The 72,089-nt window shown below is 36.7% G+C and overlaps 2 protein-coding genes across 3 annotated transcripts; one reads left to right on the forward strand and one right to left on the reverse strand.

Annotated features, from left to right (window-relative positions):
* The first annotated feature begins 4,918 nt into the window (after window positions 1-4,918).
* LOC106058597 (DDRGK domain-containing protein 1-like) lies at window positions 4,919-14,892 on the forward strand. The gene is made up of 7 exons (XM_013216057.2): window positions 4,919-5,274; window positions 8,901-9,035; window positions 10,648-10,757; window positions 10,911-11,012; window positions 11,645-11,767; window positions 12,530-12,568; window positions 13,875-14,892. The coding sequence occupies exons 1-7, from the start codon at window positions 5,178-5,180 to the stop codon at window positions 14,196-14,198; spliced, it is 930 nt and encodes a 309-aa protein (XP_013071511.2). The 5' UTR covers window positions 4,919-5,177; the 3' UTR covers window positions 14,199-14,892.
* Window positions 14,893-27,903: 13,011 nt separating this feature from the next.
* On the reverse strand, window positions 27,904-36,217 carry LOC106058598 (spermine oxidase-like). Of its 2 annotated transcripts, none has more exons than XM_013216058.2 (6): window positions 35,562-36,217; window positions 31,249-32,163; window positions 30,962-31,097; window positions 28,981-29,107; window positions 28,652-28,772; window positions 27,904-28,151 (listed from the first exon to the last, which is right to left on the reverse strand). In XM_013216058.2, exons 1-6 carry the CDS (start codon window positions 35,722-35,724, stop codon window positions 28,045-28,047), a joined length of 1,569 nt encoding a protein of 522 aa, XP_013071512.1. In that variant the 5' UTR covers window positions 35,725-36,217; the 3' UTR covers window positions 27,904-28,044. The 2 variants fall into 2 exon arrangements, with proteins under 2 accessions (XP_013071512.1, XP_055887281.1); XM_056031306.1 differs by lacking the exon at window positions 35,562-36,217 and adding an exon at window positions 35,277-35,298.
* Window positions 36,218-72,089: the final 35,872 nt, after the last annotated feature.

The raw sequence follows: 72,089 nt of genomic DNA on the forward strand, positions 1-72,089 counted from the left end.
CATGGCCATTTATAATATACGTAATGCGAGGAGTGCAGTCGCCTTGGGCGCCGGGGGTTGGGGAGCAAAACTCAAAACACTACATAAATTATTAACTAAAGCTCTCTTTAAACTATCAGAGCTTCTATGGGACTGGAGCTTTTGTATGACTTTACATTGCCAACCATTAAGAAGGATCTGGTTGAAAAAAATAACTTTGACAACGAGTGCAAAATTACAAAAACTACTTCTGTATAAATTACGTACAGTGATACGTCATTTCAAGCAATGCTGACCCGGGCACCTGAATCCTTTGTACGCCACAAAATTAACTATGTAATTAATTAACTGATTATTTTTTAACAGATGGCTGCCTGGTCGTGCGGATGGCTGCCTGGTCGTGCGGTTTGCACGCTGGACTGTCGTTCAGATTTATCGATGGTCCCGGGTTCAAACCCTGCCCGCTTCCATCCCCCGTCGTCCTGCGGGAGGTTTGGACTAGGAAGTAATTATCTTCAACTCTGAAGGAACATCCGAAACATGGAAAACAAACAAACAAAAAAAAAAGTTGTTTTTTTTTCAAATTAGGTTAGGCCTATTAGGCAAAGATAATTAAAAACAATGTTTTAAAGTCTATACCTGAGGCTGGGAGTCATGGGCGTAGCCATGGGGGGGGGGGTTAACCCGGAATTTAGTGACTCATTTTTTGCTTCGATTTTGTTTATTTTAGGTGAGATTTTAATACTAAACCATCACTTGCCCCAGCACAGCCAAGGGGAGTTTTGAGTTTAAAACCCACTACCAGGGGGTTTAGCAGTTAAATCCCCCTCTTGTATAAAACAAAACAAAAAAATGCAAACAACAATCCCCAAATTCCAAGAGCTTAGCTAAGGAAGACCCCTTCCGAAATTTACGATAAACCCCCACTTCAATATAAAAAAAGCAAATTACACACTCAAAATTCTATGAGCGTAGGTAAAGGTGTTTTGAGTTTTAACCCCCATTCAGCGGGGTTTGAAGATAAAAAATATCTCTTTATTATAAAAAAAAGCTAATTACGCACTCAAAATATGCTATGAGCGTAGCCTAATGGGTTTTGAGTTTAACCCCCCCCCTTTTCAGCAAGTTTGAAGTTAAAAAATACCTCTTCAATATGAAAAAGCAAATTTTGCACTCAAAATGCTATGAGCGTAGCCAAATGGGGTTTTGAGTTTAAACCCCCCTTCAGCGGGGTTTGATGCTAAAAAATACCTCTTCAAAATAAAAAAAAATCAAATTACATACTAAATTTCTTTGAGCGTAGACAAGCCATTGGGAGGTTTTGAGTTTAAATCCCCCTCCTCCATTTTTTTTTAAAAGTTTAAAACCCTTCTAGATGTTTTTGAGTTTAACCCCCCCCCCCGAGAGTTTTGAGGTTGAAAAGCTCTCTCTTCAATATTATTCTAAAGCAAACTACAGTCACCAAATTCTTTGAGCGTAGCTAAATGGGATTTTGAATTTAAAAAATCCAGAGATTTTTTTGTTTAAACCCCCCCCCCCCCAATCAGATGATTTTGACTATAAAACTTCCCTTTTCGATTTAAAATCTAAAGCAAATTACAGTCACCTAATTTCAAGAGCGTAGGGCTGAGAGGTAACACATTTCTAGTCGACCCCTTAGTAAGGTTGTGACAGAGCGTCGCCTGAGGTTTGCGGGACATGTTCTCCGACAAAATGAATTACGCATACTTAATGGTTGCGATGACATCCTAGTACAACTTGGCGTCACACATTCATGGAGGTCCTCAGAGCAGGTGGGAAGAGGCTTCAGACATTGCCAGAGTTAGATTTTTGTGGAAACAGCTTGCCGCCCAATGCACCGAACGACGCGGGAGGATCTAATTCAGTAATAATAACACATGGCGTGGAGTCCACTAACTCCAGGAAGAACCTATTCTAGGGCACATTAAACGTCTTCCGAAAGAATGAAGGGTCAGAATGTAATAAAGATTAAGACACACGCACGCACACACACACACACATATTTTTTTTGCCATGGGTGGGGAGAAAAAAATCCCCCCACCCACCGAAAAAACAAATCCTGGCTACGCCCATGCTGGGAGTAGATTCAGAAATTTCTCTACGGTGAGCGCGATAATAGGGCCGCTTTTCTTGTTCAATTCACAATGATAGAAAATGTCTTAATTTAAGACATATCTAATTCTGTATCTATCTATCTATCTATCTATCTATCTATCTATCTATCTATCTATCTATCTATCTATCTATCTATCTATCTATCTATCTATCTATCTATCCATCCATCCATGTATGTATGTATGTATGTATGTATGTATGTATGTATGTATGTATGTTGTATGTATGTATGTATGTATGTATGTATGTATGTATGTATGTATGTATGTATGTATGTATGTATGTATGTATGTATGTATCTGTCTGTCTGTCGGTCTATCTATCTATCTATCTATCTATCTATCTATCTATCTATCTATCTATCTATCTATCTATCTATCTATCTATCTATCTATCTATCTATCCATCCATCCATCCATGTATCTATGTAGCCTATCTATGCATCTATGTATGTATGTATGTATGTATGTATGTATGTATGTATGTATGTATGTATGTATGTATGTATGTATGTATGTATGTATGTATGTATGTATGTATGTATGTATGTATGTATGTATGTATCTATCTATCTATCTATCTATCTATCTATCTATCTATCTATCTATCTATCTATCTATCTATCCATCCATCCATCCATCCATGTATGTATGTATGTATGTATGTATGTATGTATGTATGTATGTATGTATGTATGTATCTGTCTGTCTGTCGGTCTATCTATCTATCTATCTATCTATCTATCTATCTATCTATCTATCTATCTATCTATCTATCTATCTATCCATCCATCCATCCATCCATGTATCTATCTATGTAGCCTATCTATGTATGTATGTATGTATGTATGTATGTATGTATGTATGTATCTATCTATCTATCTATCTATCTATCTATCTATCTATCTATCTATCTATCTATCTATCTATCTATCTATCTATCTATCTATATTCCATCTGACATTTTCGGAGTGGGGATGATTCCATCAAACGGTCACCTTTCCAAGTCCGTCGATGGTGAATAATAATGAATTATAAAACGTACTAAGCAACATGACTATCGAAATTCTAGGTAAGTCTCAAGCAGGGGCGGATTGGCTATATGGACAATCGGGCAAATGCCCGGTGGGCCGCACCTAATTTGGCGGATAGGCCACCGAAAGGGCCTTATGAATGCGAGTAAATTTTAAAAAAGATTTTATAATATTCTCATTAAATACAACACTTTGAGCGGCGTGATCTAAAAAAAATCTTTTGCACTTTAAAATCTAATACTAATCTAAAGCATTGTTGTAAATACCCTACATCCGTATATAGTGCTTCTAGTAGACGTCAATTCCTTATACACACTAAACGCTAAACAAGAAACTTAAGGCCATTATTTCTGATAGAGATCGACGTTGATATGAATATATTCGGATGAATCTATAAAGAAACCAACAACTTTCCAACGTCCTATTGATGACATGTCCAGTCACATACGAATTGTTATTGGTTAGGTGGAGTTGTATGATCTCAAGTAGCCGCTACGAAGCCACAAATCATAATTATAATCTTGAACAGTGTAGAAATGTATTAATTGGAATCAAAATGCAAAAGAATCGAAAAAAAAAAGAAGAAAATAAGTAAGATAAAAAGCAACTATTGCTGGAATCCTGTGCAAACAAATATACAAATAAATAAATAAAAATAATAATAATAAAATGTAGTAAAATTATTAATGTTGAGAAAGCAGTTTTTGACCTTATGAGTAAGTAAAATTTCCCTTTCAGACCTTGCGATCTAAGAGGCAGATGATGTTAAAGTCAAGTTTCTTTGGCCAATGGTTAACGAGCAGCACAATGACCAACTGCCTTTACTTTCCCCAACTCAAGTCAGGTAGGCCTACCCTTAGCGTTGGGTGGACACCTAGGAATCTGATATGTACTGAAATTCATAGTATATATTTTTATTTCTATGAAATAAATTCTGCGTTTCAAAATAGGTCATGTGATAGGCTTTTCAAACTTTTAAAAAAATAAATTTTATTTAAACACCGTTTACATATTATTTTATATTAATAATAATAATAATACAAAAGAAATAGCATAAAACAAATTTGTATGGAGAAAATAATTTTCAACAGATATATTCCAACATTTCCAGTAGGCCTACGATCGTGGAGTCCTTCTGGTTCCATTTGAGGGCAACACTGTAAAAAGTAAACGACTAATACCCCGTAATAAGGCCAGACTCAATTCCCAGTAATGGTTGATATCAATGAGGAGCCTTCAGACATGACTGGAGGTGAAAAACTGCTAGTTCACGCCTGCCCACTGAAAAAATCCTTCTCAGCGATCATGAGTTATTCGGAGACCAAATTACAGCCTATAATTTTATCGAATAAAATGTCTTATTTATTGGTCTTATGACTTAAGGGCATCCATGTGTATGGTAACACTAAACACGGAGGATTCCAACTCCCGTAGCCTCATGTAGCCTCATCGTGACACCTAAGACGTAGCCTCATGTAGCCTCATCGTCACACCTCCGTGGAAACGACGAGTAGTAAAACTAGATAGGCAAATGACGGGTAGCGAACCAGGCCAGCGTGGGATTACTTTAGTTACGGGCGAGCTGAACTAGTTGTTTCTTCGCAGTTTTTGCAGCGGTTACATTAAATATGAGGTAAATTCTCCGTGGCTACGCTGCTCTCGGCCGCTTGTAGCGAGCGGGCCGGATCTTAAGCGCGGTGCGCCACGTAATTGTTAAATTGTCACTAACAATGTAGAACCCTCATACAGGACTAAGGGTGAAGATCTCCCGTCCATGCCTGGTCGCTGGATAAAATCCTTTCCAACGACTAATCGGGATAGTGATACCTAGGGCGCCGATTCCCTACTGAGCTTTTTCAGGGCAATACTACACTGTGTAACTGGACGTAACTGCAACAGTTATTATATATAGTTATTAAGCATAATTAATATATTATTATGCGAAACAACGTTTCATTTGCCGATATCGCAGTAGAATACAAGGGAAATAATTCTAGTTAAGCTACCTGAAAGATTTTAACAGCTCAAAATGGCAATCGTAGATCCTTCTACTATTTATATTGTGACAGCTGGAGTACTTTTATTAATTATTTGTATTGTTTCACTTATATCTAAATTCTCTTCTTGTAAGTATAATAAAACATTTTTATAATTCTAGATCTAAAATCAAATCTCAATTTATTAAATGATTAATTATTAATTTTTTAAATCATTCAATCATCATGACATCAATTTCATCAATGACCAATCATGACCAATGATCAATGAAATCAATGACAATTATTTAATTGAGTGAATTAATCAAATTAAATTAATGATTTATCAACTGAATAATGTAAGAATGTTTCATAGTCATAGTTTGTTTCAATTCAAGTTTGAAGGAATGATTATAGACTAATTACTAATAGTATACTACTAATAGTAATAATAATACTAATATTAAATAATTATATATATTATAATATAGAAATATAGAATATTATCAATATATACTACTAATACTAGACTCTAGTCTAGACTATAGACCAGTGGTTCCCAAACTTTTTTCGCTCGTAGACCCCTTGTCATGTTTTCCAGTATTCGGTAGACCCCCTGGTTAGCTAATATTGCTGAACTGTAATTTTTCTGATTTATGAACTTCCAATGTGCTTTCTTGTTCAATGATGTCTAACGTATTTAAGGTGAAGAATGAAAAAAGTAATAACAACCACATGCATGGGCGTAGCTATGAAGGGGATTGGGGTACAAAAATCCGAAAAACCGAAAAAAATCCTGGCTGCGCCTATGGCCACATGTAAGTAAACTTCAATGAATTTATGAAACAAGTCTGTTAAAAAAGCAATGTCTGATTTCAGTCTGATTAAATTTCAATTTAAAATTAGATCTTTGACATCCAAGGGTTCCGATACAAAGTCAAAAAGAAAAAAAAATTAAAATAAAGCTTTTTGACAGCCATCAAACTTCATATTGAAGGACAAAATGATGGCGTATTTAACATGTTGCTTCAGTTAACTGCGTTAATAACAAATTAAAGATATTTAAGAATTCTACCATTTTTTCACTATTCACAATAGATCCCAACCATGAAAGGTGCTCCACACATTGATACTGACATTCTTTAAAGTAGTCCTTCAAAAGATTAAATATTAATTATCAGTTTTCGCAAAAAGAAGTTTTTTTTTCGAGGATTTCTTGACCCGTACTAAAACGAACATTCGCCAATACTAAATGTTTATTACCAGGCAAGTTTGACTCGTCCACTTCTGTTAGAAACTCATTTCATCAATTGCCTTTGAATTGTTTTGCTGCTTAGAGGAATTCTGTAATACTATCAGATGTAGGTTTGTGGACAAAATAGTTCTTAAAACTTTTTCAGTGGATGAAAAAATCATTTTATCGCCTATTGTGTGATGTTTTCCGAAATTCACAATAAGTTAAGCATATTTTAAGACACTTGCAAACCATCATCTTCTCTTTTTTTATACCAAAGCGAGGATTTTGTTCACTGTAGGTCTTTTCTCAACTTTATCATTGATTGTTCAAAAGCTTTTAAAATCTTCATCCATTTTATCAGGGTGGCATCGTCTCAAAAGATCTTTTAACTTAGGTGGTTTCAAAGTGTCTAAATAAAACTTGTTGCATAAAAGACACATAGGCAATACAAGTGTGACATGGAAAGAAGAAACTTTTTTCGAAAATTAATACCACTGTGTAATTTAATAATTATATTTGGCCAAGTTAAATACAAATTCCCTATAGACTAAATTAAGCTATTTAAATGAGGTATTGAAATAATTTTTCATTCGAACAATAGGATTAAAATTTAAATAATTTATATTTGTATAACGTAATTGTTAATTACATAATTTTTAGATTTTAATTAAAGTCACGACCTTTTTAAATCGTGATCCACTCTTGTAGACTCCCATTTACATCTCATAGACCCCCAATTCCTTTTTTAACTTTCGTAGACCCCCTGAAAGTCGTCGTAGACCCCTGGGGGTCTATACAGACCACTTTGGGAATCACTGCTATAGACTAAGACTTATAATATATTATAGATAGAATCATAGATCTAGTTACTAGTATTTAAGTTTAAGTATAGTTAGTAGATTCTTTTATCTGAACACCGACTTTCGGGAACAAGGTCAAATTTTTATTTTTTATTTTTTTATTTGGTGAAGGTTTAACTTACAAAAAAAACTGAAAGCGGATTCTTATTCTGCAACTAAAGCCACTGTCTGAAGGACAATAAAAATAGCTGTGTTCCTTTGAATTACCACTCATAGTCTAGATTTTATTTTAAAATAAACTGAGTCTATTCATGCTTTCCCCTTCATTGGACACTGAGAACCATCAATGAACACTACAATGTAATTGCTATTAAATTATATCTCTGTGTTAATTAAAAATTATTTAGAATTAAAAATTATTTAGATTGTATTAAAGGAAGAAGTTTCACTTCTGCAATATGTATTTATAGTCTATTGCCTCATATTGCCTCTCTCTCTCTAAATCATTAAAAGTAAATGATGAGTAAATGAAAAAATAAAAATTCATAACAATATTAACAACATGGCATAGAATAGTCATAGATGATACTAATGATAGACTCAGATCTATATAGACTGACTGGTAGAGGTCTAGATCTAGATCTGGTCATATAACAATTTAACATCATTATGACTATTACTATAGACATAGTATATAAGTATAAGTAGTATAATATATATAACTCAAAGTAAGTAAGTATCATACATCATCTAGACTGTATACCGATACTAGAATCTACATTTTACATAACATATATCTACAGAATTTAAATCATTGATTGGATGATTGGTTATGAACATGATCATCCCGATCATGCATTTGCATGGCTAGATTGACCTATGAACACTCGTCTAGTAGTACATTTAAATAATCATCTTCTTTTTTTAAGTAATATCCATATTTTATAAGATTTAATAAGAAGATATATCAGATGCTAGATCTAGTCTAGAGTATATAATTAACTACCAAATAAAAGTTTGATTCTATCTATAGAAATACAATTAACATGCATATAGAGGCTTTTAATATAGGAGGAAACCCTGCTGGACCAAAGTAAAAACAAAGGATGTTTGGGCCATGCGACTTTCATCAGCTACAAACAAATAAAAATTACAAATGATTAGCACAAAATAGTCTTTTAGTTATCAGTCCAAAGTTGTCTATCGAGATAGAAAAAAACCAACAACCTCTGCTGGTGTAAAAGGGCAGAAAATCAGGAGGATGGTGTGTGATCTGACTAAGATAAATGGTAAAAAGGTGCTAGAGCATGCAGGACTTTTTAGAATCTATTTTTACTTTTATTAGTAGACTTTGTCGATCAATTATAATAGATCTTTTTTGGTATGGAAGTATTTCTTTTTTTAAATAAAAAAATAAACAGAAATCACATAATCAGTGATATGATATATATTCAGAGAAAACGTTAGATCAGCCATGTAGAGATATTGCTGAATGACATAAAACTGGAAAAGGGTCAATTAGTAACTAAACTAAAGGAGGGGGGCAGTATCCCATGATTTTATACTTTTATGAAAATTGAATAAAAAGTAAGTTATAAACATTTATATTTTATATGTTCTAACTGAATAAATGTATTTTGTTTTCTTTCATTGCTGTAGTGAAGTATTTTTTTTTAAAATCAGTTTTTATGTTGATAAGTTGTATGCATCAGGAATTTTTTTTATTTCTGAACTTACAGCCTCCACTAAAGCAACAACACAAAGACAACCTGGTGCTGCCCTACCTCAGGCAGCAAATGACAGACGTGCCGGACCAGCTCGAGTTAGACGACGTGTGGGAAGGCCATCAAGAAATGCAGGATATGAGGATTCAAGTAAGAATACAATTTTATCTTCTTTATACTAAATGTCTTTGTTTCTATTTGTTTACTAAGTAGTACTATTTACATATTCATGTCAAATAATATCACAGTACTGTTCAGTCTGCATTGTTTTCTACACTTCAACTTTGTATTGAATGGAAATAGTGCTTATTTACCTGTCTCATTCAATGAAACATCTCATTAAGAATGTCATTTAAAATCGTGTTAGCGCAAATTCTTTCTCATCTTGAACAGTACTGTCTCTTGGAAGAATTTCAATCTGCATATAGGAAGTGCCGTAGCACAGAGACAGCAGTGGTCAGGGTACTAAACGACTTACTTCACAATTCCAACAAAGGCCACATATCAATTCTTTCCATGCTGGACTTGTCCGCAGCCTTTGATACGCTAGACCATAAAATTATGATGGCCAGATTCTCTGCAACTTTTGGTTTAGCAGGAGTCGTCCTAAAGTGGCTTGGATCCTACCTGACGGAACGCACCCAAAGTGTCGTTGTTAGCGGGACGGAATCAACAAGCTTACTTTTGAAGTACAGAGTACCCCAAGGATCAGTTCTAGGCCCAGTACTGTTCACTATGTACACATATCCACTCAGCGGTGTCATACGGCCAACCGGCATCTTATACAATTTCTTTGCCGATGACTCACAGTTATACGATTCATCAGTACCCTCAGAGGTGTCGCATCTGGCAGAGAAAATCAGTAGTACCGTTGCAAGGGTGAGCGATTGGATGGTTGAAAACAAACTCAAGATGAACGAAGACAAGACAGAAATAATTAAGATTGGCTCTAGGAACAATGTCTCAAAAGTTGAAAGCACAGATTCTCTCTTTATCACAAACTGCCATGTTCCTTTTGTCCATGTAGTGCGGAATCTTGGAGTTTTCTTCGACTCAACACTATCTTTCGACCCACACATAAGTCAGCTCTGCAAAGGTCTTTATCTGCAGCTGCGCAGATAAGGCCAGATCCGACCATATTTAACAACAGTCAACAAAAACGCTAGCTGTGGCATTCATACTCTCCCGCCTTGACTACTGCAACGCCGTGCTAGTAGGTATACCTGATGACAAAATAGCCAAGCTGCAACGTATGCAGAACAATGCCGCTCGAATAGTCCTTAAAAAAAACTAGACAAGATTCTGCTACTACGCTCTTGCGCACGCTCCATTGGCTTCCCGTGAAAGCGAGAATCGATTACAAGGTCGCCACACTTTGTCATCAGTGTATATATAACAATGAGATGCCCCTGTACCTTAGCGGATTACTCCATATTCCCCCCAGAGAGCCCTGCACTCAATGGACTCAATGCTTTTAGTAGTGCCACGTTTCTCCCTCAAAAGCTACGGTCTGCATGCTTTTTCAGTTCACGGACCAAAGGTTTGGAACTCACTCCCCATTGATCTCAGACAGACAACATGCTACACCACTTTTAAGAAGAACATTAAGACCTATCTGTTTAAAACTTTTTTAGATTAACTGTCATTTTAGCTCTCGTGTTTTTGTTTGTAATGTTGTTACAGCGCCTTGAGCCTACATTTTATTTGTTAACAGCGCTTTATAAATAAAATTATTATTAAAATTATTATTAATTTATCTAAGGTGAAGATGATGATGAAGACCTACCAGAAATTGAACCTCCTGAAGGAAAAATTGGTGCTAAAAAAATGAAGAAACTTCAAGAAAAGGCTGAAAGAAAAGCAATGCGTGAAGTACTTTGACAAAAATAAATTATTTAACAGCTATATTTAATCAATAACAAATGAACTATATTTATAAATAGGATCAGGACAGTTTGTGATTACTCTTTATAATTTTCAGAATATCTTCCTAGTTATGGATTATATTTTCTATTTACATTAAAGCAAGAAGAAAGAGAGAGAGAAGACAAGAAGAAGAGAGAAAAAGAACTTGAAGCACAAAGGAAAAAGCAAGAGGAAATAGATAAACAAGAAGCTGCAATCAGAGTAAGGAAAAAAAATATTATTTTCCTTGACATTTTAAAATTGAATATATGTTAGCTCTACAAATTTTGTACATCTCAAATTATTGATGATGTACTAGTAATTTGCAACTTGATTGAATAAAGCTAAGATGCTTTTGAATAGTGTCATCAAAAAAAATTCTACAATGGAATAAGAAATATTTAAAATTGAATCTACACAACTGTATGCATTATTTAAGCAAGATTGGATAGACAGTGTTTAGTGTTATTTAATACAGTGGCTTATGACAGTGCTGAGGCCTTTTAGACACTTGAGCAATTGGAAGGAATTCTCCCAAAGGCCATCATTGAGAGATTGGCCATTCTCTTTGTCTGTAGGTCATCCATTGCTTAGATTTTAGATGAACCAGGCTCACACTGAACCATATCTTCATAACAATCAGTTCTTTGAATACTTATTAATATTAGCATTGTAATACTAATAAAACATCATCAACCAGCCAAACAATACAATCACATTAGCAACACTTTAGACCCACACATGCCTATTTTGTATGGAAGTCGAGAAGACTTTTTAAAACGATGGTACTTGTTTTAACCTTTTTTAAGTTCGTGTTTTTGACCTAATCTTTTTGGGTGTGTGTTTGAGTTTAGGAAGAAGAAGAAAAGCAAAGGAAAGCTGAGCAGGAGGCCAGGGAGCATGAAGAGTATCTGAAGATGAAAGAAATGTTTTCTGTAGAGGAGGAAGGAGAAGCTGACCTCACAGCAGATCTAAATGTTAGAGTTTATTTCTTTCTGACTTCACTTTTGAAATATATTGCTAAATGACTTCACATTTAAAGTTTAGTGCTTACTGACTTCACATTTAAAGTTTAGTGCTTACTTACTTCCCATTTAAAGTTTAGTGCTTACTGACCTCACATTTAAAGTTTAGTGCTTACTGACTTCACATTTAAAGTTTAGTGCTTACTGACTTCACATTTAAAGTTTAGTGCTTACTGACTTCACATTTAAATTTAGTGCTTACTGACTTCACATTTAAAGTTTAGTGCTTACTGAGTTCACATTTAAAGTTTAGTGCTTACTTACTTCACATTTAAAGTTTAGTGCTTACTGACTTCACATTTAAAGTTTAGTGCTTACTGACTTCACATTTAAAGTTTAGTGCTTACTGACTACACATTTAAATGTATTGCTAAATGACTTCACATTTAAAGTTTAGTGCTTACTGACTTCACATTTAAAGTTTTTAGCTCTTAGATCACTTTTTTTTTTCCTTGATAAATGTATTTAAAAAAATTAACTGAATCTTTTCGCAGAAATTTTTCACTGCTGGCATTTATGTTACTCCACCTTGATAAACATTTATTAACTGCTTAGAAATATGTTTGGTGATTGGTGTGGTTAGACAAGCAAAATGGAAAATTTAGAACTGAATCATAAGAATATATTAAACTCTGAAAAAGTAGACCATTTATAGGTATGCCAGATGAAATGACATTTATAAAATTTTGTTTAAAAATTATTTTTTTTTTACAGAGTGAATCTCTCTTGGGTCAGTTTATCAATTATATTAAGGTCAGTGTTTAAAAATTATTATTTTATAAAAATTTATTTAAAAATATTGTTAACTATTTTGCTTTCTTATTTGGTTTTAAATTTTTTTTTTTTTTTTTAGCTGTAAACTACATATTTATATCATATGTGTTCTTGTCATTAAGTGTAAGCTGAAGGGGTTTTCATAGGTTTATGAATAATTCTAGCATTTCAAAAAAGTTTTTGGTTTTGGTTAGGCTTTTTATAACTGAAATAAACATGGAATAAGTTAGGTTTAGCCAATGTCCATTCTCTATCTTTAGAGCTCTTCAGTACAATCCTAGATAAAAAGGTAAGTATTGGAAAGTACCCTGGGCATACTCTGTGGAATCATCACATCCTAGATCTAGTCTGCTTTACAATTTCACACTCACCATTTCTAATCATCTTCGAAATATTTTTTCCCTTCATATGTTAATACTTATGATGCAGACCTTTGGATGGGGACACTATAAAACCTAGACCTCTCTCAAAAAGCATCAATGGCAGAAGGAAGGGACTAGCTATTATTAGCATAATATTATTTTGTAAAATAAAATGTGCAAGCAGTTGAGTTATTTTTACAACTTGTCATTTTCAAGACCTACATGCTTACACAAGGTAACATAGCCACAAATCTGAAATTTGGAATCAGAATTTTCATTCTCCTAGATTAGTTGCATTATGAAAGCTGAGGTGCATCCCCAGCATGTACCAGTTGATGCTTTGAGGTGCCAGTGGATTGCCTTTATCCTTTCTTCTATCAACAAGAAAGAACAAGTTCTGCCACATTTATTTTCATTCTTACTTGAAGGCCTGAAGATGGATTTGATTGTCAGAGGATCTTAAAGATTAAGGTCTTAGAAGTATTTCTTGGAAAATGGGGGTTTATCCTCACTCGCTTCCCTAGCATTGACAACCTTTGGAAACCCCAATGTCATATGTTATAAAACTTTTAATGCTGAATTAAACTTTAAATTTTTTTTGAGACCCCAGTTCAATCTATTGGATTGGGGGAATTCTTTATTTAACTATAACAACTCCTAATGTATATAAATATAAAAGTAAAATAGTTTTGATGAATTATTTTAAAAATTGCAAACAAAAAACAAATATCTACCATTGCCTAATTAAACTATTTTTTGACCACTTGTTTTGTTATTCAGGAAATGATGTAACAAATGCTATCATTTAATTATAGTTTCACGAGTTGAAGTGCCTCTGGAACATTTATTGTTTTCATCTTACATATGTTTAAAACAGATGTCTTTGGGTGTAAAGGTGTTTCAGTCTGTTTGATTTATTTCAGGAAACCAAAGTTGTTATGCTGGAAGACCTGGCAGGTTATTTTAAACTCAATGTTCAGGATGTAATACAGAGAGTGCAGGACCTGCAGACAGAAGGTCGCCTGACTGGGGTCATTGACGACAGAGGAAAGTTCATCTACATCACAATGGAAGAATTGGAAGCAGTCGCACGCTACATAAGACAGAATGGCAGAGTGTCCATTACCGATCTTGCAGCATCCAGTAACAGACTCATTAACCTTGACCCTGACACATCATCACTAGCTCTTAAAATGGTAGCTGAAGTTGACCAAATGGTTTCTATGGAGGAAGTTAGCGTTCATTAAAATTATTTATTCACATTAGAAACTTTGTAAAAAATTGTTTTAACATTTATTTGTTGTTTTATTAAAATACAATACTTTTTGCTGTAAATTGAAAAAAGTATGCTTTATAATCAAACAAACAAAAGTATATTATTGGTTGTTACCATTATACTTAAGACTGATAAAGTTGCATTCTATTTATAATGTCAAGATGGCCTAGGGAACTGTACAGGAAGTCAGTTATACTTTTCTACATTAATAAATGAATGTACTCAACAACTGTGTTATCAGAGGACTACATAATTTAGATTTTACATCGTCAGGTGCAGCAAAATATTTTCCTCTTGAAGGTTTATTCTGGTGCAATGTTGGTGGTTGTCTGGTAACATTAACATTTTAAAGTACTCTTGGCAATGTTTGAATAAATAATCGTTTTGGTCTAATGCTGACTAAATGTGAACATACATTCTACTTAAACTTGGTGTATATACAAATTATGAAGGGGCATCTTCATTTAACTAACTCCTTGGTTTAGCAGTAATTACTTCACATTTCATCAACAAAATATGTGGATTAATCATAATTCAAAATCTAATTGTGATGAGTCTGAACTTTTCCTCATATTGTCTCCCCTGACTTGGTGTGATGCAGTTGGAACTAGAAAGGGGAGTGAAATTGAATTTTAAAATAAAGTATGTAGATCTATCTCATGGAACTCAATGTTGTTCTGTTATTCTTAGTTTAACAAGAATGTTGATGTACATTTACCTGTTCTATTGATGTATGGTCTAAAGATAGGTCAATTATTGTTATACTTTCTGCTATATACTCTTTTTTTTGTAACTATCAATAATTCATCAAGATGGCTAACAAACACTTGTTTTTATTAAATTCTGAAAATATTATTTTTAGCATTGGCCTCCTTCAGTGGTAGAATGACTAGGGTTCATCACATAGAACACTTGGTTTCATGTGGCTGTGGAGACCTATTTTGGAGAGACACTCCTGTCCACATATATCGCAGGGTAAGGTGGCTTTTGCTTTGGTGGTAGAGGAGCCGGCCAGTTTTCATATGTCACGCTTTTCTTCCAGAGCAGAGGCCCATGTTTTCTCGCTGTCCATAGCTTTCTTGGTCACCATCTCACTCTTCGTAGTGCGGTCTTGGGCGATTGTCAGTATCAATGTTCACTGTTTGGAGGTCCCATTTTATTACACCCACATAACGGAGGTGAGGGCGCCCAGTTCCTCTTGAATTTTCTGAGGACTGTAAAGATCCTGGGAAGACCCGTTCGCGCAAGGATCTCAGTATTGCACACTCTCTTGCCATATGATTTTCAAGATCCTTCGGAGGCAACGCAAGTGGAATGAGTTTAGTTTTTCTCAGAACGCAGGCCTTGTAGACATCCATGTTGATTGCTGTAGAGTGAGCGTCTGGTTTTGCCAAACTCTTTGTCCGTGGTCCATTATACATGATAAATAACTCCATGATAACCTCCCTTCACATAAAATAATTTTGTGTTGGCCATCCCATGCTAAGAATCCTCAAAGATTTTTTGTCTGGTCTAATTTACAACCAATAGGGTACTTTAAAGGTAGATCACTTTGACAAGATTTTTTTTTTTCGAACTCCACAGTTTCAAATGTCATCACAGATGACAACATACTTATAAATAGGTCCTAACTGTGTTATCTTTAACTTATTTTGTCATACTAGGAAACATGCGCTCTGTTAGGACATAGTTTGCTGGTTAGAATTATTCTCTACGAGTTTATGTTAGAGGTCTGTGGTTAGAGTATTCTGTATTCTCTTCAAGTGAATGTTAGAGGTCTGTGTTTAGAATTATTCTTTACAAGTGTATGTTTGAGGTCTGCGGCTGGAGTATTCCCTTCAAGCAGACAATATGTTAGAGGTCTGTTGTTTGGAGTATTCCCTTCAATCAGACAGTATGTTAGAGGTCTGTTGTTTGGAGTATTCCCTTCAAGCAGACAGTATGTTAGAGGTCTGTTGTTTGGGGTATTCCCTTCAATCAGACAGTATGTTAGAGGTCTGTTGTTGGAGTATTCCCTTCAAGCAGACAGTATGTTGGAGGTCTGTTGTTGGAGTATTCCCTGCAAGCAGACAGTATGTTAGAGGTCTGTTGTTTGGAGTATTCCCTTCAAGCAGACAATATGTTAGAGGTCTGTTGTTTGGAGTATTCCCTTCAATCAGACAGTATGTTAGAGGTCTGTTGTTTGGAGTATTCCCTTCAAGCAGACAGTATGTTAGAGGTCTGTTGTTTGGGGTATTCCCTTCAATCAGACAGTATGTTAGAGGTCTGTTGTTAGAGTATTCCCTGCAAGCAGACAGTATGTTAGAGGTCTGTTGTTGGAGTATTCCCTTCAAGCAGACAGTATGTTAGAGGTCTGTTGTTGGAGTATTCCCTTCAAGCAGACAGTATGTTAGAGGTCTGTTGTTAGAGTATTCCCTTCAAGCAGACAGTATGTTGGAGGTCTGTTGTTGGAGTATTCCCTTCAAGCAGACAGTATGTTAGAGGTCTGTTGTTTGGGGTATTCCCTTCAATCAGACAGTATGTTAGAGGTCTGTTGTTAGAGTATTCCCTTCAAGCAGACAGTATGTTAGAGGTCTGTTGTTTGGGGTATTCCCTTCAATCAGACAGTATGTTAGAGGTCTGTTGTTGGAGTATTCCCTTCAAGCAGACAGTATGTTGGAGGTCTGTTGTTGGAGTATTCCCTTCAAGCAGACAGTATGTTAGAGGTCTGTTGTTGGAGTATTCCCTTCAAGCAGACAGTATGTTGGAGGTCTGTTGTTGGAGTATTCCCTTCAAGCAGACAGTATGTTAGAGGTCTGTTGTTAGAGTATTCCCTTCAAGCAGACAGTATGTTAGAGGTCTGTGTTTGAAGTATTCTCTGAAAGCAGACAGTAAGTACGGAGACCTTTTCTACGTGGAAACACAAGATGTCAACTAGACCTACTCTAGCTCTTAGCATATATTGTCTATAGACCTCCAGGTATTCGAATCACCTTCTGTTCAGTAGATCCTGAATCTGTACGATAGGTCTATGTCGTTCTGTTGTTTCGTGCGTTGCCAGAGACGCTGTGCAACCTTGCCATGATTAGTGATACTATTTATAGTTGTTCAGACGTTCCAGCACGTGCCACCTGTTACCCTAGTTCTGAGAGATTACGAGTCCAGTGCCCGGTTATTCTAATAGTGCTTTAGATTTGACTTGGAGACATCGCTGACCGATACAGGACATAACTGCTAGATCCTGGGCCCAAACTGGCCAGATTTAGTTCCTTGGGTCACTAGGTCGAAACACGCTCGATTTTCTTCAACTAATGGAATCATGGGATAGCTCTAGCGTCACATTGGAATCAGTGTGATAGAGAAGGAATGGTGGAGGGTAGCCTACACATCTGTACTTTTAGTGTCTTCAAAAGTATCACAATCACATTATTTCCTAAACACTACCCTGTCGAATTATATAGTCGTTAACTCGTTATGGATGCTAATTGAAAAACAAAATAAAAATAAAAACGCAAATTTCAATCAGATGAATAGAGCTATCGACTACACAAATCTTGTCTCATGATCAATCATAATGATTAATGAGCAATGGTTGAAAATGTAGTGTTTAGAAGTCCCATTGTAAACTAAAACTCACTGTTACCTATAACGATTGTATTTATTGCATTTGGCTTTTTTCTTGTTAGTATAGTTCCATGGTTCAATAACATCTTCCGGATTTAGCTTAAGACTTCCTAAAACATTCGCTTCGGATTTGAGACAAAATGATTTATTGCTTTCAGGAGGATGGGCTTAGAGTTACCCTTTCAGATTTGCCTCCTAGAAAACACTGACCACAGAAACACTCTCGTTCTAACTTTCTATCGATCGGCCAGAAATGTATAACATATCAAATGTCTACCAACTCCGTAACTCGTTTAACCGATTTCTAGAAGTATAAGATTAGGTTTGGTTTATTAACGTATGTAATTCTAAAATGTTTGGCCAGTGTAGGTCGGCCTACTCCATCTCAGCTACACTGTGAGGATACTTAGAAACAAAAGTGTAACGTCAGCCTACTCTCATTTGAACCTGGTTATAAAACTGTCTCTGTTACAGATTTCGAGATGGAGATTTAAAAAATGCATTCTTATTTAAAACAATTTAGCAGACGGTGGTATTGGCCTGTATTCCACCATGTTTGTCATCAAAAAACTGTCAAGAAGTCAAGATCCACACGAGATGGTAAGAAAAACAGCAGACTTTAAATGTTGCCTGGCGTGAAGTTGGTAAGAACACACATTTAAAACGAAACTGAATTAGCCTCTTGTAGGTCAACATTGCTTCCCCTTCTCCCAATAAACACCGAATCAATGCTTCCCCTTTTTTTAAAATCGTTATTCTAAGCCCAAGCTAATCACCATGAAAAAACTAATCGAAGCGTAGAATAAAACGGATATTTATGTATGCGGCCATAGCAAACGAATACTCACGCTTAACAAGAGTAATACCCTTCTGGTAAAATCCTTCAACTTTGAGACACCCCAGGACAGAAAATTAGTATGTAATATTTAGCGATAATACTTAGGACACTCATTACTTACAAATGAAATAAGTAACATAAGAAAGTTTTTTTTTTAATGAAGCTGATTTTATCACTTTTCGTAAGAGCGATTACTTTACTCTTTACAACTAATGAATGATAGATTTTAAAAAAGGCACATTTTTACCCCCCCCCCCCCCCGAAAAAAAACCCGCGGTTACGCCTTCGTAGGTTATAAATCTATTCAGAGTCAGAGTGTGTAAACTTCTAGTTTGGAGATACAGATCCAAACACGCCAACATTAATTGATAGTAGGCTCTAGTTTAGACTAGAGTGCTGGATCTTTAGATAGGGTGTAGAACAGTGATGCCCAACTTAATTCAACCTGCCGGCCATTTTAATTTTCGACACTCATGTCGCGGGCCACATGACCGAAAAGATACAAAAAACCTAATGAAATTGACTTAGAACTAGATCTACAAGAATCCCGTAGATCTAGTACTTACATTAATTAATGAGAAATTTGAAGCGTATTTTTACGCGTAGGAAAATGGCTTCATTAGTCTACAAAATGTAAACAACATTATAGCTAGCTTTACCGCCTCTTGTTTGGCTAATGTTCTCATAAATCCACCAATCTTTATGCCTAGTCTCATAATCTCTAGGCGTAGTTTAATTATCAATCTTTTATCGCGGTTCAAACCAAGAATATCGGCATATATTGGTTTCATAATGACGTTTAATGTGTTTTTGTGGTGTTTAACAGACATATTTGATTTATAAAACAAATATGTTAATTGCTTATTATCATGTTCCACAAAATGTAAAGATCCGTTCACTTTTCTTGGTTAAGGTCATGGTAATCCATCTGAGAAAAAATTTGTGTGCCGACGTTTCTGCGGGCCGGATGGAAACATGTCGCGGGCCATAATTTGGGTATCACTGGTGTAGAAGATTCTAGTTTGGTGATAAGCGTAACGATCTATTTAGAGGTCGTCTGTATCTGTTGCCCTCGGTTATATAGTAATGTCAGGTGCCAGCTGGCTGGAGTCAGAGGCGCCCAAAGATCCCGAAATTAAAAATCCCTGTCAGGGTGGGGGGAGGAGGGGGGACAATTGGAAAATCCCCTGGGTCCCCACTTTAAGGGGCCCCCAAATAAGTGTTTTTACAAAGAAAATTAAATGTTACACAAAATGCAAGGGCCCCCAAAGAAGTCAAGCCTCCGGGTCCCCCAAAAAATGGAAAATTCCTAGCTACGCCCCTGATCCCAGTCTTCACCAGGATTGTAACCTGCGACCCCCGGGATCGGAAGCCACCACTCAGCCAGCGCGCCTTTTGTGTACATACTAGTTATTAACAGACTCCTACTTACTTATTGATAAGACCCCCAGCTATTAGAAGTACATTATAACATTCCTTGTCTGGTTAGTAACAATGTAGATCTAATGTCCCTGGCAAGTGCAAACGACCTTTACAGTCGATTGCTGAGGTCACATTAGCAGGTGTATCTCTATCTCTAAGCTGTTTCTGCTTGCTTCAGCAAATGTGTGGATGTTTGTATTGAGGCCAGCCAAATGTGTTGCCGTAGTGGGTTTTCAAAGTTGTTGTTTTTTCTGTTGCTACTTAGTTTAGTCATATACGCTCATATAGACATTAGGAATTTTACTGAAACTTTGGCGATGAGGTCTATATTCAGATCTAAGACTTCGATAAAAAAAAATATTTGAAATAATACATTTGATCTACATTCCATTTAGTATTCCAGATAAAATGACGTTTTGTAAGACAACAATTTATTTAAAAAAAAATAATTTTACTCACAAGATGTGTCGCGGAGAGAAGCAGCAGGCGGTCTGTTGCAAGGTATGATGCAGGCTTTCAACTGGTAGCCTAATTTTGGTCTCAAATTCACTCTGTCTATATTGATCTATTCTCCATGAATACTGGTGTTATGTAATCCTGGCTGGCTTAAAGTACATTGCCCTGTCAACGTTATAGCATTGGTTGTTAACGTTGTATACAAGCTAGTTAGTGTGTCACGTGGCCCGGTTGGGTTCAGGTGGCCTCATAAATTAAGTAGTATTGATTTGGCAGCGTGGTTTCATACCACTTCATATTCATTGCCATAACTTCATCAACTAAATGACAATGTTAAGAAGTTAGCCCCTCTTCCTGATTTGTTTCTCTCTATATACAATGTAGGCTTACTAACTAAGCAATAAGTGATGGGTGGAGGCCTACAAACAACGTTGTACAAACTCATTAAAAAAAATAAAAAACACACCAAAAACATGAGAGTAAGTTAGGAAAGAGTTGATAATGGTGCCCCCAACACTCGACGTTGTTACGAGAAAGACGAAGAAGTAGGGGCCTACATTTTAGTTATTTGGCCCGCTGCTCTGTAGTTCACGACTTATTGACTAGGAAACCATTCATGTTTGTTTTTTTGTCCTCGACTATGAACTACTATGAAAGATTTCAATCTGTGTATCTAGGGTCAACGAGAGCAGCCTACGTATGACGTTTGCTTGTGGACGTATGTGTTGTTGTTGCGCTAGTTACACGAGGTGTGCGCGTGTGGGCGCAAATGATTATATTGTGAGCTCCCGCGTCAGTTCCCCGCCATATTGAATTGACGTCTGGAGAGAATTAACCCGTTCATTTGTTGTCTAGAGGTTCAATGGCCTCGGTAATCTAGATTTATGTCTTCTTGGTGAGAATAGTTGATTCTAGAATTATCTCCCGCTTTATACTACGGTTCAATGAGGAGAGGGGAGATAATTATTGAAATTGATTCACTCTATTTTCTTTCTTTTCCCTAATGTAAAGTCTACATTTGAAGAAGCACGGACATCTGACGTTAATAACTTCACCTGCTAGTTTCTCAAACTGCTAGACAAGAATTCTATAAAAAAAAAATCAAATGTAATCGAAAGTCCTAGCGTGCAGACATATCTAAGCAAATGAGCACATGCAACGAAAGGTCATCGACCTCATGACGTAGACAGACTGTAGTGACACTCGCAGTGACAAGGTGCCACAAACTTGTTCGTATCTCCTAGCACGTGACGCACCAGCCAAGGAACCACAATATTTGGCCATTTCCTTTCAAACATTGACACCAGTGAATGGAACTCTGGGACAGTACGTAACACGTTGGCGTGTTGACAAGATTGGAAAATAATAACACCTAACGCCAGGCTAGAAAACGCTTTTGTTTCCAGTTCCAGCGCAGTAGGAGTTTTAGGTCCTGCTCAGTTTATTCAACTTTTTTTTTTCAAAGATAAATTTGAAATGACAACGTGTCCACTACCCTCTCCCCTTGTTACAGCAATGCCTACTTAAGGGGAAATAAAACAAAAACGTGGTTGTACCTTAAAAAAAAACCGCAACAATATATAAAAAAAGCTGCAACTCAACCATGCAAGACCATCCGTTATAGAAGGGCTCAACGCTGACCTGCAACGCCACAACCTGTGGGCAGTTTGGACCAATAGCTCATTGCCATGTCGTAAAGACTTGTAACGTGGCAACAAACTGCCCACAGGTTGTGACGTTGAAGGTCAGTGTTCAGGCCTTCAGTTACACTTGGTCTAGTTCTTTCCATTGGAGCATGTGTACATAACCAAATAGATATAGACTCTCAATAGTCATAGTGAATATTTGAACAATAATAAATACTGATTTAACGCAGACATAGTGAAACGTTTTCAGTAGATGTATTTGGCATGTACATTTACTACTTTCTTACAATAATTCACGCGATCGCTGCCTGGTCGAATGTCTTCTCAATGGTCCTGGTTCGAACCCAAACCGCCGCCCAGCGGGAGGGTGCAGGGCGGTTTTTAAGTATGTGGAGGCCCCTACACTTTTTCGAAAGCCTTAAAAAAGATCTCCACTTATCTTATCTATTACAGACGGCTGATTCAGGCAACCCATTCCATTCTCTAAAGGCACCCGGGAAGAGGGAACACTTATACGAGTTTGTTCTAGCGTAAGGAATAAGAAACGTGCATCTATCCTTGTGTCTTTCTGAGTATTTCATTAGGTTTTTGTTTTTCTATTTGTAAGTTATGGTTTAGTGTTTTATGTATTAGAGCTATTTTACTTTTTATTCTTCTGTCCTGAAGTGTCTCTTGAGTTTATTATTTTACTAATGGTGTTACTCTATTCAAATTAGAATATTCGTTTTGCCATAAATCTCACTGCTCTATTTTGTATGTGTTCTAGTTTCGTAATATTTCCTTGAGTTGAGGGATCCCAAACAGAGGATGCATATTCTAATAGTGGCCAACTAAAGTGTGAAATAACATTTTAACTTTATGTTTTTGTTTGATTTATGAAAATTTCTTTTTATAAACCCCAATGTATTGCTTAATTTTTAAAACATCATTTCCTTATTATGACTGAAACTGCTGGTATCTAAAAGCAGGCTCTATTTGAGAAGAACGAAATGGAGTTCTTGTCAATTTAATCTCAATTTCCTTTTTAAACAAATATTTAATATGCATATTCTAGTTTACAAAAAAGTGTAGGCCTACATTGTTTAGTTTTGTGGAGGGTAAGGCCCTTGGTAGACGCACTGTCGTAAATCCGGTGCTATGTTGACTTAGTAGAGCAGCGATGCCCAACACAATTCAATCTGCGGGCCATTTTAATTTCCAACACTAGTGTCGAGGGCCACATGATGGAAAAGATACAAAAACTTAATGAAATTGACCTGAAACTCTTATATTTTAAACCGAGGATCTAGTACTTACATTGAAGTATTGGGATATTTGGATTTTCTCTTTACACTTCAAAAAATGGCGTCAGTTCTGTTTATATTGTGTTGTTCTTGTTTTGTTTTTTAAACCGCCTCAGACTTTCTTTATAAAAACAAACATGTTGGCTAGCAATGGTTGCATGTTCTACAAAAAGTAAAGATTCTTTCACTTTGCCTTGTAGATTCTATAGTCCTATTTCATGAACCCACAAATGTTAAATGCCTTGGTAGTAATCCATTAGAAAAAAGCGAGGGCCCTAACTTAGGTAAAGATACATTTTAAATTTTTTTTTTGGGGGGGGGGGGGGGGGGGAAAGGGAAAATGTCTATATTTTGTGCCGAAGTTTCGGTGGGCTGGATGGAAGCACATCGTGGGCCGGATCTAACCCGCGGGCCGTATTATGGGCATCACTGTAGTATAGCATTCTACAAGCGGACACTTCATCACATTTTGGGCAGCCGTAAAAATGCGAAAAAAAAAATATTAGAAAAAAACAAAACAAAAAAACTTTCAAGTTTCTGACCCGTCGAAATTCCGATATATTTTTATATCTGTTCTGTGGAGATAGCCGGCTGTAGCCCTGCCTGGATCTAACAATTGGAGATAGCCGGCTGTAGCCCTGCCTGGATCTAACAATTGGAGATAGCCGGCTGTAGCCCTGCCTGGATCTAACAATCTTCAATTGTTAAGGAACATCCGAGACATGTACAACAAAACAAGATGTCCGGCGCAGCTGCCTATTGTTAATAGCATAACAAGTATTTATTAATTACCAATTCCCAGGAGCAACCAACCACAACGAGAGGTTCTAACACACGACATTTACATATGTAAATGAGACTCGGGCAGCACTCACCATTTACGGCACATCTTCATATTTTCCTCATAGAGTTCAAAAACAAAACTTTTTTTTTTTCCACTTTTATTTGGTTTATTCAGAAATAAGTGAACAATAGTGGCACTGCTCCACATAAATCTAACCCAGTTGATCAAGCCTACTTGGCATTGTAGACACCAAAAACTAGACAAAACAAGGATCTATAGGCCCATTCAAACCAAAACACAAGTCGAAACTTTAGTAAATACAATCATTCAACATAATGATGAATAAAATTACATTTAAGATATAGATTATGGCATCATTGGTATACTGTATACATTCTACTTTCTTACTAGATACCGTGGATTAGGAAAAATGAAGAAAATATATTGAAACAAAAATGAAACAACTTGAAACTGGTTACATCTACAACTTTTTGTTTATTACATAGTGGGACCGAAACAAATATGCTGCAACAACATATGGCATGCACTCTATTGAGTTGTATGATAAACTACACATCCAACATACAAGTGTGAGCAAACACATGAGCAGGTTCTGATGAATCTAGTGAGGCTATACCAGTAGATCATGACCTCAATACTAAACACTATCAATTTGTTTTGATGTATATTTAGACGCTCAGTCTCTATGCCTAACACTGTAGTGCTGATGTGTCTGCTATGAAAGTAACAGCTCCTGCTGACAATGTATTTTTGTGTTTCATTGATACACACACACACATCCCTCACTATTCTTTATTGATCAGCTTTGAAAAGAAAGACCATGCATGCAATAGAGCTAAAAGCCTTGCAGGGGCTTTTCCCTTCCCCCCCTCCCACACAAGTCCAAACAACACATGTTACACCCAGTGAAAGTACACTTTTTTTTTTCTCTCTGACACCTAAAGGTGAACAACAATATATGATGAGGTATTAGGAAATACATGTTAGCAATGCTGAGACACAGAAAATAAAATTCTTGGTTTTAAATTATACAAGTCATCCACAAAGTAAATCTAGTTCCCAAATCAAGAAATAAATTACAGTAAAAGGTGGTTCCTCTTGTCCTGCTCTGTATTACTTAGACTTCAGTCACAGGAGGCAAGACAATAACACAAGAAAAAACAACAACATTTGAATCATTCAAGAGACCAAATAAAAAAGCATATAATTGTTAATGGCCTTAGTTTTCAAGATCAGAATAATATGATGCACATGATTAAATATGCCAGGCTAAAAGATAAACACAGAGACAAAACTCAATTGACCTAGCCACATGTACACACACCTATTGGGATGTCCCCAATGCACATCTAGTCAAACCAATTCTCTACAACTTCACTAAGACTCTACTCATTAAACAAAACCAAAGTGTCAATGATCAAAAGTCATTCATAGCTTTGATGTGTCCTCAAAGTCACAAGTATTGGTGATCTGAATAGCAGGACCTATTCATAACACTATCTGGCTTACATGGCACACTTGCTGGTGAGATCTAAATATTAGTTCAACAAAATAAATGAATAAATAAAACTTGCTTAATGTAAGCTTTAATGTAATGATTGCATCCACAAATATTTAATTTAAAAAAAACACAACAATACCTTCAAATATTAGTTGTCTTTCACTACATTTAGTCTACAAACATCTAGATGTCTAGTTAGTGTTAAGTCAACACATTTTGCAAAGACTAATGTTTTAAGGTTCATCTGATCATAGCTAAGTAAGGAGCTGAGGTATCCATTGACAAAGACTTCTATACCTAGTGCGCCTGACTATAATTTGTGTAAGTTGACATGTAGGACAGTAACTTGATGCACCAATAGATTAGTTCATGCACATTGATATTAACAAGCATGTCAACATGTCAGTGTGAGGATAAACTAAGTAAAATATCCAAATGTTACCATTTAGATCTGTCAAATACTGAACTACATCTGTTGGATATAAGGTTTGACTGTAGAATTTCATTGGGAGCATTTCAGAATATAATTTTTTTTTGCGCTTCATACAAATATATATATATATATATATTAATATTAGATAAAACCACATAAAAAAATGAGCAAATCGTTAGTTAATAAATATAGCAAATCATAAAGAGTAAATAATAACAATAACAATTAAATAAAACAAAAAAGACAATGACCTCATTTTCATCTTCATGAAATGAAACGCTCTATTAAAACTTTATGATCATGACACATGAAACAAGCTCAAAAATATAAGGAGACTTACTAGGGAGAAAAAAAGGCCACTTCCTTTTAGAACAGAACAAATAAAAATTGGCATAAGTAACATGTAGCTACAAGGGAATGTAGAAATACCAATACTTACAAATGTATCTTCCAAAACACCACAACTTCCAAATAACTCTGTGCATGCTTACACATTACAGAACATGGCATTTTTGAAAATTTAGCAGTAATTACATAATAAATAGGGCCTACAATTTTCAACACACAAATAAATCACAACAAAACATAGACAACATTTTTGATTGTAAATGGACCAGTCTGTTTATTAAAACTATTAGCCATTATTGTTCATTCATGGATTTATTTCCTCTATTAGTTACTACAAATATGAATTTCTTTTAACCCAACAAAAATAACCCTTGATCAAGGTTACATTTTAAACTTTGAAAAACAACCCAATGGCTTCCAGATTACTGGCCAAACATGTGCCTGTAAAGACTCATACAAATATTTTTTGTTATGTCTTTAAGAAACTATTTATTGCACACAATGAATCAAAACAAAAAAAAAATATTGCCCTAAAAATAAAAAAATAACTTGTTTCAGAGAGCTTTAAAGAATATTATTATTCATTTCACTAAACGTATCAGCATCAATGATTTCTTTAACTGATCGTGCTGAGATAGAGAACTAAAAAAAAAACAAACAACTACAACTAGCCAAATGGTAATAATGAAGGATGTTGACATTTTTATGAAAATATTTTTGTAATCTGGAAGACTGGTGGAGCAAATGTTGTAACAAAGAAACAAAAAAATTGTTAACAACTGTTGTAGGAATAGGCTCTAAATAGTAACACTATATACACAACGTTTGTCTACTCAAATCTGTTTTCAATGCTACTGGGTTAGTACTACTGATAATAATGAAAAGAACTACAATGGAATGGGGAAGAAAGTACATGCAGTATAGAAAAAAAAAAACAGGCCAGAGAAGTTTGAAGAAAATGTTTACATTTCAAAGAAGTTTCCTACTGACTAATTAAGAATTACAAACAAAATAGTCAGTCTCCATAAAATCATACACAAAACTTTAAAAGAACATAACACTTGTGTGATCTGCATAGAACATACAAATAGAAGAATAAGTTACAGTGTCAGTGGAGTGTCACAGAGAGAGGCTGGAACAAAAGTAAAAATTAAGTCTGCTCAATATAATGTTAACTTAATACAATGTCTTAAGGCATGTAGGCTGTTCTATCTAATGCAATGTAATTGGCATTGGAACATGTCATTACATATAAGAACATAAAAGAAAAATGTTAAGCTTAATGCCAACTCTTTTGTTTTAGCATAAATGCATACATTCTATAGGTGTGTATGTGGGGGGGGGGGGGGGGGGGGGGGGAAACCTGTGACAAATAAATATTTTCAAAGTTAGTGAGCCCATCTCACCCTACTGCAGGAGGTGCACATTTGGTCAATGATCAAAACAAGCTGTATATTAACTATGGCTAACTATCACTGCCAATCACATAAAGCAAAGACCTTCATCATCATCATCATCGTCAGAATGTTCCTCTGTACTCTCAGCATCACTAAAATTGAGACAAAGTTCAGGAAATCTCATACGGGTTTCTAAAATACAGAATAAGAAAAAAAAAAGATTAATAAGAGATATTGTTTTAATATCATTAACAACATAAAAACAACAACAAATAGTCACATAGTATCATAAAAAAAAGTTGGACACAGATTGCAAAGAACTGAAGGAAAAAAAAGTTTTTTTTTAATACTTGCTCCTATAAGGTTTTTGATACTGTTCCAATGAGGTTTTTGATACTGCTCCTATGAGTTTTTTGATACAAAACAATCAAACTGGTTGCCACAATAAACAGGATATGTTGTATTAATGGAAAAAGCAGTCCTAATGTATTATCATCACCCAGGTCGAATTTAGGGGGGGATTTATACAAGAATAACTACGAAGTAACTACATAACCAATTAATGTCTCATGAAACACATTATTGATTATTAATATGTTGAGATTTATAAAATGTCAAGCTGCCCTGAATATGACATTTGATAAACAACAAATAATTAAGAACAATGTTCTGTAAATATTAATTTGTCCTACCTTCATTAGGTCTCCAAAACTGTATTATCCTTTCTGCCTCTCTGTTTCCTGTCAAGAGTGCTCCATGAGTAGTGGAGTAGAACTCTGGATGCGTGGCTTCACCAGCGAATAAAACAACAGGCTAAACAAAATGCAAAAAAAGAAAGACTGAAGAAAAGACAGTTATGCCAGCCACAGGATTGCAGTATACAAAACACTTCATTAAGCTTTATAATAAGGGTTTTGATTGGTCTAAATATTTGAAGCAAAAGAATAAAGTCCTGAATGAAGAAAAAAACAAACCAACACAAAAAGCAAGGTGAAGGTCAACAGAAGAAAACATTTCAAACCTTTTTATTTCCATCCTCTAAGTTTTTGGTGATTGGGCTCATCAAGCTGTAGATATCCTCCTGAGAAGAACCCAACAACATGAAACTATAAGAACCTTTGGTGAACTTGTTACTACTCCATGAGGTTCTACAATTGCAAAAAAAAAAAATGTGTTGCATTAGAAACATTTAAAAGGGAAAAAAAGAGAATTAGAAAAATAAATAAATAAATAATGTTCTTTTTTTAAACATCATTGTAACAATTTTTAGTAATAAATATGTAAAGGAATTAATTAGAAATGAATGGTTTTTATTTTATTTCCAATATGAGAACTTTTGATTTGAAAAACTATCTAAAGAAGAGATGAGCTTATATCAGGGTAAAAAAATCAGAGTTTATATTAGTATTAGTTTCAAGGTTCAGCCTACTTTTGTGAACTTATTCTTGAATTTGAATTATAAGGTGTATTTTTGCTTAATATATTAAGTGTGTGTCCCATCTGTTCATGATTTCCTCTTGAAGGATTCAATTTTATTTCTTAAAGAGGAATTCTATTCTTTCTTCACTCAACAAAACTGACTTAGACTACAATTTGGTCATCAGATTGAACTTTTGAAAATACCAAGACATATTCAACAATCCATTCCATTGTGAAACATTTCTTTTAGATTGCTTTTAAAATATCTTATATGTAAGTTTATACATTATGCATGCTTCATAAGCTTAAAGAACACTAAAAATGACCACCTAATTGAAGTACGAAGAAGACTGCACAGTGACATTGGATTTTCAATAGTATACAGTGATCCCTTGCTTTTCACGAGGGAAGCATTCTAAGACCATTGGTAAAAAAACGAATTTCCGTGAAGTAGAGGAAAGATATGTTTTTATATATTTAAAGAGTATTTAGACTTTTTAAAAACATCCCTGTGGCCACATTATGCATTCTAGAATGTTTTTCAGCTGGAACTACATGTGCTATCCTACCAGTTTTATATTTTAGCATCTAGGTCAATTTCACTCGGATGTGGAGAGGAACAGTACATGTACTGTATGTAAGAAATATATATATTATATCTTGTCACCTACAGGTTTAGATTAGTAAATGTAAATAATTTTTAAAAATTACTTTGAAGTTACACACAACAAGAAAATTATATTTTTAGGCACCTAGTCTAATAAATCATTTACTGCACACAAATAAAAAACAACATTGTTTTCATTTACACACCTACTGAAATACCAAGAGAATACAAAAGGTCTGCTACAATTAATCAATATATATATATTATAATATATGAACTAAATAGAAGAGCTAAAATATTAGAAAATGAAGTCATGAAGATTTGTGCACTCTTCTTTGCCGATAACAAGCCAATAATAGCGCAAAATATACAGAAGAACTCAATGAAATTTTACTGAATTTAAGTTTACTTTGGCTATTCATCTTTCACGGTTTACTTAGATTTTCCACACAAAATCCCAAGTATAGCAGCCGTAAGCTCCCTGAATAACCAGCTAAGTAGCGAGGGATTACTGTAGTTAGTTCTCAAGATAAGACTAAGTAACATGAATTGAATGTTTCACTTTGTTTTAAAAAATGCTTCCAAAAGATTTAAAGTAACCATTGCGATTAGTGGAGCAGCGTGAAGACAATGGTGTAATAGAAATTTCAAAATCACATTTAATGTCACCAACAGATTGAAAGCCATATCTTAGTCTCAGACATGGAGCTAAGCCTACTAAAATGTCTGTATTAGGAAACGCTCATGTAACATATATGTTGTTATTGTATGAATAAATCTAATAGTACGGACAATCAAAATAGTTAATTTTGAACATTTTTTTATAGGTCAACAATTAAAAATGTTATCTCATTATTAATATACTATACTTTTTATCTACAATGACATTTATTGAAATTATCAAGGGGCACTCACTTTAAATTCATCCTGCTCTTTAAAGCAATTAAAAAAAAATAAAACAACAACACATGCTCACCGTATAACTCGAGTCAACTTTGGAATGGTGTCACGTTGTGTTCTAACAAACATTTCAACCAGTCTGTTCATATCTCTCATTAAATCCTCCTCACTCATTGATTCAAGATACATTGCTTCTCTGCCAGAGAGCCAACCTTTCATCAAAGAACATTTGGTCAATTTGTTTTATTTGTTTTTAGGTTCTACAATCTGAAGCAATTAGTGCTATTAAGTGCCATATAACAAAAATTCTAGAAACCATGCTTATAATATAAAAAACAACAACAACAACAAAAAACAACTTACCAACCAATACATTGTCATGTACAACTTCTAAGGAGTAAATCTTCCTAAACCATCTCTCTGCTAGGTTTTCAGTTGATAAAACAGCAGGATCCCATGCTAGATGAAGACGATGAATGGGTTGAGGCAGGACAGGCTCATCGAAGACAAGTATGACCTTATTAACTACACCGAAACCCATGCGGCGGATGGCATCTAATTTTCTTGCTGGAAGGGCTGGGCTAAACATCTTATCACAAAGTGACTTCATCACTCCTAATGACACAGTCACTATCACATGATCAGCATAATATACATCTCCATTGTCACATTTGACGGTGACCATGCCATCTGGACTAGGATAACCAGCCTCAACCTCTGAATCTCCATAACAAATTTTTGACACAGGAGTATTCAATTTAATTTTGTCTTCTGGTATACCATTTTTAACTATATCCAAGATAGCACAAAATCCGCGAGGAATAACCAAGTGACGACCAGGCAGTTCTCTGTAAGATCCAAACTGAGAAAGCGAAACTTCATTTAAGTCGTGACAACCACATATACAACATTCCAATAGCCTGCGTTGATGATACACTAATTCTAGCATGTGACGCTCCTCACCAGCAGTATTTCTTAATCTCTCCTCCATTAAATTGTCCAGCTCACCTCCCAAACTCTCATGATCATCAACAGATAGAGGGTCTGTATGAAAGTATTCCTCACAAGAGGATAACATGGTGCCATAGGCAAAGTCCACTTTTTTAACTGTGCCCTCATGAATGGCTTCACCAGATTCTGTTAAATAGATATTTTTGCTGTTAAGATGAAGTTCCCTTTCGGTGAGAAGATTGTTCTCATCAGCAAGTTTGTATATAGGGTTATCTTTAATGCCATGGATCCAGTTAGCGCCCATCTCTACCTTGTGACCATTATTGTCTGAAAATAAATATAAAAAATAATATTTTAAAATAAATAGTAATTAATTTACATTTAAACTATTAAAGAAAGTTTCAAGAAATCCAGAGCAAAATACTCTATGATATAATTAAGATATTTTGTTCTAAATAATAATATAAACATTCTTTTGAGTATAAAGTGCATTAACCACTGTCCCTTCTATTAAATTTCTGTTTCTTACAGAATGTAAGCTTAATTTCCAGTTGTTCTGCTTATAGGATTTATATTTATAGTAAATTATCTTACAATAGGTGGTACAATGCTTTAGATCTGCAGCAAATATTAAAAGAGAGGTTCTCTGAAATTCATAGGCGGTCTCTTTTCAAGTTGAGCAAAAAAAAAACCCTACAACAAACAACTACAACTTATTTCCCAGCTCCAGCTGTTACTTTTTCATCTTGCAGGCAGTGAATGAACCCGGCACTAGTGATGGGCAAAAGTTAACTAAAAAGTTAGAAACATTTAGTTTAACTAAAAAAAAATAGTTAAGGTCATTGTTTAACTAGAAAAAAAAAAGTTTAGTTAAAATCGTAGTTTAATTATTTTTTTTTAGTTACTAACTAAAAAGTTTAATTAAAATTTGTAAAACTTTTCAACATGTGGTCAGGGTTGAAATGCACCCCCTGTTTTCTGGTCATGTGATATCAATAACTTTGATTATCAAAAAAAAAATGATGCAGTTAACATCTATTTAGACAATCTGCATTTGAAAAGGGTAAAGTAAGATCCTGGTAGAAGTTATGGGAGTAAATATTTGCACTTGAAAGTAGCAGTATAATAATATTTGAATTTTGCCAAAAGCTTCTATGCAGTATTATGAATGAGGTAGTTCTGAATTTTTTTGTGAGCCACATGGAGGTGTTTAATTTCTGTTTCTAGTGGAAATCTGATTAGTGAGTTAGGTCAATATTTAGTGGTTTTAATCAATTCATTTGCGGCAAACAATATTTTTTTTACTGCAGGAACATCAAGTACACCCTTTTATAGTCTTAAGACTTCTAATTGAGATCTATTACGTCTTAATCAACAGCTAGGCCTATATAGATCTTAAAGCATTCCAACTCTAGAAAAAAAATCTTAATCCACACCCTCTCTGACCATAAAGTAAAAAGACTGTGTCCAACTGATTTTAACAACCTGGTCAGCTAGACATACACATGACCACATGTAGGCCTGGTGTACTGTACGTGTGTAGTCGATAATACTGTAAGACTACCCAGCATTAAGCGTTATGCAATAGTGTTTGCTTAATGTGGAGAGGTCAGACAAGAAAATAACACAATGGCGTGGCTAGTCAAGCATGTTCGTAGATATATCTTTACACTAAAATAGTTATGCACCCTCCCTGCCCAGAAAGTATTAGACGGTGTGTCCGATTGAATTTAACAACCTGGCCAGATAGACGTACACGTGTAGGTCTATATAGTGTAGGCCTACTGAGTGTGCAGTCCATAATGACAAGATCACCCAGTTTTTTTTTTCCCTTGCGCATTTAACGGTTATGCTATAGTGTTAGTTGTATTTTTAGTGGTCAGACAAGAAAATAACACATCAGCATGGTTAGTCAGGCATGTATTTTACACTATAAAATAGTTATACAGGTCAAATGATTTAAAAACTCCAACGATTTCGTTTCTATTTCTATGGATACTAGATCTAAATTTGAAATTCTAAATATATGTTATTTAATGAGATTTTAAACTTTACCAGTATAAGTAAGATTTTCCGTTATATAATAAGTTAATATAATTTTTTTTTTAAAAAGAGTACCATTATTTTCTAAAGGTTTTAATTCAAGGCAAAAATACAAGCACACATATTTATTTAGATATTTTATTTTATAGTGCATTAACGTTTATGTAAGAAACATTATATTCCTTAATACTGATTTTATTATAGATAAATATTACTAGAATGTTAAAAGAATAAGATCGAACCGAAGGCATACAGTCAGATGATTATATCTATATAGGTGTAGTTTAACCCCGCCCCTCCCCCCCAAAAAAAAAGTTTGTTATAGTTTAATTAACTTTCTTTAGTTTAGTTTAACTATCTTTTGACATTTATGATAAACTAATAGTTTAACTACTTTGTTTTAGTTGAAAACTAGTTTTAGTTTAACTTTTAAAAGTTAGTTTAGTTCCCATCACTACCTGGCACCATCACTACAACTAAACGACAGCCCAGCATGCATACCACATAGCCAAACAGGTAAGTGGCCCTTTGCATTGAAATCTAAAGCTATTATACATGGATCTATATTTATGAGTGTTTTGAAGCTGTGAAGATAAGAGTGGAAAAGAAAAATCATGATATGGTTTGATACTTATTTATATTTAGAATCTAGTCATTAATTGCACAGTCACAATTCAAAGTTAGGCTACTAAAAAAGAATTAAAAAAATAGTTAACATATGGTAAATTAATGCATCTGAACTTCTAAAATATTACAGGATTTTCTAATCTTATCACCTAATTCCTATGATGAAGTCAATGAAGAAATAGTATGCCATGGTTTTGTTGTACTCATAATTTCAACCCTAGTTTTTAAAATGATTTTAGAAGACTGTTTTATTTTGCAACTTGTCCTTGCCAAGAAACCATCTATCTATCAGATCCTAGAAGACCCAAATTATATCTCATGTAATCTGCCATAAGTGTGGACACTTCACATTCATAAGCAAAGCAGACAAAACCAAAGAAAATTGATATATATATATCTAAATTTAGTCTTTTCCTCAAAAGTCTCTTTTTAATGCCAAAATTTGGGGCCAAACTTCAAAGGGCCAGATTTTTAAAAACTTTCTCAAAGCTGTAGTTTTGTTTTTCATCCTGGCCAGAAACCACTTGGCTGTTCCATTTCTGACCTTCATTTTAAAAAGGATTTGCTTCCTACTTGGTGACTTTCTTCTAACCTATGAATATTATATGAGCAGTGTATGTAGTCAATACAGAAAGATTTTTTTTGTTACTCCAAGCTGGGCTCTAGATCTAGATCTTATATGTACAGATTTAAAATATGTTAGACTAACAAATGTGCTGAACATTAAAAACACACACACACACACAAAACCAAACATAACCGTGGTGTACATTTCATTCAAGTTTTGGATCTTAACTACTAGATCTAGATCAAGATCTAAGTGGTTTCTAGATCTACATGCCACATTCTTATTCAGTAATCTAAGTTTAGATCTAGGTTGTTAAGACGAGTTCTTCACATGACAACGGACTTTGCTGAAAAAGCCAATGGGCGAATCCATTTTTAGGTCGACTAGGCACGAAGAGATCCGACTACCAGGAGACTATACTGTCATTGAAAAGGAAATCTAGGCCATGGTGGCAAAATCATATTTTGATCTACATTTGGATACTTACCAACAGGGATGCTCCAAATTCTACCACCGATTCTATCAGATGCTTCCAAAATAACGAAATCTGAAAATCCTTCTGAAATTAGATACTTTCCTGCTGCTACACCAGCTAATCCTGCACCAACTATAACAATTTTTGGTTGTCGATGTCTCATCGACTCTGCCATTGTGATCCTTTCTGGAACAGCTGTCAGAGCTGAGTTGTTTCGACGAAAAAAACCCGTCTAAATTGTGTATGCTCTGTGACTATTAGATCTAGATTTAGTCTAGACCTTATCTAGAAAGACCATCAGTCTTCTAGATCAAGTAGATCTAGCTAGATCAGTATTATACTCTCAGTATTAATAATATGTATACCAGATGTGATAGATAAGACACACAGACTTAGACTATATACTATCTGGTCTCCTTTTAAAGATAAAAACGAAATGATAATAAACCTTAGGTTTTAGAGTCTATAATTAAGTTTATTAATCTATATCCTGTTTGAATATAACGCTGATCATAATATTTCATTAGATAAAATATCAGTAGCAAAAATCATGTTGCTTCCGTCTCGACAAAATACAGAATATCTAGATATCTACAACGTACGACGCTTTCAAGAACCTTCGCAGTTGCTTAGCCGAGCCTCACTAAAACGTTTCACTGCTACACAAATGCTGACGTCACAGACAAGCCCGTGCCCTCTCTCTCGCGTTTCTTGTTTTGTTTTGTTTTGGGGTAATTCCATTTTTCCGTAGGGTGTCTATAAATAGATTCCCGTCCTGTAGCGTTAGGCTTGGTTGGAAACGAGAACATTGACTGGCAGGGCTAAGCGAATAGCGCCCGAGCACTTGCCTAAACCCACTAGGCCATCTTGTGTTATGTCTTGTAAACTAGCGCAATAGTGTGCGAGTATCCAGACACTAAAAGTAGATCAATGATTTCTATACATTTGGTAGATCTCTGCATTGTACGTAAAGATCAAAGATGCATTTATCTTTACAAGCGCTACACTCGAATAGCATCACTGGATTTTGGTTCTGTAGGCCTATTGTTGAGATACCTATAAAATAAAGTTAAAAAAAACAAACTACATTTAAGGCTACATGTATCCCGAAAACAACACTTGAGTTAATACTGGAGATTTCCCTGCTTAATATTATTCCCCAGCTAGTAGGCCCATTTGTCCAATACTCAGTCCTGAAAGTAATTTGTTCTTTGTTTACAAATTGAAATTTTTCATTTCATTCTACAAACCACAATCTGAGATGAGCTCCAATTGGTAGAAAGAGTGGAAGGGATGAATCTCCCAAAAGAGCCTTGGCGAGAAACTCTGCAACACACTGCACAATCATTATTTATGGAATTACCCCCTTGTAAGAAGGAACAAAAAAAGTAGTGGACAACTGCGGAATCTACAAACTGGTCAAATTTTGGTACTATGAAATAAAATGTTAAAGCGACAGGCGGGGTTTGGAAGTCTACCACTCTTTCCTAGTAATATATTAGGCTTAGACATCACAGCTCATGACAGAAGATCAATGCATCTCCTAGCTAATTAATACGGAAAATTTGCTGCTTAATTTTATCTCGAAGCCAACCTCTAACGTCATCTGAGATGTTTTCTTTCCTACCTGCCAAGTGCAATGGACTCAAGTCCGAAGTCTCCTCTCCCTCCTTAGAAGACTACTTAATAATTAAAGGCTTTCTTCTCCCAGTAGCAAACGTGTAGGCCGAGATAGCTGCATTCAAATCCATTTGGAACTGGATTCCGTTTGGAATTCTACTCATCACTAACAAAAATAGATCTAATTACCAGTGGCGTAGCTATGTTGGGAGGATGGGGGGAATTTGAAAATCCCCCCGTGCCCCCAATTGAGGAGGTTCCCAAAATTAGTGTTCGAATTTTTTTAAATTTCATATTAAATATTATACCATAATCTCACGTTATGATGTCGAATGTCAAAATGCAGGGACCCTAAAGAGGTCAAGCCCCCGGGCCTCCAAATGTCCTAGCTACACCACTACTAATTACCCTTTGCCAATGAAACGTTCTAAAATGTCTTACAAACCTAGATCTAAAAGCGGAAGATAAATTGCTGAACAACTTACGCACTTTTAGTGTCTAAAAATAGCATGCGCTAGTGATGACAACATTGACCAAGGGGCAGGGGCAGTTCATTTCGTACGACTTGTCCGTGCTTTCAAGACGGAACTAGAATGAATATTCAGTCATACAACGATAGGTGTACTTTATTCTTTTTTCCCCCAGCCAACCCCCTTTTTTAATAAAGAGTTCTCGCGCTTGATTTGATAGGAGTTTTTGACCTCCGGGTCATGATCTACTACAGTCTAACCACTCTAACCAGATCAAGTCAACATGCTACTCAAGAGGGGACTATTGGAAAAGATATTTTATAAAGAGGCAGTTGGAAGAATAGTAGGCCTAACTGTTATGCTCTGATGTTACAGCAGAATGCACTATGGACTATCAGCGTCACTGATTCATGGGAAACTTTCCGGTATAATTTCCAATAGCACTAGAATCCTACTTGTACTTACGTGTTGTGGAAAACACAGTGGACGTTATAGAACATCTTTACGTTACAAACATTTTTCTATTTTTCTAAGGAAGTCTGGAAGTCCTCTTACAGCAGCGGTTCTCAACCTTTTAAGCACGGCGACCCCCTTTTTACAATCTCCCACTCTGCCGCGACCCCACCTCACACACACACACACACAGCAATAGAAGAATAGACAATAACAATCCATATTTTTGATGGTCTTAGGCGACCCCTGGCAAATCGTCAATCGACCCCCAAGGGGGTCGCGACCCACAGGTTGATAACCCCTGTCTTACAGGGAGCTCTCCGTATAGTTGTCATTCTATTAGTATATGGGGAAAGCAATAAGAACAAATGAGATGAATTCAACAACAAATGTACTCAAGCTTTTTGTTTATTATTTGTAAACAATTTTTTAAAACTATAATTGTTCTTAAATCCTCACTACTTTTTTTTTTTAATTAATTAATTCATTAATAAAATTAACTAATTGGTTAATTTTCGATTCATTCGTGTGTTGTTATCGACAGATAATAATTGTGCAAAGTTTCAACTTAATCTGAGAATGGGAAGTGAGAGATATAACGATATAACGCGTAAAAGATTTTGACCAGATAGACAGAGTGAGTTGATAAAAGCTTGGTATAGATCTAGCAGAATAATCAATTCACTCAACACACACGGATACACATACACACAGATACACTTAAGTTACAAGACCACTGGAGACTGTACATGACTTATCACAAGAAGCTGACATCACTGTGAACGTCTCTTTTTCTGAATTGTACTTTTCCCTGGGTCTTTAGGCCAACACTATGACTCATTAGGCCAACACTTTCTTAGTACGGAAGAAAACTGGAAGGAAGATATCAATCAGAGTGATTCATTCACTGTATTCATTTTCACGCTCATATCTTGACTTAGTTTAGGTATTATTATTAATCTGCGCAAGTCGCTGAGCATCTTTGAAATATTTCCAAATTTTCACTTGTTTCAGACAACACACCCAGTACCCCAAAACACTGACAGAGGACAGATTTTACGTGCCATATATTCAAAGCGATTGATTCGGGGGCTGGTTAAACGGTTTTTATTATCAGGACACAACTTTATAACTTAGTGCCCTGTAAAATCTAGAGAGACCGGTTAGGAAAGTTTTGATTCTGTTTTCCTAATAGGTTACTGGACTCAGCATTGACTTGACAATGGAAAGAACGAACGAGTACTTTTGAATTTTCTCATGTCTGATATCTTATATTTTTTTGGCGTCACCTTAATTTTACACTTTTTTCTTGTGCATACTGAAACATTTCAATAGGTAGCACAGTTTTTCTGCTAACTCAATTCGTTCCAGAAACTTTGTTAGGAATTGTGGTTTCACAACAAGACGATGACCTTTCAAGTACTCGAGCATAAATTAGATTTGCTCAATAAGATCTTGGGTAGAGATCGAATGAAAAACTATGGGATTCAGAGAAATGCTCATAATCTGTGTAATAGAAAGGACATGTCAAGAAATTCAAAGGCTAGACTTAGATCAAGATCATATGACATGTTTTGATATCGCCATTTCGAAACGAAATAAAATAACTCTTCGTAAAGAGATACTAATTACGCTGTGATGTTCAAGTTGACACATGCTATCCTCCATCCTTCTTTAATCTCACCTAAAAGGAAACGATTGAAAGTGTCGATGAGTTCAATGAGGTTGATCCAAAAGATCACAATAATTGAACAAAGACAATTGACTATTTTAAAACTATTTTCAACACACCGTTTGCCAATAGCCTAGTTTTGTTTGTATGACTGTACACACAGATAGTTGTAGATACAAGCATCTAATCTCATGTAGGCTTTTTTTTAGGTGTCGTGAACTAGATTTATTGCTGGATAAGATAAAAGTAATACGTCAGAAATAGAAGTGAACATTGTCACCAAGACAACTCGTTGAAACACACCAGGGTCCAATTTATCATTAGAGAGGGAGATAGATAGAGGGTTACTTTTTTTTTATTAAAAAAAAGTATGCTTGTGTTTTGATAATATTCTTTTTTTTTAAACAAAAATATTTGAGTTTACAGTTGATTTCTCTATTGTATATATTGTTACAAATGAACAGTGATAGGTAGAGGTCAACGTATGACCCCGGCGAGATGACACAGCAGCTAGTGTTCCCTGGAATCTACATGTACAAACAAAGACAGGATGTGACGTGTCCACACGTGTTGTTCCAGGGGACGAACAGATCTAAGTAGGGGGGACAGTTACTAATGAACAGTGACAGATAAAGGTCACTACGTGTGACCCCGACTTGATGACACTGCAGCCGATGTTTTCTGGAATCTACGTGTATAAATAAAGACAGGATGTGACGTTTCCTGACATGTTATTCCAGAGGATACTAGGAGTGTTTGTGCAACTTTGGAGAAGCGATTAGGGACTCTATATAAGCCAGAAAGTTAATGTGAAAGTCAGTCGTATGGAGTCGTGAGTGAGCCGTTACAGTCGATACAGACTATGTAAGACGTGTGCGGCTCTGTGGAAGAGAAATGTGTACGACTCGGTGCAAGTTAACTAGGGTAGAGTTAACTGGAGTGGACTACTGTCGTTAAAGTCTATACAGCGAACTACAGTGGACTTGAGCCGTTACAGTCGATACAGTCGATGTAAGACGTGTGCGGCTCTGATTCGGTAGACTTGAGTACGACTTGGTTCAGCTTTAGGAGACCTGGAGCGACACTGGGAAGTGTGTCGTTGGTCTGTTCTGTGGAATACGGCTCGATGCAAGTTGAGAAGAGAGGAATTGCAACGAAGTGAAGAGATGCAGTGCAACGAAGTATAGCTAACTGTAAACTGACAGATATTGTACAGTCTTCTACGCTACATGTTACAGTAATGTTAGAGTTAATAGTCATTAAAGTTATATGAAACTGAAAGTTTAGTCGTCAAGTTCTTTACAGTGTTTTTATTTGTGTGCCTACTAATACTTCTAGCCAGAAGATTCAGAAATACGTAACAATTGGTGTCAGAAGTGGGATCTTTCTGGCTAGAATGTGCTCCATCAAACTTCTTAATGAACTTGACATGAAAGAACTTAGACAAGAGCTTCGAGAAAGAGGTCTACAGCTTAACGGAAATAAGGAAACGCTAACAGCACGTCTCAGACAAGCCCTGTTGGAGGAAGATGAGAATCCAAACACTTGCCAATTTGAAATAAAACCTAATACGATGGAGCTCCTGAGAACTTTGCAATACAAAATGAACTCGGTGAAAGAGAGCATTAAAGAGATAGAATCAGAAATCAACACTAGATTTTCTTCATTTAACCAGTTGATTAAAGTCATGAATGAGAATGAACAAATAGCTACCACGCCCAACAAGACTGAAGAACAAACAGATACAATAAAAGATCAAACGAGAATCATGATGAACGAGCTACTGAACACTCAGCAGTATCAGATTGAGTCAACAGATGAAAGAGCTACACCATTGATGAACAGCGAACAATTGTCTAACCAAGGATGTGGCGATACAGACAATTACGATAGGCATGCTGGTGATGGTTGTGCTGTCTGTGACTGTGATAGCAAACCAAACGAATGTGGCCCACAAGAAATGAAAAGAGACGATAGCTGTTACTATTTCAACGAAAAGCAGAATGAGACCGCTGAAGAAACAATAGAAGAGACCTATAGTTTGACCGAAGCTTTAGCTATAGATAAACTTGATATGAGTGCCTCAACCAGCCAAACAGATCAAGACAACGTTGGGTCTGCGTCCAAGCCTGTTGCTGTGGGCCTTAAAGACTTCTGTCTATCTGCCATTGTCTACGAGAGGAACTCGAAGCTGGATTATTGCACCCATGCGTTTGACAAGAACTGTACGTACGTAGCTATGCAAGAAGACTGTGAATGCCAAGAAATACACCAGCAAGGTCTGGACTTAACAGAAGATTGTCCAGCTGTCAAGATCAGCGCGAGAAGCCCTGGTGAAAGTCAAGGAAACACAATAGAATCTGATGCTGAAGTTGATGGACCTTTGCACGTTGAATGTTATCAACCTGCCCCACAGCCGAGTCATCCAGACTCGGATGAAGGTGATGACGTGTTTGACAACTTGCCTTCAAGTGGACTTGCAGCTCATTCGCAAAGCACCCATCGAAGAATAATGCTGAAGCAACTTGTTAGATCAACAGTCTTGATGACTACAGCTATGAAGTGCAATACCTTCCTATGTGCTAAGTGGCTACCATCAGCATTGATCGACAAGAAAGCAAGACAACGACATCAACGCAACCAAAGAAATATCAAATGGAGGAGGCGGAGAAAGCGACACATGCAGATTGCAACGTGGATGGCTCCAACAAGATCAAGATACAAACCCACCCCTTCTCCCACTGATAGACCCCCACCTGCATTTATGAAACTCCACAGCCCATGTTGTTAGAAAACAAGCCCACCACTTCTCCCACTGATAGACCCCCACATGCACTGATGAAACTCCACAGCCCATGTTTTTAGAAAGATTCTGTCCGGAACCATCAGACCAAAGAAGAAAGCCTTACGAATCAGTTGAAAGTGTGAAGCCACTAATGAATAATCTAAGAACATTCCTCATGAGAATAGGTTGATGAAGTATAACAGAGGTTTTAGAAGAACGCTAATTAAGTCAGAAACAAGAAGGACAGAAAAAAAGTAGTTTAAGATGTCAGAACTGTAGTGAGTAACCATCTGTGACAGAACTGTACAAGAAGATCAACCCAACATCGTACAAACCCAAGTCAGTTGCTGTTGTTTAAAAGAAGAGCATGTGAATATTGCTGTACTGTGATGAACCTAGTTATCTCTGAAGAAGCTCTGTAAAAAGATGCTTGAAAATGTAAAACTCAGCCAGTGAAGCACGAACTCGTTAGAATGCTGATGAATTTTCTCGACAAGAGTGCCCAATGTCGTCATCTGAAGGTCGATGTTTCCATACCAAGATTGATGAAAACATTTGTGAGGAACTGCTGAAAAAATGAGGATTTGGCTCCCATTCTTCTATGGAAAGAAGATGGACAACTGCCAGATTGAAAGAACATCTCTGAGAAGGGGGCAACCACCAAAGCTTCCTACTTGATCGTCGATCGATTTCATCAGTATCGTGATGAAGTAGAATCTGTTCGGGACGAACAGATCTAAGAAGGGGGCAGTGTTACAAATGAACAGTGATAGGTAGAGGTCAACGTATGACCCCGGCGAGATGACACAGCAGCTAGTGTTCCCTGGAATCTACATGTACAAACAAAGACAGGATGTGACGTGTCCACACGTGTTGTTCCAGGGGACGAACAGATCTAAGTAGGGGGGACAGTTACTAATGAACAGTGACAGATAAAGGTCACTACGTGTGACCCCGACTTGATGACACTGCAGCCGATGTTTTCTGGAATCTACGTGTATAAATAAAGACAGGATGTGACGTTTCCTGACATGTTATTCCAGAGGATACTAGGAGTGTTTGTGCAACTTTGGAGAAGCGATTAGGGACTCTATATAAGCCAGAAAGTTAATGTGAAAGTCAGTCGTATGGAGTCGTGAGTGAGCCGTTACAGTCGATACAGACTATGTAAGACGTGTGCGGCTCTGTGGAAGAGAAATGTGTACGACTCGGTGCAAGTTAACTAGGGTAGAGTTAACTGGAGTGGACTACTGTCGTTAAAGTCTATACAGCGAACTACAGTGGACTTGAGCCGTTACAGTCGATACAGTCGATGTAAGACGTGTGCGGCTCTGATTCGGTAGACTTGAGTACGACTTGGTTCAGCTTTAGGAGACCTGGAGCGACACTGGGAAGTGTGTCGTTGGTCTGTTCTGTGGAATACGGCTCGATGCAAGTTGAGAAGAGAGGAATTGCAACGAAGTGAAGAGATGCAGTGCAACGAAGTATAGCTAACTGTAAACTGACAGATATTGTACAGTCTTCTACGCTACATGTTACAGTAATGTTAGAGTTAATAGTCATTAAAGTTATATGAAACTGAAAGTTTAGTCGTCAAGTTCTTTACAGTGTTTTTATTTGTGTGCCTACTAATACTTCTAGCCAGAAGATTCAGAAATACGTAACAATATATATGCCTTCTCTTAAAAAAAGGACTATATTTTAAAATCTTTTTTTTTTTTAAGTTTTAATATTTAATTAAAAAAACAACAACAAAATATTTGCTTTCAGGAGTCCCAAAGTAACCGTTGCATCTGTTTTCATTGTCAATTTGTTTTTGAGATCTAAATATGACAACCATACGAAAAGACAGACATATAAAATTTCCCTCTTTGAAATCACTAAAATGAAACCAAGCGAGAATATAAAATCTTTTGATAATACATTGAACAATTAAAGCAGAACTATGTCTTACACATACATTGATTCATCTCTCCCAAACAGGGGCGGACTGGATGTCAAAATCGGCCCAGGCATTTCTATACAGTACAGCCCATAAATTTTTTATCATATGATGGGCCTCCAATTATAGGCTTTTCTGTTCTCAAAATCATTATGTTATTTTTTTTAATAGTGTATCGATAACTGTATGTATGCTCTATATCTTTATAAGAAGTAAAGGCCTTATGTTTCTTTTTAATCGCTATGTTTGTAGGCCCTAAAATGATGAAGCCGGCTAATAGCACTGTCTACGGATGTAGGCTATTACATTATTTTTGAAAATGTGTTAGATTAAATTAGTATTATACTGTAGTCTGTAAAAGATGTTATTAGCATGACGCTCATTTAGACCCTTATATATGAGAATATTATAAAACCTTTAACAATTGAATGCGTGCCATAGTGGCATTCATGAGGCTCTTTAGGCCCATTTGAGTACCGGCCCACCGGACATTTGCCCAAATGTCCATATAGCCAGTCCGCCCCTGTTCCCAAACTACACCTGTCTACCTAATTAAATGGATGGTCGAACAGGGACAGTCACTGCTTCCTTAGTTACAGCGTTGGAGCAACATTAACAACAACAACAACAAAAGATCAACACCATGAATAAGAAGTACTAAGTGTTGATAAGGGTGCAATAAAAACATAAATTTCAACATGACGTAGCGAGAATCAACTTTGGAAGAGAAAGAACACTTGGAATAACTGAGTCTGTACAAGCCTGTGTACCAAAGACTGTCTTGTCATTAACAGGACGCAGAAAGAGAGGGGAGGGGGGAACCAGGTGAAGGCTGCTCGCCCTACATTTTATCCAGACGACCTATACCACTTTGTGATCACGCTTCCACCAATGACGTCATGAGCATCCATCACCAGATAAAAGTCTGGAAATACCGGGAGCCTGGTGCCAGACAAGAGAGTTAAATGATAGCATTGTTTGGGAATTATGCTCTAAATAAAACTCACCAATGATTTTATTCATTCAAAAAAAGCACCTACAAATTACATATCATCATAACATTACATAACATCACAACATTACATAACACCATAACATTACATAACACCATAACATCACTTAACACCATAACATTACACAACATCATAACATTACATAACATGTATGTGAAATGATGTTTCATGGCATTACGTAGCACGCTAGTGGGGCTGGACTTCCATCCCCTTGGAGATAAACTTCACAGAACTATTCGGTTCCTAATTATTGTATTTCAATTGACGTTGGGATTATTCCTGCCCTTTTTTTTCTCTCTTCAGCTGCCCTTCCTCCCTCCCTAAACCAAGCAGACGACACTACCGCCCTCTCTCTCACCACTCCGACTTCTTTTCTAAAATCTTTTCAGTTATATACAACAAAATGATTGAGTCCGCCATAACAGATAATCCTTTGAAGGACCCCGACTCTAGTTTGGGTATCACTTCTACAGAGACGTGATCTCTGGTTCTAAATATGGATGGGCTCCGGTGTAGCAACTTGTTGATAAATGATTACGAACTCATCCTCTTTTCAAAGAGGGAACATAACATGTTGGACATCATGGACATCCTTAATAAGAGAAAGTACTTAAAATGTTGGACATCATGGACATCCTTAATAAGAGAAAGTACTTAAAATGTTGGACAGCATGGACATACTTAATAAGGGAGAGAAGTAGAACACCCGCCCCCCTTTAATAAAAAGAAAAGCAAAGCTACAATCACTAAATTCTATGAGCTAAGCCAAATTGGATTTTAGGTTAAGCCCATCACTCAAATAAAATCTAAAGCAAAAATTTAGTAACCATTTGAGCCTAGCAGTTTGTTTTTCTTTCAGCCAGTTGCTGGAACCCATTAATAAAACAAATGTACGAGAATTCAAGCCACAGACTTAGAAGCAAAACTAAGGCAAACAGTTCAATCCTACTCCAAATAAAACAATTCACGCATCAAGGACCTACTTAATAAGATGTTGACGTCATGGTTACATGAGTGACCGGCTCAGACAAAAGTTGTACAAAGTATTGACATGAACCAGAAGAGACTGACCGAAATTCAAGAGAGAAATGAGGGGGAAATAAACGGAACTGGATGGAGGACAAATGCTCGGACTTTGGCCTTAATAAGAGGAACTAGAAATACATGCATACTGTGAGAGAGAGAGAGAGAGAGAGAGAGAAAGTATGCGAGGGAGAGAAAGAGAGAGAGAGAAAGGGGGGACGAGAAAAAAAGGTAGAGAAAAAACAAACAGTGCTTGTCTATGTTTGTGTGTGTGTGTGAGAGAGAGACAGACAGAGAGAGAGAGAGATAGAGAGAGACAGACAGAGAGAGAGAGACAGACAGAGAGAGAGAAAGAGAGAGAGAGAAGTTGAGTCACCAATAACCGTTCCTTCAATACCAGTGTGTAAGTTAACACAAATTCAGTGACGTCAGGCCCAGACAGACAGCATAAATACAGCACATGTTTAATTTCATTCAGATGTAGAACGTGAAATCATTGACAAGCGTGAGGGCCTGAAGTGGCAGCTGGACCTACTGCAGCCGTTGGAGAAACACTGAAACCTGTTGTAGCAGCTGGGCTTGTATTGGCAATCGCAGTGGTAGCTAGTTGAACATTGGAGCCTAGGGTGATAGCTGGAGGACACTGGAGCCTGTAATAGCAATCGATAATACCAATGAAAGTCATTATTATTACTGTGCATTATGGCTAACAATAAAAAAAAAATCAATCATTTACCAATCAATCAATCTGTTTGTCTGTCTGTTAATAAGACAAGGACTGTAATGACAAATAAAGAAAGAAAGTGTATGGAAGTGGACTAACTTATTTTGTTAAGATAAGCACAACTATTCAAACTATTTCTTATCTAAAATATATTAACGTATAAACGAAATAAATGTATCCTTTAGTGTTGCAGCAATCCATATATTGAAAATTAATATGTTGCACGATATAATAAAAACAAAAACAAACAATTAGTACTAGAGAAAGTCAAACCTTATAAACCACACAAAACATAAGTAAACACACACACACTAAAGTGCGAGGAAAGGCTGATGAGTACCGAGACTAACACTGACGACATTGATGTGATTATCAAGTGCAATCTCTCTACAGCCCATCAAGCATAAAGATCACAAGCTAGCCACACACAAGACCTGGGCACTTACAAGACTTGGGCAGATAAAAGACTTGTGAGTACACACGCTAAAAACACTAGGGAAATCTCCTATGAAACAGGCTATTACAGGCAGCCATCCAGAAAAGTGTTATGAATCAATAGCAGCTGAGACTGTAGTCAAGCGAGATAAGTAGGTCTACAATACATTAAAACATTTAAATGTAAGAACTCTTTCTCCAGTGAAAAAAACACCAACAACACATGATTTTTTTTAAAATTATTATTTCTTTACCCAATAGAAACGTGGTCACGACAGATACTGCATTCCTCATTAATCTTAGGACTAGAAGACAAGCCTTTTTATAATCCAAAAGAAAAATGATATCATCTATAGATCGTTAGTTAATGGAATATGTACCAATATTGTACTAGTAATAATTTGACATTAAGTATGTTGTTCATAACCGTTCTATTCTCATCAGCTGTAAGTTGTGATGTCATGCTGACCACAAACAGAAAGCGCAAACATGAACTGTATGACCTATCACGAGATCCTCGTGGCTTGCAAAGATCCTTCTGAAGGAAACAGTACCAGGTCAAAGAAGGAGAGGAAGAGAAAGCCATGGCGAGACAAACATCAAATAATGGACGGTCCAAAAGGCTAAGGGTTAAGTGAAGGTCACATATGGCGCCAGTCTCAAGAAGTACGTGGCAGAAGCATAATAGTGTCCATTGTCTAGCCTTGAGGACAAGAAGCTTAATATAAAAATATCGGTGACGAATTGTGGAAGAATATTACATGGATATATCTATGTCTTTACAAGGATAAATAAAGCGTTGAAGAAATGTGTAGAGTTAGTGACGTCAGTCCAATTCAGTAGAGGCCTAAATAAACTTTAACCATGAACCAGTGGGCACCAACTATCTCTGGTGTAATTGTATATTGCGTTTACGCACATTTAAGCTTAAGTTGTCCAATTATACGCTTTCCAACCTGCGTCGCTCGAAGTGTTATATTGATTATAAAAGATAAACCAACAAATTTGTTGAAGTCACACCTCTAGATGTCCATGGAAGGAATTGTTAATAAAGCATGGAAAAATGTGAACATTAATCTCTTATAAAAGTGGCCTTCTGAGCGTTGTGATTTAAAAAAATCTTGTACAGATTGTTCAATGTAATACTAATCTAACACATTACTCGAAATAATGGAATAGCCTAAATCCGTATACTGTGCATCTAGTAGACCTCATTCCTTAAACACATTAAGCGATTATCAAGATGAATAAGGCCTAGTCCAGGTTCGTGTGAATATATTTGGATGAATCTATATGGAATGAGGGAGGAGCAGAAAATTGAAGTTTAAAAAACAAATGTTGCAGTATACAATTAGAAATCTGTTTTTTTGCAATGACAAGAGATTTAACAACCAGTGTTGAACCTCACGAGGAGAGCGTTTGTGAATGAACTGTCACAAGGTCATGCATTCCTGGAGATCAAGTCACGTTAGCCGACGAAAACATAATGCCAAGGTGAAGAAGCTGTGGACTTAAATGAAAACACAAAAAGGATTGCTAAAATATAAAACAAAATTAACATTAGCTTCTATGAATGTCTTGAACCTATCATAAGAATATTGAATTACCCCTAAACAAGTGGACTTGATGATTTGAAAGCATATAATAAGGTAGGCCTATGGATAATCAACTCCAAGATGCAGAAAATAAATCTAGATTTATGAAGAAAGCAGCAGATGACCTCGTGAGGTGGGTAGATAAAAGAATTGAGGAAGAAGAAGTGCATGTGTATGTTGGTTTAAGTCCCTGTGTCTGACAACATGGCGAGGGATGAGACTGAATGGAGGGAGACCATGATACTATAACTGTTTTTATATATTTCTTGTACCCAAGTAGATGGTGACAGAGGTCAGTGCATGTTGACAATGTGAAAAAGAGTTCGTTGAAATAAAACATCATCACAAAGACACTTGGACAAGTTCCTCTTGTGGCTGTTGGTCAAGACGTAGAGTATAATTCAATGTGGGATCCTCACAAGTCTTGCATGTTAATATCATTGACGTGTATATGTTAATGTAGACTTATAGGGTGATACTATTTTTCCACTTTAAGAAAGTTCCCATTTCAAGTCTTATCTTATACTTTACTCCATTAGTAATTTCAGATAGTTTCAAAATTAGGACTTAAATTAAAATTATTAATATAGCTAACCAGACTACCGACTTAAAGAAATACATTGCATAACGTAAACCCAGTTTTCGATACATTATTAAACTTAACATAATGGTTTTCAAAATAATTAGATACTGGTGCCCATCATATGACATATAATTTGTGAGCCGAATTGAAAAGAAATGCCCGGACCGATTTTGACACCCGTTCCGCCCCTGAAAACAACAAAGACGCATGTCGTTATGCTGTGTTATATTCTTAACATTCCAGCTAAATAATGGATTCGTTAACTTGCACTCACATATATACCTTTCCTGTCGTTTTAAGACTTCTAATCACTGACCTAGATCTACATTAAATAAGAACAAAAGGATATTGTCATTCCTTTTTTTCCCCAATGACAACTAATGCAAGCACCCACATACGCACGCGCAGACACGCGCTCTGTCTGCCTGCACGTGCAATACTTGAAGTAAGAAACGTAATTACTTATATAAAATCAAATCCGCATTTTGATTCAATGGGTCTGTAGCCTAGATCAATAACTGAAACTGCGTCATAGGATTATCGATTTTCTGTGCTGTCATTCCATGAGATCATGTGACTTGAATATCTCTCAAACATAAACATTTCATTTAGAGCGAAAAAAAAAAACAGAACTAAAATCAGAACTAAAAGATATCTTCTTTGTCTTTCGTTTCTTTACATCGGTTTGCTGGGAATGTAAATGGGTAGTTACTGCATACCCAACAGAGAATCATCAACCATCGTCACAGACGTTCGTATATATCAATGCTACTCCAGTCCCTTGAGTGATCGTCTACGTGTGTCTATGTGGGTTTATGTGCTTGTGGCAGTGCTATGTCTTCAATCCTTTCTGTGCATGAAATGACCCGGCCAGTTTCACAACCTTTATCCAAACTATTTTAACTTCATCACTACACCGTCTGTGATAACCCACTTCCATCTGTTACGCCTAATTCCATTGATCAATAGAATAGAATTTGTTTTTTACTACTAGCGCCTTTGTTGAATTCATCACTTGTTCACCTGTCTGCCCTTTTGTAAGTCTGCCTGCTAGTAAAATACCGATTTATCTCACTGGCTTTTTTCCTTTTTTTAAAAAAATTTCTAACGCATTCGCTGGTGGGCTTACATTCTATAAGAAATTAGAGTAATATCTGGCATAACCCGCTTAGTTGCATACCGCATATATTAATTCATCACAAAAACGTAAATTTTAAAATGTATTTTTAAAATCTAAATCAGGCTTTACGCTTGTATTTGGATAACCTGGTTATTGGCATAAGCAGCGCTTGCATGGTAGTTATGCAATAATGGGAGTTCTCTGAGACGCATTGTGTTTTCCTAATAGGTTATTTGCGCCACCACCGAATCTACATGCCTCCTCTCTAGGAGGACACCTTACTCCAGTAGCCCATTTTCGTAGACGTCATAAATGGAGGATCATTAAGTGCGCCTCGATACCTGGGTATCTTATACTTGTTCCACTTGTTGAAACTACCAAGTGAGTGTGTACACAGATTATTTAGAATATAGATCTAGAAATATACACAATTATGATGTGTTCTACAGTGTCACCAAATGACAGAGCTGAAACCACGTAGGCACTACTCGCACTACACATACGCAGATTAAGAACAGAAATCTTCATCTCTGTCCTAGTAAACAATACGTGCGTCACATACAGACGAACTAGGGTAAAGCCTTGACCTTCAGACAGGTTTTTAAAAAAAGTAGAATTCAATAATTGTGACGCTGCTGTTGAAAGACAACATACTGTTGTCGGCTGAATTGTACCGAATAGCGAACGTACAATAGATACCGTACAACATTGGTCCAATGATCACACAGGCTCGAGTATAATCAACGACCATTAATTAGCCCGGACGTTTAATTACACAGGAGTTGTAGGCGTTATCGTTACAAAACACGCTATGAAAGAAAACAAAAAGGGAGAGGGGAGAGAGACCACCAGACTATGAAGTAATGTGGTCATGTAAGAGGCATGGTCTCAAAAAGCTGGGTCATTCTGTTCAAACACATTAACAGCTTTCGTAACGATACAAAATATAGCCTATGGTCTGGGCATTTTTTTTATTAGCTGACTTTGTCGAGCTTAAATGTAGGGCAACCTGTTATTGGGGAAATTTGTGACACCTACAAGATATATGAACCATGGGAATATTTGTGTTTGCTTGATAATAATAGTAAATTTTAAGTAATAATAGTAATAATATACTATTAAGTCGAAATAGATATAATACAACAGTAATAATAATATAATTAATATGTATATGAAAATATATAATGTAAATATAACATAGGCTGCAACATGCTAAATTAACATAGGGCCTACGCCTATCTATCTATCTATCTATCTATCTATCTATCTATCTATCTATCTATCTATCTATCTATCTATCTATCTATCTATCTATCTATCTATCTATCTATCTATCTATCTATCTATCTATCTATCTATCTATCTATCTATCTATCTATCTATCTATCTATCTATCTATCTATCTATCTATCTATCTATCTATCTATCTATCTATCTATCTATCTATCTATCTATCTATCTATCTATCTATCTATCTATCTATCTATCTATCTATCTATCTATCTATCTATCTATCTATCTATCTATCTATCTATCTATCTATCTATCTATCTATCTATCTATCTATCTATCTATCTATCTATCTATCTATCTATCTATCTATCTATCTATCTATCTATCTATCTATCTATCTTTATGTTTTTCTGTCTGTCTGCCTATCACATCTCAACCAAAAAGAGAACACAAAGTTTTGACAGTCTCTTTGGTTGAAAATCTTTTAGAAAGAATACATTGTAATTTTTTGTTTGACACACCACACACAGACACACATACACACAAGCACAAATGTAGAAATAACAGTTCAAAGTTCATATAAAAAACACGCCAGTTCTCCAAGTTGCACTTTTTTTTTCCATTATGGAACTTGGTGGCTTGCTATTTGTGTCCTAAAACAAATCACTGAGATTCTCCTCCGAGTCTGTTGTTTTTTTCTCCCAAGGCAAGTCAAACATAACAGCGAGTCTCTCAATACCTGTGATCAAGTTTTAGGGCAAGGGCCGTGCACTAGAAGCACTGGATTTCAGACACCAAGTGTTCAGACGTATTGTGCTAGAGAGTCCACTGATTGCCTTCTTCTAGAATGAGGATACTATACAGGACTTAGATTGAAAGATTTATACACACATAGAATGTCGCACACGCCAAGATTAAAACTGCGCTTCCAAAACTATTTCCTAATTAGAGAGTTAAAAATAAATGCACTTTTAGTTGACTACGAGAGAAGATGTAGCTAGTAAGAAAACAGTTGGAGAGCAGAACACGGGAAACAAAAAAACTGTTATATTTGTTGTTTTCTTTGCTCTATCGAGAGGATAACATGGTCCTGTGTGATAAGGAACGTTCCCAGGTCTGTGCGTCTTTGCCTGAATGCTTGTGAGTGTAGTCGTTGGAAGTGTTCTGGTTCTAGTTCAGCTGTCAGACTCTTTGTAACGTGGCTTATGTACTATGTTTTAGTAATGTACTTTCAACTCGTGGGACATTGAAAGGGAGGGAACTATGAGACGAGGAAGGGAGTCTATTTAAAAAAAAAATAAAGGTACTATGTAGATCTAGGCTATCAAGGGAAGTGATTCCCCCTACTATGTTCTACGTAGACTTAAATCCCTTTGGGGATCAATATACCCTAAGATAAACGATACAGCCTGAATCAGTAGATCTTATCAAAATTCACATGTTTGCAATTGTTGTAGCCAAGTCTACGTATTTTTTTTTAAATATGTGCGACATATCTATTTTTGCTTCTTGAAATATGTTGTTTTTCCCCCACTAAATCATTTAGTATTTAGCTGGGAGGCTTTTAGGGTGATCGCTCCATTGTTAGTCACAGGGGAATGGCCGTCACCTTGAAAATACATAAACAACTTTAATAATATTCTGAAAATGTTTAAAAATAATTAATTTAAATAGCTTATTAACATATTAATGATAGGAGAAAACAGTTAAAATGAACTTGTTGCTTTTAAAGGAGAATATTTTGTTGTGTTCGTTTTGTATATTTCATTGTTGATACTTTGTTGTTCATAGCTTTTGATATTCGTGTTGAAAATATTGAAAATTTTTTAAACGCTTGGATGGCTTACTTTGGGGGCTGCTTCTGAGTTTGTGTTTTCACATAACCTCTCTTTATAACCCTTTTTTTTTAAAATCTTTTTAGAAAGGATTTGAAAGGTAGTCAATGTTTCTAAAAAAGCTACTTGTATCCTTAAACACAGTGGTTACAAAATATTTCTGACAGATTTATTGACATCAACTCCGGCATTCACCGTCCCATTGACATCGTAGAGTAAAAAACTTTTTTTCTCTGCTTCTATTTTCTTGATGTCTGTAAGCTAGAATTAAGTTTTGGTAAACACACAGAAAGGAAACCATTGAGAAGAAACACATTGGGAGGGTATGGGTGTGGGGGTGGGGAGATTGTGGGAAGTACATAGAGACGAGATAAATAAACGCGATGGATTCATGTTGGTTAGATAATGATGAAACGAACTTTGACGTCAGCGGCTTATTCAGTCCCTCGCGTTTAATCTCAACATTGGAGAAAAAACTTGATAAATATATATATAGAGAGAGAAGGAGCGAAAGAGAGAGGGTGGGGAGAGAGAGAGAAGGAGAAAGAGAGAGAGAGAGAGAGAAGGAGAATCGGAGACACATACCATCGATCGAGCTACAGATATGTGTGCACCAAATGGCTTTGACAAATGGACCAGATCACTTCGTATTAACTTGGTTATTTCATATAAAGCAATATAATTCACTATATTCTCTGTTGCTAGTCCTGGTTTGGGGGGGGGGGTGAGGATATCTGATTAAAAACAAAACAAAACCAAAAAACTAATAATAATACGAAAATAAAACTCCAAGACCCACAGGAGTGCACACTCTTCCATTGTGTTCGCATAGTGCCAAATAGTTCAAGTCACATGACCGATTGAAAGTTGAAAGATCTTGAATGTTAATGAATTGAAAAGAAACATGCTCCTCACATAAGGTTTTGAAAGCAGACTGTATTCTGCTTGTAAATTAGGGCGCCCATAGAGGTCTAGTGGAGGCGCGGTGGCTGAGTGGTTAAGCGCTCGGCTTCCGTACCTGAGGTCCTGGGTTCGAATCTCGGTGAAGGCTGGAATTTTTTAATTTCGGATTTTTAGGGCGCCCCAGAGTCCATCTAACTCTAATGGGTACCTGACTTTAGTTGGGGAAAGTAAAAGCGGTTGGTCGTTGTGCTGACCACATGACACCCTGCTCGTTAACCGCTGGCCTTAGAAACAGACGACCTATACATCATTTGCCCCATAGATGGCAAACTTTACTTTTACTTTATAGAGGTCTAGTCTCTTGAGAGGTTAATGACCAATATATGATGCTGGTACCAGAGTAGCACTTCATTAGACGCGGTCCAGACATGATCAGCTAGTGGATGTGAATGTGAAGTGGTGTAAGGACTAGGATCAGAGCAGTTGCGATAGAAAATTAGATGAACACGAGTACTGGCTAGTGTATGCACTGCACCAGGGCCGTTTTCTGTTCTACAGTTGTACTGTTTGATAAGTTCAAGAAGGGACAGTGTTGAACCCCGATAGGGCACTATGTCGTGTAGGGTACTTTGCAATCAGATTTTTGTACGGCAACAAGAGAGAGAGAGAGAGAGAGAGTAGAACCTGAATAAAGAGGGCTAAGACTATAGAAATATGAGAGAAAGGAAAGAGGATAGAGAGGGGATGAAAAGAAAGCAAGAGTAAAGAGAAAGGGCAGAGAGAAGTGAAAGAGGAGAGATAGGGATGGAGAAAGCGAGAGGTGAAGAGAGGATAGTGAGATGGGAGAGAAAGAAAAGCGATAGAGAGAGAGAGAGAGAGAGAGAAAAGAAGAAGGAGAAAAAGAAAAGAGTCATAGAGGAAAAAGAGAGATAGGACCTCAGTACCATGGGCGTAGTCGGGGGTGGGTGTCGGAATTTAGTGACTAATTGTTTGCTTTGATTTTATTTGTTTTAGGTGAGATTTTAATACTAAACCATCACTTTCCCCAGCACAGCCAAGGGAGTTTTGAATTAAAAACCCCCTACCAGGGAGTTTTGCAGTTAAATCCCCCTCTTCTAGAAAATAAAACAAAAAACAAATGCAAACGACAATTCCCAAATTCCAAGAACACAGCTATGGAAGATTTTGATTTTAAAACCCCCTCTTCAATATAAAAAAAAACAACAAATTACACACTCTAAAATCTATGAGCGTAGCCAAAGGGTTTTGAGTTCAACCCCCCGCCAGCGGGATTTGAAGCGAAAAAATACCTGTTCAATATTTAAAAAAAGCAAATTACGCACTCTAAATGCTATGCGCTTAGCCAAATGGGCTTTGAGTTTAACACCCCCCCCCCCTTTCAGAGATGTTTGATGCTAAAAAATACCTCTTCAATAAAAAAAAAAAAAAGCAAATTACACACTAAAATTCTTTGACAGTAGCCAAGCCAATAAGAGGTTTCGAGTTTAAACCCAAATCCTCCAGATGACTTTTTAAAAAGTTTAAAACCCATCCAGATGGTTTTGAGTTTAAAATCCCCCTACAGAGAGTTTTGAGGTTGAAAACCTCTCGCTTCGATATTACTCTAATGCAAACTACAGTCACTATATTCTTTGAATAGTCATCTGCCGAAATTGAAAACACTAAGACAGATTTTAGGAGTCAGTAATAGAGATCGGGTCTAAATCAAGGAAATCCTATGCCGAACTGGGAGTCGACCCCTTAGTAAGGTTTTGAAAGAGCGTCGCATGAGCTTTGCGGGACATGTTCTCCGACAAAATGAAATACGTATAATAAGAGTTGCGATGATATCCTAGTACAACTTGGCGCCATACATTCATGGAGGTCCTCAGAGGGGAAGAGGCTTCAGACATTACCAGTGACAGATTTTTGTGGAAACAGCTTGACGGCAAATGCGCCGAAAGGCGCGGGAGGGTCAAAGTCAGTAAGAATAGCACATTAGGTTTTTGAAGTAAAACTTTTTAATACCAGGACAATGCACTGTAGATACCTAAGAATATGCATTTTGTTGGCTTTCAATACCAGAAATAGTGCTTGGCGGCGGGGCTCCGCCATACCCCCTTCCACTAACTCCAGGAAAAACCTATTCTAGAGTACAATAAACGTCTTCCGAAAGAATGAAGGGTCAGAATGTAATAAAGATTAATTATGTACACACACACATACATAGATACATATATCCCCCAACTCCCCCCGCCCAAAAATTTTTTTAAAAAATCCTGGCAACGCCCTTGCTCAGTACTAAGTGTATGTGTTGGGTAATTCACGCCGTAAAGTTCCTTATGTGCTGAATGATTGAGCAAGTTGCTGCTAGCGAAAAGAATGTGCTTTTGAGTGTATTTGGCACCATTGACTCAGTTGGGTGTATTCAGAAATACATTTCAGACTATGGTTTTACCCGCTTTGCTCGGGTTTTTTCCTTCTCTTTTTTTTTTATTTAGCTATATAATAAAAGGCATCTACGCTTTTATAATAGTTAAAATCTATGTCAAGATGCCTCATTGACCTAAACCTATTAAGCTTACTTTCTAATTTACATATTCTCAGATGATAAGATTACCGCTATTATCTAAGGAACGTAAATGTCAAGTTCATTAAGATTGGTCAAACGGTTTTGATTTCTATAAAGGACATACATACATACTCTTTACATTCCGTATAGTGAACTAACAGAAGGCAGGAGAGCCGCTGGTCGTCCACTTCTAATGTATACTGATGTATGCAAACGCGACATGAAACTCTTCAAAATCGACACTAACAATTGGGAAAAAGTGGCACTGGGTAGTTTCACGTGGAGAGCGAACGTAAAGGAAGGGTCCCGGGTTTGCAGATGCCATACACAGCAGTAGTAGAAAGAAGGGTGAGAATGCAACAGCGCCTGGTGATTACAGATGTGCCCAACCTGTGACTGCAGCAGTGTATCAAGGATTGACCTCTTTAGTCACACAAGAAGGAAAAGATCGTCACTTAAGACGTAATTGGTCACATAATTTATATTAAGCTAGTCAAAGTTATTGGGGTCAATACATACAGCATCTATCTATCTATCTATCTATCTATCTATCTATCTATCTATCTATCTATCTATCTATCTATCTATCTATCTATCTATCTATCTATCTATCTATCTATCTATTCATCATCAACTTTGACGGTAGGTTGACTTCTGACCAGGTGGAGTGGAGAGCTGCAAACAACGTTACAAACACTCCCGGAAGTCGATACACTTCAGGACGTCACCATACTCCAGGACCTCACTACACTCCTGGAGTAACTTTGACATTGACAAAATGTCTCAAAGAGAGAGTAGAGAGGAACTAGAGACAAAAGATAACTGCTTTAAACATAGTCTTTGTTGAAAACAACAATAACAATATCAACCATTTCGACATCAGCAACATATATTTTGGTTGATAACAGATCAGTGGATCCGTAGTAGGCACTCTGAGTTTTGATTTGTAATGACTTTTTAAAAATGATTTCTTTTGTAGCTAATCTAAACGTTGCCACGTGTGGGCCAGCAACGGAACGCATTCAGTAATAGTGTATTTTTGTAAAATCATAAACAATTTATATGTATATAAAATATAAGCTAAAACAGTTATGATTTGCCTACATTCTGCTCTGTAGTATCAGTGGGATGTTAGGAGAAATAAGTCTCTAAGGCTGTTTGGAACTGTTCTCTCCCTTTCAAAATTCTGAATGTATAAAGTGTGTCTACTGGCTTAGTTCAATAGCTACTGACGTCACTACCTAGCACGTGAAGCTTGCCTTTGAACATTTTATTTTGAGGATTTGTTTTCTAAAAGGGCATTCCTGAAGTTAGGAGTTAGTTCCCTTTGAGGAAATCTTTTGAAAGTTTGTATGTTTTTTTTTTAAAGTAAGAACGATGCATAGTGTTGAAAAGTAGAGACTTTCTAGGCAGTCAGTCTGAGAATAATAAGGACTGAGCCGCAGACCTGGGGCTGTGATTGGTGGAAGTTATATCAAGGTAAATAGATGTAAGCTATAACAACATCAAGATGTGAATTATAAAGATGTGATGCATACTTTTAACTACATTTGAAAAGAATCGTCAGAGAAAAAGTTGGAACAATTTTAATTTGTCTTACTGAACCGAAATAAACCCCAACATTCACACTCAACAATAGCAACAGTCTTCTAGTTTCTCTCTCTCTCTCTCTCTCTCCATCTCTCTCTCTCCGTCTCTCTCTCCCTCTCTCTCTGTCTCTGACGTCATTATTCTCTATTTACCTCTTACAAGTCACCCAAGCGTTCCCACCGCTCTGCTTCAATGGACACCAGTAAATGTACATAAAAGGGGGGAGGGAGAAACTAAAGGGTGCAACTTAAGACACAACGTCACTCAAAAATCATATTTCAATAACTTTCACCACTGGAAATGTATTAAACAAGTTTTAAGTCCTATGCACCCTAAACCAGGTTGGATGCTAATGTTTGGTCACATCGCTTTCTTCAACATGCTACTAAAAATAAACTATTGAAAGATGTTTGTATTTAGCGTTCGGTAGTCTCGATTTAAAAAAAAATGTCATAGGTTGAATTTATCAATATTTTCTTTCAGGAATATATTCCATCTGTACAAATTGAAGAATACAAGTATATATGAGTTATACATAGGGTTAGGGTTTACTTGGCATTAGGGTTAGGGTTAAAAAAAAGTCGTCACCCCCTCAAAAGTTCTAGATCCGTTAGTGGTTTCTATGGTGAGAAAGAGTTAGCAATCGGTTGGTGGCTACGCAGTGTGACTGATGCAAGAGAAGTGCCAATGTCGTCTGCTTTCTTGAAAGACTTGTTTTTGTAGGGAGTTCAATTGTATTCAAAATATCATTTTATAGTATTACTAAAGTCTATTACATTTATTTCATTTCATCTAAAGTTAATTAGTTTTTAATTGTAATAAAAGTTACATATAGTAGTGTTCACAAAGCAGTTATTCAAGTTTTAAGTTTTACAAGTTAAAATATAATACGCCTACAGCAGTTTAGTTGTATACCAGCAGTTTAGTTGTATACCAGCAGTTTAGCTGTATACCAGCAGTTTAGTTGTATACCAGCAGTTTAGTTGTATACCAGCAGTTTAGTTGTATACCAGCAGTTTAGTTGTATACCAGCAGTTTAGTTGTATACCAGCAGTTTAGCTGTATACCAGCAGTTTAGTTGTATACCAGCAGTTTAGCTGTATACCAGCAGTTTAGTTGTATACCAGCAGTTTAGTTGTATACCAGCAGTTTAGTTGTATACCAGCAGTTTAGTTGTATACCAGCAGTTTAGCTGTATACCAGCAGTTTAGTTGTATACCAGCAGTTTAGTTGTATACCAGCAGTTTAGCTGTATACCAGCAGTTTAGTTGTATACCAGCAGTTTAGTTGTATACCAGCAGTTTAGTTGTATACCAGCAGTTTAGCTGTATACCAGCAGTTTAGTGCTACAAGACAACAACCGGCAAAACTGTGTTTCGGCGGGAGGGCGTTATATAGCGAGTCTTTCCAAATCAATTCAAATGTCTATGTCAGATGTCTCTCTCTCTCTATATATATCTAATATTATCTAATAAGTATAATTGAATGTAAGGTGTTTGTTATGTATCTATATGTATGTATGTATGTATGTATGTATGTATGTATGTATGCATGTATGTATGTATGTATAAATGTGCCCATGTATGTATATTATGTATGTATGTCCCTCATAGAAATCCAAACCGTTTGACTGATCTTGCTAAAACTTTACATAAATCTTTCTTAGAATATGACGGAGACCGCAGTGTATGTTTTAATGTCCTTCCCACAAACGGAAGGCCCTAAAAATAAAAAAAATATATGCCTGAATTTATCTTTATTAAAGAATGATACATTAAAAGAAATCGGGAAAATCCATTTTCACAGTATATAATGTGTCGGCTTAAACGGGTAAATCCAATTTTACATACTACTTTTATTTTGTAAAAATTAAAAATGTGAAGGGAACATTCGACATGCTTGACGTGGATCTAAAACCAACGAACTAGTTCAGTAATACCCAAAATAAAGTCGGCATCCGCGTGTCATATCTGCCCAGTAAATCCACATATATATGTCTGTGACTACAGTTAAGTTCTCAAACTATTCCTATTTTCCAGAAATTTTTCGATTTTGTGTTAGGATACCATTAATGACCATTCAAAGACAAGAAACGCCAAATAACTTGAAAGAGTTTCTGTCTTCAATTAGCATCAACAACAATTTTAACGCATGCATAAGGGAAGGCCGTTGATCTGATTTAGAATGATTGCTTCTACCAACTGGCTCTACCTTGAGATTGTGTACACGTTATTTCTCCCACTTCCCATTCTCGGATCAAGTGGAAACATAATTATTTATTGTCGATGACAGCACATGGATCAATCAATAAATTAATCAATTACTTAATCAATTAGTCCTAATTAGTTGATTTTGTTTTATATAGAAATGGGCTAAACTAAAGCCTTGTGTGGTTCGCTCAAAATTTGAAACTTACAATAGATTACTACAAAACTTTCTATTTTTATAAGTACTTAAATAGCTGAACTTCTGCACACATCCCATATCATCATGAAGGCTCGAGACTTAAAAATAAAGCTTCTCTCAGATAGTGATTGGACCATAACGCACTGAGCATGCTATAACTATAACCATGAAATTGAGCTCAGCAATAACAATTCATAAAAATATTTCAAATCGCACGCATTTATTACTGTACATTTATTATTGTAGTCTATGGTATCTTTTAACATTAATTACATGATTGATTCAAATTAATTGATCCAATTTCCCTCCATATAAGCTTTGTCGTTAAACAAGTATGTTTTTATTTTGTTTTACTTTGTCTAATGAAGGCACGTTTATAGGTGCGTGTCACTATCGACCCTACCATTACCATACCAGCCATCTGACGAATAAAAACATGTTATATGAGGTGCGTCCATTCGTACCTGTGAGGGATGTGAGATTTAATTTCTTTTGTCACCCACCTGCCTAAAAACTAAGATATAAATATTACAGACTAGCCTTTTTAAGGGAAATGAACTCTGAAACAAATGAATGTCACACTGATAAGTCAAGTGTGTGTGGAGGGGATTACCTGTATAGAGAAAAATTACCTGTAGGTAAAATTACATTTTAGAGTAAAAGTACCTGTCAAATAACATACATAGAGTGAATTCACCTGAATGGAGTGAAATTTCCTTTACAGAGTCAAATTACCTGTATAGATTGAAATTATATGTAAGGAGTACCCGTTTAGAGTGAAATTACCTGTTTAGGGTAAATACTATACAAGTGACTTAAAATCTAATAGTTACCAATATTTTTGTCAAGTCAATAGTTTAACCACGATATGCTCATAAATCGTTTTTTTTTCGTTGCTATATAGCTTCAATCTTGTACTTGAAACAGTAGCCAAATCTCAAATCTACATTTTTTTTTAAGTTGTTACTTCCAAATATTTAAAAAAATTAAACGAACCAATAGTAGAAGTTGGCAATGCCTAATACAATTATTTAACTTTAGTCTTCTTTGTTAAAGTATGCACATTACCTAAACTTTAATGTAAACTTAAATATCATAACCAGCGCTGTGTTGTTGCTAATCCACTTATTAATAGCACAGTTTCGCAATAAATCATATGTGCTACATCACACCTGTCTGTATGTGTCAGAGTTTCTGTGTCTGTGTTTTTGTCACAGCTTAATTGTGTGTTACACGTTAAACGTGTGTGTGTTTATGGATGTGTAAGAGAGTGGTTTGCTTAAATACACAAGTGTTTCCATTTTATACTTGTATTGATTACTGCAGAACGAACATTGACGTCTGGTGCGCCAAGGTCAAGGCAATGCGTGGGGGTAGCAAGGTAAATATTGAAATGCAATATATTCTCAATACATATCATCATTGAACTTTCTACGTCTTAGAGTCCAAATATTAAAGAGGAGTACAGTTGATCACGTGACTACGCAGTCCTAGCTTTGATTTATATATTTTGCCACATCCAGCACAGACATAATCGTTGTCTGCTTGGGTTAGGTTTTCTTTTCCGCCGTCTAAGTCTGTCCTAGGCTGCAGATTTCTTTTAGGTCTCAAACTTGAATCCCGTGTAATAAATCTCCAGCTGTCTCGTTCAGAAGATGCCTGCTACCAGACGCTCTCTTCTGTGTCAGTTGAAGCACTTATCGTTGGCAGTATACTTTACACAGGCCAACATATGGATGGCATGTAAGATAATTGTCATTCTATTATAGCTGTTGAAGCCGATACTCACAGAGCAGGTGCCTAAGCGGGGTGCGCACGTACTGGAGGCGAAAAGCTCGTTGAACGACACGAAACAGTGCTCAGACCTCACGATCCATTAATGCTGACTTCTGACGGGGAGGAGCGGAGAGCTTTGAGTGCGTGCACCCCACGACGCAAATCAAGGGGTTAAATGATGATATGATGAATGGCCTAATACCTCATACAATCCTCTGTAAAATTTTTAAAAATGAAAAAATGCATCTTCAGATTCCAAATTAACATGCCTACATGCTTTAAAAGACTGTATTATCAATGCATATAACAGGAAGCGTAGTTGTTTACAGGAAGTGTTGACACATTGGTGTTTACATACCCAATCAGCACATTAGCTCATACATTAATGTGTTTACTTCTTCTAAACCCCCCCCCCCCCCAAAAAAAAAAAAAAACCAAAAAAAAAAAAACAACAGCTCATGCAAGCTGACAACATAATTATACAGTCAACAGTAGTCATTTAATGCATTCTTGCACATGCATCCCACCACTTTAAATTAAACATTTCACGTTATGAAATTTATCAGAACCTTCTTAATTAAAATAGCTGCTCTACCAAAGGGAGATCGACGGGTCAGCAAATTTTAATTTTTTTTTCAACTTTTTTTTTTCGCATGTTTACCGCAAATATTTTGAATCTTACGGTTGGCAACTAAGAAGTGTCTGATTGTAGCCTGCTCGTACTGGTTAGTTATAAATGCAGTTTCTGATGTACGGCACAGCGTTAACCCAGGGCCTTACTAAAATATGAATATTAAATATTTAAAATAAATAAAGAAAATGAAATTCAATTCAATTCAAGATTCAGATACTCTTTTCTTTCTTCTACAATATAGGACATGCTTTTAGATATAAGTATTATTATTAATGAGTGGAGTTCTATTAAAGCTTTCATAAAAGTGTCGGGGCCTCCATGAAACTCCTGCCAAGGGCCTCCACTTACTTCAATCCGGCCCTGTACTTGACCCTTCTGTAATAGGTCTAAACATTATACAAGTTTTCTTCCTTGGATAGAATTGGCAATTTTTTTTTCAAGAAGGTTGATGCTTGCAGTAGATGTCTGGCCAGAAAATATCTTTGGAGACATCTGTTGATATTTTCCGTAGGTTCATCTTTCGTCATCATTGAGGTCAATCTAAAAAAAAAATTGATTGCTGGGGAATCTTGCTTCTCAATGAATGATCTCTAGAGATGTATAGTTTCTTGTTACAATAAGTCTAGTCTGGTTGAATACTGATCTCAAGAGGTGTATTGTTTCTTGTTACAATAAGTCTAGTCTTGTTGAATTCTGATCTCTAGAGGTGTATAGTTTCTTGTTACAATAAGTCGAGGCTTGTTGAATACTGATCTCTAGAGGTGTAGTTTCTTGTTACAATAAGTCTAGTCTTGCTGAATACTGATCTCTAGAGGTGTATTGTTTCTTGTTACAATAAGTCTAGTCTTGCTGAATACTGATCTCTAGAGGTGTTTTGTTTCTTGTTACAATTAGTCTAGTCTTGCTGAATACTGATCTCTAGAGGTGTATTGTTTCTTGTTACAATAAGTCTAGTCTTGTTGAATTCTGATCTCTAGAGGTGTATTGTTTCTTGTTACAATAAGTCTAGTCTTGTTGAATTCTGATCTCTAGAGGTGTATTGTTTCTTGTTACAATAAGTCTAGTCTTGTTGAATTCTGATCTCTAGAGGTGTATTGTTTCTTGTTACAATAAGTCTAGTCTTGTTGAATTCTGATCTCTAGAGGTGTATAGTTTCTTGTTACAATAAGTCGAGTCTTGTTGAATACTGATCTCTAGAGGTGTATAGTTTCTTGTTACAATAAGTCTAGTCTTGCTAAATACTGATCTCTAGAGGTGTATTGTTTCTTGTTACAATAAGTCTAGTCTTGTTGAATTCTGATCTCTAGAGGTGTATTGTTTCTTGTTACAATAAGTCTAGTCTTGTTGAATTCTGATCTCTAGAGGTGTATAGTTTCTTGTTACAATAAGTCGAGTCTTGTTGAATACTGATCTCTAGAGGTGTATAGTTTCTTGTTACAATAAGTCTAGTCTTGCTAAATACTGATCTCTAGAGGTGTATTGTTTCTTGTTACAATAAGTCTAGTCTGGTTGAATACTGATCTCTAGAGGTGTATTGTTTCTTGTTACAATAAGTCTAGTCTTGTTGAATTCTGATCTCTAGGGGTGTATTGTTTCTTGTTTCAATAAGTCTAGTCTTATTGAATTCTGATCTCTAGAGGTGTATAGTTTCTTGTTACAATAAGTCTAGTCTTGTTGAATACTGATCTCTAGAGGTGTATTGTTTCTTGTTACAATAAGTCTAGTCTTGTTGAATTCTGATCTCTAGAGGTGTATTGTTTCTTGTTACAATAAGTCTAGTCTTGTTGAATTCTGATCTCTAGAGGTGTATAGTTTCTTGTTACAATAAGTCGAGTCTTGTTGAATACTGATCTCTAGAGGTGTATTGTTTCTTGTTACAATAAGTCTAGTCTGGTTGAATACTGATCTCTAGAGGTGTATTGTTTCTTGTTACAATAAGTCTAGTCTTGTTGATTTCTGATCTCTAGAGGTGTATTGTTTCTTGTTACAATAAGTCTAGTCTTGTTGAATTCTGATCTCTAAAGGTGTATTCTTTCTTGTTACAATAAGTCTAGACTTGTTGAATACTACGTTTTTTTTTTATTGTCTCCTTTATCATTCCGTCTGACTAATAAAAGGTTGACTTTTTAATTTAATCGTACCTACTCTTCCTACACTCCCAGCGCTAGGTCATGTTCTCAAGCAGCCATAACATTTGGTGTTACTGTTTCAAGCTTGGAAAGTGCCCCTAACGTTTATTGCTAGGACACTGTCAGTCTATAAAGAGATACTATTTTTATATATTCACTTAAACTTTTTTTTTTGTGAGGTTCTTCTAAGACCTTTCATTTCACTGATGTTACTTTCTGCACTTGTGTTTTGTAGAAAGCGCAGGTCTCATATTGGTCAAATCAACGATGGTATCGAGGCGAGTGTTTGCTAGGCGAGTGTTAGGCGAGTGTTGGCTAGGCGAGTGTTGGCTAGGCGAGTGTTAGGCGAGTGTTGGCTAGGCGAGTGTTGGCTAGGCGAGTGTTAGGCGAGTGTTGGCTAGGCGAGTGTTGGCTAGGCGAGTGTTAGGCGAGTGTTGGCTAGGCGAGTGTTAGGCGAGTGTTGGCTAGGCGAGTGTTAGGCGAGTGTTGGCTAGGCGAGTGTTGGCTAGGCGAGTGTTAGGCGAGTGTTGGCTAGGCGAGTGTTGGCTAGGCGAGTGTTAGACGAGTGTTGGCTAGGCGAGTGTTAGGCGAGTGTTGGCTAGGCGAGTGTTAGGCGAGTGTTGGCTAGGCGAGTGTTGGCTAGGCGAGTGTTAGGCGAGTGTTGGCTAGGCGAGTGTTAGGCGAGTGTTGGCTAGGCGAGTGTTGGCTAGGCGAGTGTTAGGCGAGTGTTGGCTAGGCGAGTGTTGGCTAGGCGAGTGTTAGGCGAGTGTTGGCTAGGCGAGTGTTGGCTAGGCGAGTGTTAGGCGAGTGTTGGCTAGGCGAGTGTTAGGCGAGTGTTGGCTAGGCGAGTGTTAGGCGAGTGTTGGCTAGGCGAGTGTTGGCTAGGCGAGTGTTAGGCGAGTGTTGGCTAGGCGAGTGTTGGCTAGGCGAGTGTTAGACGAGTGTTGGCTAGGCGAGTGTTAGGCGAGTGTTGGCTAGGCGAGTGTTAGGCGAGTGTTGGCTAGGCGAGTGTTGGCTAGGCGAGTGTTAGGCGAGTGTTGGCTAGGCGAGTGTTAGGCGAGTGTTGGCTAGGCGAGTGTTAGGCGAGTGTTGGCTAGGCGAGTGTTAGGCGAGTGTTGGCTAGGCGAGTGTTAGGCGAGTGTTAGGCGAGTGTTGGCTAGGCGAGTGTTAGGCGAGTGTTGGCTAGGCGAGTGTTGGCTAGGCGAGTGTTGGCTAGGCGAGTGTTGGCTAGGCGAGTGTTAGGCGAGTGTTGGCTAGGCGAGTGTTGGCTAGGCCAGTGTTGGCTAGGCGAGTGTTGGCTAGGCGAGTGTTAGGCGAGTGTTGGCTAGGCGAGTGTTGGCTAGGCGAGTGTTGGCTAGGCGAGTGTTAGGCGAGTGTTGGCTAGGCGAGTGTTAGGCGAGTGTTGGCTAGGCGAGTGTTAGGCGAGTGTTGGCTAGGCGAGTGTTAGGCGAGTGTTGGCTAGGCGAGTGTTAGGCGAGTGTTGGCTAGGCGAGTGTTGGCTAGGCCAGTGTTGGCTAGGCGAGTGTTGGATAGGCGAGTGTTAGGCGAGTGTTGGCTAGGCGAGTGTTAGGCGAGTGTTGGCTAGGCGAGTGTTAGGCGAGTGTTGGCTAGGCGAGTGTTGGCTAGGCCAGTGTTGGCTAGGCGAGTGTTGGCTAGGCGAGTGTTAGGCGAGTGTTGGCTAGGCGAGTGTTGGCTAAAAATTGTTTGCAGTCTAAGACGCTAATCTTATCAATTATTTTATTTCATCTCCCTTCCTAGTTTGTGTTTGTGTCGCTAAGCTATAGACATACACTTAAAAAAACAAAATAAACGAATCCTAATTTTTACGCGCCAAATCTTTTTTTGTAGCCTAACAATGGGCATTATTTAAACTATGTACCGCTATTTCACACAAGGTTATATATATATATATATATATATATATATATTAAAGATTTCACTCATTTAACTGTGGTCTGTATTTATCTTCTTTCCACAGTCCGTTCTTACCACGAGTAAAGTAGAAAATGATTTAAATGTTCAGCCAATTTAGTTTGTAGACAAGTTCTCCATTTGCAATCACTTCATGTCTTCGCTCCTGCAGCCCACAGCCTTGTAACTAGACAGGGAAAAGGGGAGATAAGACATGTCCACTTATGAGGAGAGAGAATAAGGGTGAACTATAAAAATACAATTTCAAATTTTGGTTTTCGTCGAAACGAGACGCATGAAAGGGTGAGAGATAGAGAGAGAGAGAGAGAGAGAGGGGGGGAGACGAGAGAAGAAGAGAAGAATACGGCACAAAGGGAGAGAAAAAGAGAGACAAAATGATTGAAAACAAGCGCCGAGTGCTAGTGACGTGGGACAGAGAAAAAAAAAACCTCGACAGAGCGAAGGAAAACATACACATAGACAGACATTGGAGAGAGAGAGAGAGAGATTTATCCATGTACTTTTAGAAACTGTCTCGCTAGAACACAGGTAGCCAATATGGTAGCTTGTAAAAGTTCATCATGCTAGTGCGGGTCAATGCAGACGAAAAGACCCACCACTGAATCGGCTGTGGTCATACTTTAGGTTCATTTCGACCAGCTGCTAGATCAAGTGACATTTCAACTGATACTGTGTCCAACATTAGTACAAGGAAAACATCTTATGAAACTATGCACTTTTAGACTACACGTACTTCTAGTATCATTGAATAGCCTTAAAATAAACTTATTGACATACAGCACTATGGAATAGAACACTTAAGAAGAATTATTTTATTTATTTCCATCTGTTGTTTTGGGCGTATTAATGGATTTTTTTTTTATCAGACATTGTTCACTTCTGACATAGCTTTGCTGGGTCGTTTTATTTTGGACATGGACAGGCTTCATTAAGAAATTGGGTAGTCCGGGAGTTCAATATTCATATTGCTAGAAAGGAACTAAAAACTAATTTCTGTTGACGTCTATGGCTTTACATTTTATTTGCACACTGTGGAGAAATTAAATAATATATTTGCAATTTCAAACAGTACTTAGATTGAAAGTTAAATTGACTACAAGTTAGGACTCTTAACCCTATCATGTTACACACAAATTCTTTATTTAGACATTGTGAAGTTTTTTTGTTTTTTATGCATATGACCTCCCTCAGTTGCTAAGCGACTATGGATCATCTCATGGAATTAAGATGAATGCCTGGGCATTCTGTAGTCGGAACGATGTAGCCCACATATCAGTCTCCCCTTCTTCAAGCAGATGATGTATCCAAAGGAGTGGCAAGTGCCGTCGCAGTCTCTGCCAGGGTGTAGCACTGAATGCTGCAGACTGCCTAAGGGTCGCTGACTCCTGATTTTTCCTAAGTGTTAACTCCCGAAACCTTTCCCATTATAGCAAGACAGCAGAGGTTTGAACTCAGAGCTTTCCTTCTCCTAGGTGGGTAACGAACCCCTCCTGCCCAAAGCTTACTGGTTAAGGCGCCAGTTACTCGCCTTCGCCCTTTCTCCTGTTATTGAAAACAGTTCCTTCGGACTCAGTATCTGAGCCGCACGTGAAGGCCAATAGTTGGACAGGTTCTCAGAGTGTAACATAATAGTATTATATGTACATTTGCACACTAGCGCGTCAGTGCAACACCGCTTGTGTTTACGTAATAAATGGAGTTCCTAATATGTCTTCCCTCTTAAACACTGGTTTGTTATTTGTGTAATACAAATATTCTACATGGTGTCAGAATAAAACTTGAAAAGCTGTCCAGACAAAGGTTTTTATTAATCTAATAATGGCTTCTTTTTATTTTGAGCAACCAATCTTGAATTGGAATGCTAAAGATCTGTATCAAGAGTTTTTAAGGTTTCAACAGCAGGTGAGCTTTTGTTTCAAAGGACCGTTAGCTGGTGCCGATAGTAAACAAAAAGCCGGATGGCTGGGAATGTGGATAGGTCAACAGGGCCGAGAAGTTTACAAAACTCTAAATATTACTTTTTGAGACGCATGCCATTAGGAAGCATTGAATTGGTAGTAGAGTGCTTATATCCATGACCACTTCCGAGAATGACAACCTTGTGGAACCATTATTTATACTAATACTACGCCTTTAATCAGAACACACAGGCAGAAATCGTACAGCTCTGAGAACTAGACATATCTTTATATGAATACTTTACCTAGGTTCTAAATATAGGTTCTACAAGAGATTTACACGATTAACTAATGTCAAGGACGCTAAATTAAAGTTCACTGTTGCCAACTAAATAAAAAATAGAACTGAATTTAATTAGTTGATTTTCTTATCAAATCTCCATTATTACCGCAAGCTAGTTGCCACTTTGTTTTAAATAAGTTTTAAGTCATTGAGTCCAATAACTACTTCATTCAAAAGTTATTATGTGCCACAAGCGGAAGGACTTTGAACATTTCATTCTGCATTGATAAAAGTTGGACACACACACACATTATTATATAACTTAAAAACAAAACATAGCTTATGAAGACTTTTATAATTTAGACCGGATACACCAAAAAAAGATATTCCGCTATGTATAAAAATCTGCAATATGATATTTTCAATTTAAAATCTCAACAAATACAAATATATTTTAGAGGCTCTAATACAGCGGTTCTCAACCTTTTAAGCTCGACGCCCCCCCTTTTTACAATCCCACTTTTCGGCGACCCCCATCCACACAGCAATAGAAGAATAGACAAAAACAATCTATATTTTCGATGGTCTTAGGCGACCCCTGGCAAATCGTCAATCGACCCCTAAGGGGGTCGCGAACCACAGGTTGAGAACCCCTGCTCCAATACATATTGTTGAACATGATGAAACTAGATCGAGATCTAGAAATCTAAAATGATGAAACTAGATTGGGATCTAGAAATCTAAAATGATGAAACTAGATTGAGATCTAGAAATCTAACATGATGAAACTAGATTGAGATCTAGAAATCTAACATGATGAAACTAGATCGAGATCTAGAAATCTAACATGATGAAACTAGATTGAGATCTAGAAATCTAACATGATGAAACTAGATCGAGATCTAGAAATCTAGATCTATCTGCAATGTCATTGCAAGCATATAATTAGACTATTGGTTTGTAGTCACGGCCTTTATTTCAACGCCTGACTCTATGCTAGGGCAAGGTTACTAATTAAAACAGGTAATTACATTTGTCACAGTCCATGCTGACCTCGTTGTCCCATGACACCCGTGTCTTCTGATTGACAGTGTGTCATTGTGGCCTTGTTATCACTGGCTGTTATCACTGGCTGTTATCGCTGGCTGTTATCACTGGCTGTTATCACTGGCTGTTATCGCTGGCTGTTATCACGCCGATTCTATCAGCAGGAAAGAGAAGGGGGGGGGAGGAGTCCTAATATCAAGGTCATAAAGAAAAGCCCAGAGTTGACAGGGTAAAAACAACTGAATGTATATGAGGTGAAGAGAGATGTGGCCATGGAATAGATGGACTTTACGTGGACAGGCTGAAGATGGACTTTACGTAGACAGGCTGAAGATGGACATTACATAGACAGGCTGAAGATGGACATTACATAGACAGGCTGAAGATGGACTTTTCGTAGACAGGCTGAAGATGGACTTTACGTGGACAGGCTGAAGATGGACTTTACGTAGACAGGCTGAAGATGGACTTTAGGTAGACAGGCTGAAGATGGACTTTACATGGACAGGCTGAAGATGGACTTTACGTAGACAGGCTGAAGATGGACTTTACATGGACAGGCTGAAAATAAACTTAACATAGACAAGCTGAAGATAGATAAGAAAACATCATCCCAGCAGTCCCAAAATATGTTTGATGATACTGTTGATTTGATTCCTCTCTGAGCTCTGAATACTTATAACTGGCTACACTTATCGTAAAGAAAGATCTCAGTAGTTCTGCTGGTTTCCCCTCTGCTCCTTCACCAACACTGGAGACTACACATTAGAGAATTGTAAGAAAGCGTCTACAGAAGCGGCATTTCGACTTGGAGCGATTGAGGAGGTTTCATCATTGTATGATGACATCAGTCAGTATTGTGTTGTA

The sequence above is a fragment of the Biomphalaria glabrata genome, chromosome 1, assembly GCF_947242115.1.
Source record: "Biomphalaria glabrata chromosome 1, xgBioGlab47.1, whole genome shotgun sequence".
Taxonomy (NCBI): domain Eukaryota; kingdom Metazoa; phylum Mollusca; class Gastropoda; family Planorbidae; genus Biomphalaria; species Biomphalaria glabrata.

Coding starts and splice junctions, on each gene's coding strand:
- LOC106058597 (XM_013216057.2), top strand. CDS start 5,178: ATGGCAATCGTAGATCCTTCTACTATTTATATTGTGACAGCTGGAGTA. Junction 5,275..8,900: donor TATATCTAAATTCTCTTCTT/GTAAGTATAATA, acceptor CTGAACTTACAG/CCTCCACTAAAGCAACAACA. Junction 11,768..12,529: donor ACCTCACAGCAGATCTAAAT/GTTAGAGTTTAT, acceptor TTTTTTTTACAG/AGTGAATCTCTCTTGGGTCA.
- LOC106058598 (XM_013216058.2), bottom strand. CDS start 35,724: ATGGCAGAGTCGATGAGACATCGACAACCAAAAATTGTTATAGTTGGT. Junction 28,773..28,980: donor TAGAGGATGGAAATAAAAAG/GTTTGAAATGTT, acceptor CATTTTGTTTAG/CCTGTTGTTTTATTCGCTGG. Junction 28,152..28,651: donor GTTTTGGAGACCTAATGAAG/GTAGGACAAATT, acceptor TCTGTATTTTAG/AAACCCGTATGAGATTTCCT.